The sequence below is a fragment of the Galendromus occidentalis genome, unplaced genomic scaffold (assembly GCF_000255335.2).
Source record: "Galendromus occidentalis unplaced genomic scaffold, Mocc_1.1 scf7180000077466, whole genome shotgun sequence".
NCBI lineage: Eukaryota > Metazoa > Arthropoda > Arachnida > Mesostigmata > Phytoseiidae > Galendromus > Galendromus occidentalis.
The window spans coordinates 37,908-107,311 of NW_003805454.1; the positions used below are offsets into that span (position 1 = coordinate 37,908).

Below are 69,404 nucleotides of genomic sequence, written 5' to 3' on the forward strand. Positions count from 1 at the left end.
GGCGCCGATCTTTCGATTCATGCTTGAAAACTCGATATCTTTTGAGCAAATTGCTCGTCAGAGGGGGAGATTTTCCCCAAGGGAAATTCGATTTTCTGCTTGCGAACGCCGCCTGGACTCCATCCTACGATGAGCTGAGATCCGATCCAACGCCGAAACAGAGGATCGCACCGAGCGTGAGGCTCCATGCCATCGTCAAGCATCGCATGCTTTTCGACGGCCCGCAAGGCTCGAGGGTCCCGCGAAGAACGAACCGGGTCGTGGCCCTTGCTTTGAAGGCCGAGCCAATCGCGGAATGTGTAGACGACTTCGAAGCTTCTGGTTCTGAACACTGCTGAGCGTAGATCGTTTCACCGAAAAAAAGCCAAATGCTGCACAATGATTCACCAGGAGCTGAGTTCTTATACGGAAAGCGTGACGTCACTTTCGGCGACTAGGACACGTTCCTGACGCTTGAGCGTCAGGAGCGCGTGAGCAGGCCGGAACCGCGGCGTCGTCCTGACGCCACAGAAAGCGAGTATCTAGATTCTGGAATCTTCCGGGAGCGTTTCTCGGGACGTGAACGCCAAATTCCTCGATGAAGGCGGAGCCCTCCGAAGATTTTTACCCGGCACACGTGTAAAATCATTCCACACTTCAGCCAGTGCAATCGTCGTGAGCCGCACCTGCTTGTGCGTACGAAAGATAACACGCCGCCATTGCCGACGCAGGCTCAGCAACCGGTGGCCAAACCCAGCTAGTTACCCACGGCTGCAAGTCTATCGAACTCCGCGCATTCCGTACTCGGCAGATTCTCCACTCCCTGAACATGTTTACCACGTTTCGGATAGGGGAGAGAGGCGAACGAGCACCAACAGTTTACAGCGGAGCACACTCCCGATTTGCGGCATTCCGCTATCGCAAGGCACCAAATGATTCTCGATAAACACTGACATAGAAAGCGCTCGGTGGTGATTGGTGATCAGGAGCAGATGATCTGACCAAGTCAGGAGATCCGACAATCCCGAGGGGGCGCTGGCATTTGTCAAAGGAAGTCTCAGTCAGTGATCGACCGGGATCGGCGATTAGGGTGTTCTACGAGGGGCTCGCGAATAGATCGTCCGCTCCCGCCTCAGCTAGTGAGTCTGTCCGTCTGTCTGCCGAGCCCTTAGATCGAGAATGGATAGATGCTCGACACTTTAGGACGCAAATAAGAATCTCTTGAGTGATAGGTCCGCTCTTTTTCCGATATACCGCCACCGCTGAGGCACTTCAACGTCCACGGTCTCTGGGTGCCGGCTAACGGAATATGCTCCACATTCTGTTTGTTCGGCAGCGCAGACGAGCCACGAGTTCGGACAGCGCTGGCGGTGACCACTCTTGCGACCGACAGGTCGTCCTCCAGTTAGATATCTCCAACATCGGAGCATTGTAGGTTCTGCCTGTTCGAAACACCAAGTGCTGTCGACAGGGACGGTAACTGGCAGGGAAGGCCGACTGATCTCTGTTCTCCCACGGAAATTTCGATTTCCCACTCACCTCTCCTATCCCAACACAACATCTTTCGAGAACAGAAAATCCTGTAGTGAGTTGGAATGTATCCCATTCTCCATATAATTCTTCAGCAACACAGTAATGGGGAAATAGTTCCTGGAGTCTCCGACGATTAATATTATGCGTCCCGGGCGGGTCCGTCCTTCCTATTAGCCATACTATTCATGCTATCACCGAGATAGGAATTTCCCCCCGAGTACGGATCCATATCGTCGCCTTAGTCTACGAATTGTGCCGGTAATGTGACCTGTCGTTCCCTGAAGAAAACTTCGCGGTAAACCTCGCCGGAATCTCCGCGAGAAGTTCAGCGGAAACAACGGGGCAGTGCTCTCTCCCGCTCAGGGAGCATAGTGCCACGGAGTCGAGTTCATCTCGTGAAATGCCCTCTTTCAAGAGAGGTGTCGGGCGGCTTCGCCACTCGGCCATCGTCTAGTACACTCGATGCTGCTGGTCATAGCTATTCGCCTTCGCCAAGCCGCAGGCGGCCTCGCTCCCCGATAGCATCTCGCACTGGATACTTCTCCCGAGGAATTCAAATCCAGCGTATGACTTTTAAGCCCGAACAATGCGCGGGCTTCGTGAGCAAGCAGCATCAATACGAGGCTAGCAGGCTCACAGCAACACGCCGCGCTTCCACGTTTCTTCGAGGGGATAAACGCGCCGTGGATCTTTAGCGAGAGTAACCACTTAATATAGAGTCGTTGGCCGGAACTTCTAGAGACCACGGTACAATCATAACATGACCGGATACAACCTACGACGCAGAAAACGGTCCGTCCGAAACGATTCAGATAACTTTTATGAGGCGGCCGGTATCGCTTACCTACGGCTGCGGCGCGGCGTAAGGCTATGCGTTTTTCTCGGAATACATAGAGCGATTCGCATGGACTATATGCGAAGGGCTTCGGAGATTGTGATATCCCCGATGGAGCTGAATGATGCGTTTGTTATGAATCCGGTCTAGTGCCCGGGACTACATTCATTTTTCGCATAGAACAATCTTCACTCATGGTTCCTGAGCTCTCCGCAGCCGTGGACCCTCCGCAATTATTCACGTGATTCTGTGGAGTCCTGTGGATTGGAGGACACGCAGCCGTATCTCATTTCGGGCCAAAGATCGCGACCGATCCCCACGGTTCGATGCGGACCAGATCGGGAATCTCTGCCCCATACGCTCTCCCGGTCGATGCTGGAAAATTCAGCGAATGAATCAAGATATTCAATAATTACTCATTCGCGCGCTCGAGTTTCGATCCAGGGTGGCCTTGAGCGTAGTCGAGGAATTCTTTTCGCCGTCATATTCCCGCGTAACAGGTAGACAGACCTTCCACTCTAGCGAATGGCTTGCAAAGCATCAATGGTAATTTGAGGCAAGAGACGATCGCCCATGTCCTTGGTACAGCGGCGTGCAGAACGGGAGCTCGACGCGGGTCGCGAAGATCGCGAGAGCGACCCGTCATATACTAAGTCTTCTTTCTTCATGGAATTTCGTCTTCCTTGCCGTTCTCGAGCCCGTGACGTTTTCGCCTCAGTACGAAATAACGGTCGAACACCCGAACGTTAAACATCCGAGTTTTGATTAGACACTCCCTGAAGTATCCGTGTAGCTTGTCGGGGGTGGCTGGGGCCTCTCACGTTTTTAGTCTCTGCCAGTCAAGGTTTCCACGTCAGAGACCCTAAAGGATAATTTGGAGCTCACGACCCGCCGTAGAATCCAATCACTTCCCTGACGACCTTTGGCATGCAGAGCGCTCATTCGAAGAAACACTTACTCAGTCCTAGCGAGGGAGCGAGCGAGTCACTCATCTCGGAACCTGCCCGCCTAACACCGCTCGCTGCCGCTGCCTCCAGCCAGCATATGTCCGTATCCAGGATCGTAAGCGATCGGCAGGCCGGCATGGCTTTCGAATAGCACACGTTGCTCGCGTTATTCCCGAGAAACGATTCTCCGTCAGACGATCAGCTGGCCGCCTCCATAACCCTCGTAGTCATCGCCACGACGAAGACTCAGAGGGGCTCCAGGTGCATCATGTGGATCATGCCGGATGATCCTATGGAATAAGAAGAAATCCGTGAACGCGTGCAATTCGTGGAGAAATCTGAGGTTCAGATAGATATTGCCGAGAGACGCAATTCTGAGGGTCTCGAGCGGGGCCTATGGAGTCTGGCGTGATTTCTATTCTCTGTTGTCCTGTTTTTTTTCCCTGTACGCACGAGGTGGTGATGGTGGTTTGTTGAGCGGGAGATGCATCGGTTTTTCGGAGGCGTAGTGGAGAAGGCAATATTCGTGTCGACAACAGCAGCAACAACGCTGTCGATGAGGTTTGGAGGGGAGAGATATCTGATCTCACACCCACGCTTCGACCGGGCTCTTCGTGAACGTCTTCTGTGAGGTCCGTCGAAGCGGACACAGCCCACGACGGAGACGAAGATGCGATCCTGCCGAGCGTGACCAGTCCCCCAGATACAAAGATTCGCAAACACACTCGTAGATAGACGTCCGCGTTTCGATATGTGAAGGAAGAGAGTAACTCATTTCGCATGGACGTATGTTGCTCCCTTAGGTCACGTCGGTTCTGTTGTTAACATCGTGGCGTCATCAGCACATCAAGAATCTCTCGTGTTTGAGAGATGCGCTGCCTCCAGACGTACTGTCTGTTGTCTGCTTCCGCTATGACCGAGCGAGCGAATTGATTCTTCGGGCAGACTGAAGTCATCATCAATCGCGTCTATTCTATCATTTACTGAGCGACTACCTCTACTACGGAGAATTCGCCAATAACTATTCCTGATTCGGAATGAACCCCGTGCTGACGGAGCACGGGAGCAAGGTCGTGCTGATAACGACGAGTGAGGGTTGTACTAACGAGGTTTCATGAAGTCGAACTACTTCTCGCGGTTTTTCGTAGGAATGCCTCTTTCGCAAAATCTGTCGATCACTTCTGAGCTGACTCCGCCTTCCCGCACGGGTCATTAACGAACCAGACAATAATTTGCAGACTTTTGCGGTTCGGCATCCGGGGGGACTGTCGCGGGAGCCATCGAACGTTTCATTGACAGATGGCATCACGAGCATGGCGGAAATATAGAGCTCTAGAAGCTCAGCGGGAGCATGCGTCGAGTACGGAGCCGTCTCCACAGCGGTGAAGGGAACTATCATCGTCGTCGTCGATAAAGATCAAACAGACGAACAGGCAAAACCAGCAGCGGTGGCGGCCGGCGCGGCGTCGACTGCAGCAGCCCTGGTCCGCGCTCACAATCGAATATGATCGTCGCCGTGAGACTAATGCGGACTCCGTATTTCCTCGATGTACTTCTCCGCTTCGAGCCAAACCTCTAGCTGGCCTTAGCGTTGTCTGGAGCGGCTCTGAAATGATAATGCCGACGACAGCAACAACGACGACGACGACACCGAGGCTCGCTGGCCATCCGCCGGATTCCAACCACAACTTCCTGCGGTCGCTTGTCAGATTGACGACGACGGTGGCGGCGCGCCTCAAATCGCCTGCAGCCCCCGTGGCTGTCGTCGTCGTTCCGAATAGTAGCAGTAGTCGATCGGTAGAAGAACGAGTCGACTAGGAACGACGCGCAGCATATGGAGCACAGCATCCGCTGTCCCCTCCCGTTCGGGTGGCTCCTCCGAGCAGTTCAATCGTTCAACTCAATCCTAGACAGTCGCTTCGAACGGAACCGGCCGAACGACAGACAGAAAGACGACGGACCGACCGATCAAGCAACCAATGGAGCGTTTCTGAAGTGAAGAAAACAACAACGAGGACATCCAGCCTCATGTGGGATGAGGGCCGAAAGTCTTGGAACCCCAGGATAGTCGTCTTGGAGAGACTCCGGGAGCCCGTATCCAGCGGGGAGACTACCCCAATATGTTTTCGCCAAAGACTAATTGGAGATAGAGTGCTCATCATTCTGCCTACGTCGGGAGAGAGAATGAGATCATTCCGCTCCTGCTACAGGAAACATTCCACGGAAGGAATGATCTCTTCCTCACAGAATGTCAGCTAGCTGTCAATCCTGGAAATGTAATATCGGCTATTAAGAGCCTAGCAGGCACTCAAGGAGATGGCGATCCCGATAATAATGAGGGAATGACGAGCTGGCCCGGGATTCCATATGCGACTCGACGAGTTCTGCGGCTCCAACTGGACTCGGGATTTGTCAGTTCTGTGCCTGATGTCAATACACGACCCATCCCGCAGATCCCCGGATATTCTTACGAGCTCGTGGAATGGGCCACGAATTCAACTCGGCATTCAATGGTTTGGAGAGTTCCACCAACGAGTATGCTCTCCTCACGATACAGGCATCGATGTCTGCGGGTCAGCTCAACAACACGGCCTGCTTAAAATTGAGACGTGCGTTCTCTGGTAGTATTTTAATGCTGATAATCACCAGTCTCTTTTCCAATGATGGGAAACAACAGATGGCACCGCCGGAACACTAATTCCCATGCGCAGCAGGTGCGCCTCCGGTATGTGAGTGTGTTATATATTCGTCCATGACGTAAGCCATAGGGCCATTCTCGCGAGCTGTACTTTTTCGTCGCTTCGCTCACATAAAGAATTGACAGCATTCGTTTATGTAACATCCTCCCCAGGGTTGGCGACTTCGAGTTACCTGACATGCAAGCGGGAGAAGTGCTTGCGCGAATGCAGGAAGCACTCTTTCTTTTTGTGAATGGACGACCCGTGAATGGCGGTATAGCTCGGCGAGAGCTGATTCAACGGAACGGGGCTTCACTGACTGAGCGCATGCAGTGACACACGGACAGAGAGATCGTTGAAACCCTTTAGTGCAGGGAAGCTTGGGCCGAATGTGTAGCGAAGACGACGACAAAGACGAAGAAAGCCGAGAGAGGAGGAGATGCAACACTGAAAACGAACGAATGCCTGGTTGGCTGGTCGACCGGACGGACGGACGGACGGATGGATGAAGTTCACAATGAAAGAAAACAAGAATGATCCACCATCTGGGTTCTGGCCACGAGTTCAATTTGTGCTCTGCTAGTGCCCGGATTGGGGCCGCCCACTCCCATTGAAGCCGGTCGTCCGAGCAGGGCTTCTCCTGCTAGCGATCCTACTAGTGGGTTGAGCCGCCGATTCTGGCAGGAACACCTCGTGTCTGCTTGCCTTGTGCCGCAGGTACTCACAACGATCATGAGCGCCACTCTCGCAGCGTCCCCGCTCGTATCCCTGGCCATACTCATTGAGTTGGGCTTGGAGAATCCTTGCTCGAGAACCCTCAGCTCCGCGTCGTACGCGGGGCGCAGATCACCTCACATCCTAAACCCTGACACGCATCTATCCGTGGAAACGAGAAATCCGCTCCAGGCCGTGAGTAACATCGATCGGTGGAACTATTCGGGCAGCCAGGGCGACAAACGACGACGGCTGCGGTCAGGTCGTCGTCGTCGTCAGAGAAGGCGTCCGAGCTAGTATATACAGACCGACCGGCACACACACACAGATATACGGACCGACAGACCGATAGTCAGACCATCTGGCCTTCCTGGAGTGGATGCGTCGAGCAACCGAGCGAGCGCGCTCACAGGTCTCTGATAGCACATAGAGAAAATAACAGCAACGACTGCCTACACGACGAGCCGCTGTGACAACAAATCCGTGACGCAATTCTGTGAAACAATATCAATAAGAGCTTCCATTCCGTCGCGATCCAGTTCGCATTCATTCATTTGTAATCGATTCGATGGCTCTCACGTTCAGCATTTCGAGAATTCGAGCATGCTTTTCAGGTATCCCTTCCATGGGATCGGTCGGAGCCTCGAAAACCATAATCATGGGAGCAGTACTGGAAGGCCGTCGGATTGTGGCTTGTTGATTCAAAGCTCGAGGTCTTCCCGGAAGGGGCAGATAATTCGAATGATAAGAGGGGAACCGGAATGATCGGAAGCCTTAAGACCGCCTGTGCCTCCGCTGTGCACAGATCGCGCAGCGCTCTCCACGCCAAATTCGACAGTACCTGGAGCTCAATGCAAAAAGGGGAGGCGGTTCTCCGGTCACACAGTCTACTCTGGAGAGCCCAAGGAGGTTGAAACCGCAGAATAACAGAAATATTCATTTGTGTCCTCGGTAAGAACAAGACGCGATAGGCTGGTGACGAGTATTAGCTGAGTTTAGGATTCTTTTAAATTCGGAGATAATTCTCAGGCTAAGCAGCCATAAGGAACCTCTCGGCTCGGAGGGAGTCATAGGAAGAGCGGAGCTCGTCGGCTGAAGCCCTCGGCTGGCCAGGGAGAATTCTAAGGGGAAATTCGACTGGAAAAATCATCATTAGGGAATGATTTTCCTCTCGGTGATTCACGAACTCCGGAAAGCAGAGTAGCTTTCTGTGTCAGAGGTTGGGGGCGGACGCGCACGCAACCTGGCGGGCGTATGGCCGCCTGCTCGCTTTGCTGATCGTGCCGTTCACTACAAGGGTCGCCTCGAGCATGCTCGCTAGGTTTCTTGGATGGTACTTTGGCTGGTGGCAGCAGCCATTCCTCTCTGAGCGCCGGCGGTAGCAGCAGCGGCGGCGGCGGCGCCAGAAGGAGCCATGTGTCCGAACTCCGAGCAGATGCGAAGCAGTCGAGTCGAGAAGCAGCTCGGCGGTTCACTCACTCACTAGCATGAGGCAGTCCGGAAGAAGGAGCGTGGGAACGGACCAAGACATAAAGGAAGAACGCATACACACACACACACACCAGAACAACAGGACGCAGAAAAAGACGAAGAAACAGAAGGCACCCGGCAGCAGAAGAAGAAGTGCCAGGCGGGTAGGCATCTAGCGGAGCAGCCAGCCACAACTTATAACCTTTGACTGAGTGTATGACGACATTGAGTCGAGCGAGCATCCAGACGCCTCGCGTCGTCGACCATTGTCAGCCGCGGGGGAGTACGACGTGGCTTCTGCACTCATTCAATCCCGGTGCACGCTACCATTGTCTTTCGGTGACGGGACTCGGAACGATTCCAGCATGGTGATCTAGTCGACTTATGCATGGTATGGATTCTTGTCATACGAAGGAGCTGTTGGGGACCTCTAAGGAAATCAGCTGATTCTCCGAGCAAAATCAGGGAGAGAGGTCGACGAGGCGCGCAGCCGAGACGAGCTCTGACCAATCGAGAGCGTTATTTTGCGAGCGATCATCGCATGATCCGGGTTGCCCATTCATCGCTTACGATTCTGCGAGCTGCACGCGGAGAACTTACCGAATCAGCCGCTTCGTCATCGTTCGCTCTATATTTTACAATTAATATTGGGTCTTCATCGAGATTGATGAGCTAGCGTCACCGCTCAAAGCCATTAAAGTGATGTGGATGCGCATCCGCCCAATTGAAACATACGATGCGTGTCCATTAAGAAACTGCATGTTGAGGCTCGATGGTACCGCTTGTTGCCACGGAGCTCTCCGCTCTCATGCCAAGACGTCATCTTGGATCAGCGCGATGAATCTAGTCACGTTCAGATGATAAGAGAATCTGTTTAGCGGGACCCATTCCCCTGCGAATCTTTTGTCGCCGGATTCTGGGTCCCGCGCGTGCTGAGCGTTGATGTGTCGCTGAAGGTTGCGATTTTCGATGAGGAGATCGGCGAGTTCTGGATTCGTCTCGAGGACCAAATACCGACTCTGTGCGCGGACTTTCGTTGAGGATTCTCGACAAAGTTCGGTCCTCCTCGTGCATTTCTACCGAATACGCGGATCCAATCCATATATGGTCAATTACCGCTCTTTCCGCGTCCTCGTTCGGAGTTTCTCGTTCGCCTCGGTCGGGAACAGTGAATGGCCCGTCGCGTGAAGAACAAACGTTCCGCCGAACGGTAACGCTTTTGATTGTATTCTTCGAAATTTTCATTGAGAGGTATTTTCCGCTTGAACATGTGTTTGTACGGGTGGCGTATTCCGCTGTACGTGGGGGCCGAAGTCAGAAGACAGACGAAACTCCCGTCTGTGGGCAGTGCGCCTCTCGTACGCTGCAGAACCGAAAAAAAGAGAAACAACGACAAGAAGATGCTACAAACGTTCTAGATGTGCCACTTGAGGCTCACACAGCTTCGGAACAGATTGTCCCGGCCGACGACGGCGCCGACGACAACGACGACCGCTGGTACTACTACGAGCGAGCTTAGGACCCACGAATGAATACGCTCCTACAGGAAACCAAGCAATATGCTCTCAAAAGAATATCCTGGGAGACATCCGGCCGATTTCCGCGTAGAGCTGTGCCCGACCACGAGGGCCTCTCAGCAAGGTCGCCAAATCGAACATTCTTTTGTTCTGCGCGGAACTCCAACCCTGGGGCGCGTCTTCGATTGAGTTATGACGAAAAACTAGACTTTCCGCCGGCGCGTTCATCGTTTCCATTTTTCTAGATATGGGTCGAGGCGAAATGGCTTGTGCTACATGACACCGCCGAGGAGCGCCTCAAGGCTTCCCTGCTGAACGACGATGTGTCGTATCGATGAGGCTGCGATGATGCTCCGAAGAGACGGCCTTACCTTTATCAAGGGGCACCTCGAAGCTCCACTCGCACTTCAGCCAACACTGCAGCCACGCGACGCTACACCTCGTACGACAGGTACCCCAAAGGAGACCGAGAGGCATACGGGCGGCATCCGAATCTCCCGCCATTTTTGTTATTTCGGAAATTATATCGTCTGATTCCATCATCACGCAACGACAAGGTGAGAGACGGAATTCCCTAGCGACGCGACGCCCGTCTTCATCCTCCTTATAATGCAGACCAGAGCGGAATTTCAACCATACGTTTCCACCGCGAGTCCAAAGAACAACTGTGAAGCGAGGAAACTATCACGATTCCCCCTAATTCTTCGGTCCGTCGGAACAATACTCACGTTACGGGGCTGAATTAACGCCTCGTGATATGGTCATAATTGGAAGTACGTGCTCCACGGCGGATAGACCGTCCGTTTGTGAGCGGCTCTTGAAGTCATTACGAGAGTAACATATTTGTGTCTCGTTTTCTTATACGGACAAAAAATAAGAACGGGAAAAGTAAGCCGATTTCGTCTTCCTTGTCATCGTTATTTTAATTACAAGCTCGTAGACTGTGAATCTAGAACTCCTTGAGGAGGAAACAGTTGAAGGGGGGATCAGAAATTTTCCCGTTCGCCAGACCCTCTGGTTCTGGCCGCTATCCCCAACAATCTCCAGGAGAATGGTGATCCGGAGAGGACCACTGCGAAACTTCCGACGTTCCAGTGGTCCTCCCAGATCCCTGTGGAGAATCATCGGCACTCCGGCGATTCAACAATCCTCTGAAAGGGGACCCATGTTTCAGAAGAGAGGTGAATGCTTCCTTATCCTGACCGCCGTATCTGGAACGAGAAAGAATCCATCTCCGCTCATTAGTCTTAGGAAGTCGAACCGAACACCGGGATACTCGGAAGAATACCATGGCATGAATATGCAATGAAGGACAACACTGGCGCCCGGGAAGCTCAAGAATTTCCGGGTGTAGTACGCGAAAGCTCATTTGAAAGAGATCTTGAGCCATATTCAAGACTCGTGAATGATGCAGTTTCAGTGAGGCGACTATCCACGGCGAAATAGGGATTTCCGAAATGGTCATTCAGATAATCAATTCAATGAATGTCCGCCCCGATAAACGGACTAACCCAGCGAGAAAACGTGATATTATCAAGCCTGGAGTCGACTTTCCGATTCTTGAATGGCAGTTTCGCATTTGCGTAGAATTATCATTCTTTCGCTCCAGCAAGTCACCCAAGACAATAATTTTCGCGCAACGTGCCTCGACGAAGTGCAAAACTTACTTTCGCCGCGCTCGTTCAGCATGCGGTTCCATTCGTTGGTCGTGAGCAATTCAGGACTTTAACGGAATCGGTGGAGACGATGATCGAAATTCCTTCGCTTTCATTCGTGGTGCGGAATTTGTGGAAATCCTAACGTTCTGTTTCGAATATCCCTTGACCCTCGATGTGAACGACGGTACCTCTTGTCGGCTTGGCTCATTCTTCTTCCTGTTGTCAAAGGCGGTATGTTTGCATTCCGGAGTGTCGTCCGTCGCTGTTGTCGTTCGCTCCTATCGCTTCGCGAGCCTTGTCCATCGATTAATGTCATCATTGATTCCCCAGTCGCCGATGACCGGTCATCGTTGAGGGGCGCGTCTCCGTTTTTGAATGCATCATCTAGCATCGACCCGTTTTCTTCAACTAGATTGGAGGGTTTCTGAGTGACTACAGAGAATCAAATGGACTAAATTGTCACAATCGGAAAAGTGTTCCACCCCGTTTCGAATCGACAAGCACAACAATAAGGATGACGGAGCTTGGTCAAGATCGAGGAGTGGGCTTCAGGTTCTGCCGGGAAGAACTCCCGTAGGAGGGACAGGAAGCGAGACTGAGTCGTGAAATGGGAATAAAATATTTCGTCGTGACCGGCCCGTGTATCTGGCGGCGGCTCCTTCACTTGTTGAGAGTGTCGTTCTCTCGGAAGAGGCCTGTCCGCCGCCTCTACTGTCGGTTCATCTGCCCGCCATTCCCGCCGACGCGATGGCTTAGCCGGTGGAGTCTTCCACGGTGCTGGTCGGAGATCGTAGCTGCTCAATGGATTCTAGCAAGCAAGCGGAAAAGTGCGGAGAATCGAAGGTCCGACTCATTTTCAATCGAGCCGCCCGAATGCTCTCCGGAGAGACCAGCGACCCCGCAAAAACGGAGACCATGGGGTGAAGGCATCGATCCCCGCGTCGCGGTGTTCCTCGGAGATTGACCTGACCGGCTGCTGAAAACTGCGAATTCTTGTCTCGCAGAAAGATAATAAGCCACCCGAAATCCAGAGAACCTGAACGGAATGCTTCTGCGATAGATGTTCAGCACAGAACTTCTACGAGTGAATTATGATAATATGGTCAAGCATTGGCCTCTCAGCGGGGAGCTCACCCGGAACTGACCTTCCTCTTCGCCCAATCACAATTCTATTCCCTGCGTCAACGCTCATCGCGGAGAATCCACGCTCCTAATCATAGCAAGAGTGAGATCGGCTCCGCGTATGTTTGAGTGTGCTGTTCAACGGGATATCGGCCTCGATTGAGATGGCGCCATCGGTGGGCCCGAGCGAGCCACTCGACTAAGTTTCTTATTGCTGAAAGGACCGACTGTCTGGAGCGGATTGATCTTAATGAGGAAACAATCAGCCATGATGAGGATGGACGCTTCCCATGAATCCCTCAACTCAAGTCATTTGATACGGTATCTATCGTCAATCGACTGAATGACGGCGTCAGCGCGCGATCAAAGATCGAAAATGGCCTCGATGTCGTTCGGTGTCTCCCAGGGAGGGCTCAATGCGGATCGACGATTTCCGATTGCAATCGAATGCTCGCTGTCAATTATGTTTCCCTCGATTTCAACATTTCTTTCCGAAGACAATCTCGCTGCGGATGTGAGGAATTTCTATCCGAACGTCTAAAGGCCGGAAGGGCACTGATTGTGCTGAATCAGCGGATGGTCGCCCAATAATTTCCTCGCCGCATTTGTTTGTTCCTGGCGACATCTCACAGGGGGAATGAGAAAGACATAAATGTTCTTGCTCGCAGGACTTGTTTGCACTGGAGACGGAAAATAGCCCGTCGACATCATCCTTGGGTGGAGTGTACATCCTTAATTTCAGAATGCTATATTCAGACCTAGGCTGCTGAAATATTGATCCCTAGCAGGGTAAGATCCAGACCACAGGCGCCAGAAACGGAGATGGCGGATTTTCTCGAAACTTCTCTCTAGTTCGAGCGATACCTTGAACCGAACATTCGGAATCCGGAGCGACTTATTCAATGAATACGGAGACTCGAAACTCGTTCTGATTCCATCCCATACCGCGAACGGAAATCCAAGGCTCCGTCGAACTTTATACCTAGCTTCTCGGATCGGACTATGACGATCGAGCCAGCGCTGGCGACCTGATGATATGCTCTTTCGTGCATCTCTGCAGCAGCAGCACCACCGGTTCGAAGCATTCTCTGCACGGAGCGGTTCGAGTCGCCCAGCACCAGGCCCAACCAGGTGCAGCGGTAGCGGCTAGAGTTATGAATGAAGCCGAACTATGAGGCAGGTGCCACCACTCGCACAACTTTACGCTAGGCATCCAAGTTCAGTGGTCCAGGTACACATCACAGTAGTATGTCGGAGAGACGGAAGCGGGCGGACAAACAGACGGCGCCGGCGTTGGACAGGTCGCTCGCTCAGCCGAAGAATGCAGTAAAACGTCAAAAGCATTGCGTCCTAATTCGCTCTCCAGAACTCTGCAGGACCATCATTCTGGACAATCCCTCACTCGGACCACCATCTACGTACCGTCGAAACTCTATGATTGGCCCGAAATCATGGGTTTTTTTTTGCGCTCAATGAAACCCCCGGTATTCTAGAATCCGCGGATCAAAAACCATTCCTGCTTGCCGAACGAATACGGAATGGAGTTTCTCGGACACATAGTCTCAGATTGCATGAGAGCTCGGGATATGTTGAGAATTCCATGGTAATACATAAGTAAGGGGCAGAATAATTTTCATATAAAAATGCGATCGTGAAAAAGACTGTGCGTCGATCGAGCGGATCGATTGCGGGGTAGATTAGAGCTGTTGATCCGAAGCAGAAAAAGCTGAGTGGAGTCTCCGTTCTGGTGACGGGACTGGCGAAGCGTCCTTTATCTTCAAGTAGTCGAGGTGTGATACCTAACGAAGATTCCACCGCTTCGATCAGATACAAGAAATCTTTCCTTCGAGGATTCCACAGCTTTTTTCCTCCATGGAATTTCCGGTAGATGGAAGGAATGTTCTGCGAGTACGTCTTTGGGCGTATTACTTCATTCTCTTTGGCGGGCCCGTCCGCGCCGGCATTTTGCTCTTTGTGAAATGAGCTACAAAATTTTAATATTCCGCCTTGATGATGTTGTTGAGCTGCACAAAACGGGGCGGAATAGACGGACCGGGAACGCGAGTCGACGAGTTGTGAGCTGTTGAAATTCACCGGTCGGAGTTGGCAGCCGGCGGTCCATGTTTTGTTGCGCGTGTGTGCTCGAGCACTGATCTAGTGAAACCATTCGAAGCGGAACGTCGTCGCTCGTAAGCCAAAGGGTCGGCTGCCCTATCCGCTGTTCGGCCACTCGTTGGTCCGTCCGCCCGCCCGCCGCTTTCTTGATTCAGAAGAGAATATCAGACAACACTACGCTTTCTGAATGAACGTAAGCGTTCCGTTGAGAACTGCCAAGGTCGACTCAAGGACGTCAGCCCGATTCCGATGCAGCATCAATATACTTACGACGCTCGGAATTCAGCCGTACGCTTGTCTTTTCATTTCTCGTCGCTCCGGCTGCCTCGCGCTTGCCTACCGCTGCTCGGCCACCTATCTATCCTTCGTTTTCGGAATATCTTCACGGCCTTCGAGCCACAGACACGAACGCATCCGGAGTGCTGAAATGTCGCCGGTGGAGGAGACCGTCGACATTTGTGAGGATCAAACTCTTCGGGAAGTTTCTTCGAGTCTCCCCTTTAACGTTATCGCGTACACTCGCTGCCGGCGCTGATTACCTTAGAATAATTACTATCGAATCCTCATCGCAGGCAGCGGTTCCAGCCGGAAGAAGTGTTCTTCAGTCATGGAGAGAATCCCTCCCTGTTGTTCCTCGGGTAAGCCGGAAGAAAGTTTTTCTCCGCAGGCGGATGATCAAAATTTCGATATCAATATTGACGGAGAAGAATCCGAGACTCGTATGGGAGCTCCACACCGGCTCGAAAAACCGATTGGAGGCCCCGATGCGCTCCATGAAGGGAGTGGCTTCCCTGGACTTCATCAGGTGCTCATGCTCTAGGGACATTTCATGTGACTCCGGATGATCAGTATCTCACTGTAGTTCTCAAGATCTGATGATCGATTTTATTGGCATCGGAGTTCTAATTCGGTGGGGACCTGAAGGGCTTGTGGACAGTTCTAGGCGGCTCTCGTCGGAGTAATCCTTGTCAGAGAAGGTACGAGAAAGCACGTATGAATCTGAGACGGGAACAAAGCCCAGATACGCGACCCGACTCATTCCATATTTTTTTGTCTCGCTTGAACTGTCACGATGTCCAGGTCCGACGCAGTCTTCGTCTATAAGAAATTGGTTGAGGGGAGAATTTGAGTCCGGCCTGCATTTCTGGCTCTTGTGCTCCTGCGGCGAGTATAAATAACTGGGTGGAAATAAACAATTTCTATCGAGAGAAGCCAGCCTTCAGGTAGGTGACCAGACGCTCTGTGAACCGTATCGTCCGGCGGGTAGAGAAGCAAGACCGAAAACTCACTCGATGCGCAGCTTCCGAACCGGCCAGCGACATACAGATGGCCTGAGCTCCACGTTCCCGCTTATCACATCGGTCACGGAAAGCATTGTGTCTTTCTTTGGTGACATTTGAGACGGATATATTCAGAACACGAGAGTTAGAAATCCGCTCAGTCTGTTTCCATGAAATCCTTTGTTGCATCGTGACGTTGTCCGCCTTTCCCGTAGCATATTCATTGGGAGTTTTACGTAATCGAATTTCCTCAGCAACTCCAATCCTGAATTATTTAGATCCTGGAAATGGATACAGCATCGTCTACGTCGAAATGTCTTGAGACCCAAAACCAGAACTGAAGTGTCTCAGTTGGACGAGAGTTTTCCCCGTCATCTGGGGGCCAGCGGTGCTGTTGCACTCAGGCAACTTCGGGTAGTGCAGAACGATGCTCTCAGAGCAATCTTCGGAAAAAAGAGACGAGATTCAGTTAGAGGCCTCTACGGCGCCTTGTCCCTTCTTCGTGTGGATCAACTGGCCACGCAAGCAGTTGCTACCATGGTGTTCAAGTCCACGACAGAGATCATTTCCTCAGACATTCGCCTCCGACTATCACCGCACAGATCCTCCAGGCCACTTCGCAGACAAACCATGTTGGCGCTCCCAAGCGCGACACGCGAATACAGCCGAAGAGCCCTCTGGTTCCGCCTGCCTTCTGTGTAGAACTCCCTCCCGCCCGAGATTCGCCGCATCCAATCAGCAAAAAGATTTGCTGAAGCGCCTAAAGGGAAACTCATGTCCCAAGGTCGATTGTGATACCTCTGAAAACTTTCTTGTAACTTTCCCTAGTATTCTAAATTCACCTAGAATTTTTTTCTCCCTTGTATCTTACGTATCATTTTTCCCGAGAACTTAAGCTGGTCATACATGCAGTTCCGAAATAAACCGCAATTTGAATTTGAAATTTGAATGCCTGAGTATGACTCCACGCCTCGGAAGTTCACGCGGTCGCATAAGTAAGTATGCGTTTCAAGATGATACCATCCCTTCTCATCACTTATCATTCATCATCGATGATTGAGAGCGGAATCATCACAGATGGAACCTTACTTGCAGCAGGCAACGAAGTCGACGAACGCTTCACGGCCGAGTCGGCTCTGATGAGCTCAATATCTGACAGCTGCTAGCTCTGAGAGTCAATCGCGTATTTATTCGAATCCCGTCTCTTTACGAGCGAGATCCCTCGCTTCCACCTCGCCGGGTGCGGCAGATCTCCTTTTCTTGAAACGACGCTGACTCCGCTCTTCGCTCCGATCTTGTGCTCGCTTGAGACTCGATCAATTCAGTATGATGGGGTCGGATGATCCATGTAGCACCGACAAACAACCACAAGAAGGGTCGATTCATCGAATCCCCTGCATCCGCCAGGGAGAGTCATCCGATGTATCAATTGGAGATATTGTACGAAACGGCTGAGATAATCAGGTTTTCATTTTTTCAGTTTTTATTAAGGTTTTCAACATCTCGGATCGCAAACACTTACTTTTCGTTCTCCGCTGGGAAGTTGCTTTAGGACAGGGGTGTCGAGTCCGTGGCCACATACGGCCCGCCTCTATTTCCCAACATACTCGAAGCTGACCATTTCGGACATTTCTTGTTCGACCAAGTTCTTCGGCGGAGTTCGTTCCACAGCTGCCCTTGCGCCGAAGGCAGCAGCGAGTTCAGAGTTCAGCCAATGGAAGATCTTTTTCAAGCATCGATCAGCGTTGCGAATACACTTCAGTCTCTACGGTAGGTCACCCGTCCTTGGTACACACGGAAAAGAAGTACACAAGGAATCTGTCTAATGGGTCCACCTTCCGTCCGAGCCGAACGCGGACCGATGCCTCAGGTGGACCCTTTACGCGTCCGAATTAACACAGTCTGAAAGAATCGGTGCCTGACAATAGTGGACCGATAGCTCAGGTGGACCCATTACGCGGGTAGACTCTAAGTCAGGTTACACTGTACCAATGTAAAATTGTAATCGTGGACCTCTGTTGCACTCCTGACCGACTTTGACCGCATCCGGAAAAGAGATCTCTGATCTAGAAAAGTTGCGTCTTTTCGCGAGCGGCGAAGCAACCTCAGGACTTGTTTCAAGTAATGAGACTCGATCAGGAGAGCCTTCCGCCACGGATCCGTGGTGCTACAGGATTGTTCTGTTTTCTGAAACCACGGATTGCATCCCATGGCGCGAAACCGACATCGGCTCTGAGTTCCTGGCAGGGGCTTCGCCGTCTTACTCGGTCTGGTTTCGGTGAACATTGTGATGGCTGCAATCGAACTACAATGGCACGCGGAATCGGTGATTCCATTCGTGAGAATTGGTGATAATCCTATCCGCTATGATCCCGATTAATTTCGCATTTCGCGCAGGACTCTGGCAATCATTCCTCAAACATTTAATTTGTTCCACACTTCTGATGAGCTAGCTGAGGGTTCGCGATTCGATTGCTCTCGCTCTGAACGAGCTCACCTCCTTCTGAATCATGTAAGTGCGAAGTGGATGCATCATGTCTCCGGATGAGTCGCAGAACATTCAGAGAGCGCAATCGATCCCAGAAAGTCGGTGCGGATCCCGATGTCACCTCCGCTAGGGGCGGGTGACCCACGATGGCGAACAATGTACGGCCCTCTCGCATACCCTTCCTTCAGTTTCAATCTGATTTGGGCTCGCTCCCTGGACGCATTCGCAACTTATTTCCCGCTGTCCGCTGGATGGAAGCTCAGCACAGCAGAAGTGGACTCAGAAATCAATAAGGAGAAGACGGCGATCTAGTTTAGGAAATATTCACGCTCCGAGTCAACATCTGTGCGTACATAAATGAGAACTCAACGTACGAGACTCTATCCCCCAAAGCCCTCGTTCTTATCTTCGCTCTGCGACCCCCGAACGGACATTCTAGCTGATGAACACGCATCGGTCCGGAAGATATAGATGGGCCCGGCCGATTCGCTGGAGTATATTCACCGTCCCGCGGACAGAGTTGCCGAACAAACCTCGATTTCTCAAATGGATCGTGGAAATAATTGGTACGATCCTTCGGGTGGCGAGTGAACGCTTCTCGCCAGAGTCGATCGCGAGCGCTACCTGAGTTCAAACCTGAACTTACATGCATAGGCCACGTTTTCATGCATGATGAACGCAATGAATTCGAAATTGGCAGAATAATCTAATGATATGCTTCACCTTATTCAGTTTTAATTTCTTCCCGAGGCGAACCCTCATCATGAGAAGATGATGAGAGTAGGTATCCTCGAATGTTAATGTGACTGATTCATCCCCTTCTAGTGCTGTCTCTGTATGTAATCGGATTGAGTATCGCCAATCGAAATGACACTTTTCGACGGATAACTCCCATTCTCATAACTCAAGGCCCTCGGCAACATCGGACGAGATCCTTCCGAATGGCCTCCCGCGGGAATGGAACTTGCTCGTGTTGCTCCGAAAGTCCTCGCTCCGAAAGCAATTAAATAAGTGCCTCTATGGAATTAGCATGTCTTGGCCGAAAGGTCTTCTCTCACGATTCTTTTGGTTTTAAGTTTCCACGGATCGTCTCTCGCTCAAACTACGCTACGAGCGTAAGCGCTTGAGGGTTTTCGTCCTCCCCTACATTTTCTCACGTCTGTCGGTTCGGGATCTCCATCGGTCTTCCCAATCGAGTAAACGCCGAAGATTTCTACAACGAGACGACTCCCGATAATATTGCGCTGATGGTTTCAGAGCCGTTGGTACATACGGCAGAATGGTGAAGTGGAGTCTACGAGGATGAGTCTGATGGCGTCGTAGAAGCATACTTCATCTTGACCCGGGAATAGCTCAGCGTTTCCATCGAGGACTACAACTCTTAAAGTGGGAGTAAGTCTCTCATCCTCAATTATTGTCCTGGTCACCCGCTCCCCGCGAAGTCATGACTCATGACGTTCCTGGAGTTTGTAGCCTCCCTCGCGGAATTCGGAACCGAGGGTCCGATCATCCGACCCGAGTCCGGAACGTCCGAGGTCACCCTTGTCTGTGGGGGGCTCTTCACCAGCCTCGAAGTTCCGAGCATACGGAGAGAATTCGTTCCTACCTTTTTCCCGAAGTTTCACTCTAGATGTCGGGGAGCTCTCCATGAGCCCCTGAGCTCCGTGGATTCATTGGAAATCTAATGAATTCCGTGAAATCTCCGGTGCGTCTGAGCTCGTTGCGCTTGGAAGTCAGTTGAGAAGAGGCTCTGGTCATAGCCCCCTCATCCCCTCCCTGAGGGAACCCCTGGCGCTTGTCGTCGCTGCAACGCAACCGCATAGAATGATAGACGTGTCGCTGAGGCCCCTTGGCTTCCAGTTTGTTTGAAGAGAACAGGGCACCGGACAAGCTTTTGCAGATAGGATACTCTTTAAGAAGAGCCGCTCCGCGCCGCACCGTCGCGTCGGCTGGAAGGACTCGAGACACCTCACATGAATCTTAGTTCGACGGGACGGGTAGACGAGGGAGCAAGCTTCGAGCCGTGTCGGTCATTGCTTTGACGCTCTGAGACGGATCGATCGTGGTCGGTGCGACCGGTCTATCCTGTTCGGCGCGACTCAAGGAGGAGGGACAATCCAAACTTCCGCCCTCCGAAAGCATTCGCTCTCGTCTCGCATCCAGAGCTTCTGGGAGAAGGCAAGTCTGTCGCATGTTTTCAGGGCATACCTGCCCTTGACAGAGAAGCGGAGCGCCCTGAATAGTTGTTCATGATCCAGAACTGCATGACCGTTGAGATCCATGTCATATGAACCAGTACTGTCGAGTTGCCAGTGAGCATCTGATCTCTTTCAAAGAGAGCGCTGCCGCTTCGGCGATCTGATCGATTCGGTGGGGGGCGCCTGTGTTCTGGATCAAGACAGAGGAATAACTCCGACAGCGACTGAGGTCGAGTCCGAAACCGCGAGTTTATGAGCTTTTGCGGTTGTGGAGTCGAGCGCGCGCGTCGCCGGCGTCCCACTGAAGGTTTCGAGAATTGGCACTAGCGACTCAATTCGAATCGTACTCATCAGTCAAATCCATGATAGGCCCTCTTAATGTATTCCGAGAAGACGAACTCCATTATGAACAAGCATCCTTGTTACTTCCTAGTTCAATGACGGAGATCTGTGGCCCCCTCGTTTTCCGGATCTGTCATCGCCGCGGGATGGTATATCAGATCCTCAGGAAAGTGATTCATGATTTCGGCGCGACCATTGTCGAATTCGGGACGATAACTCCAAGCCTAAATTTGTACGGATATGCGAGGAGACCGGGTTTCTTCTCGTTGATGTCGTTAATGCGCATGACGATGGACTCGGGAATCGCATGCGGCAGATCACGTTGTACGGTCACGAAGAGATGAGCAATCGTCCTGAGGGTGACGAGGTCCGAACGAATGAAGATTACAGACTCGGCAGGATATAATTTCGCCTGACTGACTTCCAGCTTCGATCAATTTCGCGGGCCGTCGAGTCCTCACAAAAATCCCTCCCTCCAAGTCTGAAAAAACGTGAAAAGGCTTCGAGTGCTTTTTTCAACTTGGAAAGATTGGAGGAACGGCTGGGTGGTCAGCGCTCGGCACGTCTTGCTGACTCAAACGCCTCGGACATTCCACCCTTGAGCGTCTCGCACTTTTTCCGTGGCTAATCTTGTCCCGCAGGGTGTCGATGGGGGACCGATTTTCTCCACGGTCGTGGCCGCGCCGCGCGTACATAAGCCGCTCTGTCTTGCTTGTTTGCCCTTCTTGAGTTCCCCGACAAAGAAATCGGGGTTAGAGACGGAGCGCAGCCCTGAGCTCCTGTGTGTTTCTTGATGAACTTTTTGGGCGACACGCGGTCATCTTCTTTGTTCGAGTGTGTAAACAAAACACAAACATCTGTTTTCCTGAACCCTCATAGAGCAGAGGCGCAGGTGAAGAGAGCTGTTTGAAAACGAGTAATCGAATCATGGGGATTCTTGCACTATGAGTCCGCGCGCAATTCATGCAGATTCATCCGATTCATTAGCCCCATGTCGATGCGAAGCCCTGCAATCATCACGCATCATTTCTAATCTGGCATGATGGTTCAGGTGTGGATATTGTTCTCGTTGTGGGCTGCTCATCAGCAGTGGCCTGTCGACAGACGTCTGAGACGATTCTGCCGTACAAAGCAAGCGAAGCCATCCGGTCACAGAATTTAGGAATAAGCCGCTGGATATCGCGCGCGAAATCACAGCTGAGTCTCAGACGTGTATTGACAAGGGGGGCATGTATTGTATCCTTCCATGAGCACCACAGGATTTTGGGATAACATTAGCATATTTTATTCATTTCTATATTCATCAAACTATGGACAGTGTAACAAAGGGATGCATTCTATGACTTCGTATGCCGTTCAAAAACTCTCGGATCGGTTCCCCGATATATAAATAGGTATTTTGGGATCTGGCCGATCTCAACGTGGATATTCGTTCTTGGTCTCTACGTCTACATTGTGGATCTCATTCCGAGACTTTGGCGAGCGCGATCGAGGGAAACCAGCATATGGACAGATTTCGGTTTTCTTACAATCAACCACCGTACATTCGAAATCTTCGTTCATATATGTCGTGTGCTGTGGGATATGAAAAGAGAATCAATGAACACCTTGAAGAATCCTTCCTTCCGAGACATTGGCTTCCTTCGATTCTGTATCAGGCACCACCAGGAGATACTCACCGTGCAACATCCTTTCAAGGAGAATTTCTCATGTAGCACGTACGGCTCGACGGTGTCACTCGGATCGGTTTGATTGATGCAGCGCACAATGCATCCCTGTTGCCGGACCGTGAGGAAGCCGTCCGCGCACCGGAAAGCCTCGACAACGCTGAAGATTCGCTCCAGATCGGCATCTGGGAAAAAAAATTCATTTTGAGTACAAAGAGCCTCTCTTACGAGCATCATCATTATCAAGCACACAATAATTCATAGTCATCATACTTGAGGGGCAGGAACCCCGGTTGTATTTTGAAATAACTTACTCAAGCAATATGAGGATTGGATAAGCGCGGAGCCGATGAGCCCAACGATGAGCAGCGGAGTGAGTCCGAGCATTCTGAACGTGAGCGACTTTTTCCCGAAAAAATCGATGAACGCTTGAAGCCCCGATCGAGTCGATATCCGAAAGTCTTCGAGCTGCTGATGCCTGCAGATTATCGATCTGTCGGACGCTTAGGTATTGGAGAGCTCTGAGAGTGGAGCGGTCTTCGGGGAACAGGTTCGGGGCCGAGCGAAAACGCGTCTCGCGGATGACTCGAGGAAGCAGAGCACCAGGATGATTCAACGATCGGGGCTCTGGTCTTTTATGACCGCGTTTCTCCGAAATCCTTCCCCACTGTGGGCGGTCACAGCGACAATAGGGGGCAGACGAACGTACTCAGACGAAGCGGAGAGAGACTTGAGGTTCCGCATGGATGGATATTCAGGCACGAAGAGCTTGAGTTCTGGGAATTTCGCTCGAAGGCTCACTATTTTCTCAGAATCGCGGAGAAAAATGATAGTTTCCCCCTGCTGTCGTTGTCGTGCTCCTTCTCCGCGGGATGGGAATCGTCTTCGAAGAGATACAATAAGTCGTGGGAATGATTCCATCGATGAGTCTCGGAATTCACATCGGGGACCGGAATCGAATCGGAATGATCAGGAGTTGAGGAGATACAGAGAAAACAAGCGTTTTCCTGGTCAAAATGCGTCAGCCGATTGATTTCATTGTTTATTAATGGATGTCGATAAAATTATTTCGTTACCCTAAGGATTTCGTTTGGCGCGGATGAGAACTGCGTTCTAGTTCTGCTACTAGCATGACTGATAAGCATCACTCTTCATCTCCTACAATGATTTCGGCATCATCTTCGCTGAGGGGTGACTCTCGGTGGCTGACAGCGACGCTTGGGTGCAGCTGAAGACGAGCCTCGGCCACTGCGCCGAACAGATGTGCATTCATATGACGGGAGATTTCGTGCATCCTCGGAGTCTGAAAGGAATGTCAATAAATATCTCGATCGCGGAGTCCAGTCCCTCGAGACTTCCCCTGGATCCCTTATAATAGGAGCGGACGCACAGAAGTGAGAGCTTAGCTCGATTGTGCTCATGCAGGGTGACAGCTAGAAATCCACTGAAGTCACGTGAGTGCTCCATCATGTACACATGAGTTTTAAAAATCTACTGAAGTCACTTGAGGGTTCCATCATGTACACACGTGTTTTAGAAAATAAGGAAGATTCTGGAATACTCGCTCACCTGAAACGGACACTGCGGACATCGGAACAATTTATTTCTAGGAAAGCCTGAGCATGAGTGCTCATGGCGACGGAGATTCTGACCGATCGATGTGGTGAAGTCGCAATGATCACAACTGTATTTCGCCTGACCCTGTAAAGGAGATTCCGGTTTGCCTCGCAATCTGTGTACGCTTCCTTGGTGCTTTTCGAACTTGTCTTCGTCCTTAGTCTTGTACGGGCACATCCGACATCTCAGAACGCCTTGCGACGATCGCACCTTGATAGAGAGAGAAATTCCAAGTTTCAGCTCATCGATCATAGATGTTGCGTCGAAATGTGCAGAGAGGGTGAATTTCATGTGTTCGAATATTCTTACCCATTGCAAGACGGATTCAGACTCGTGCATTATTTCTTCTTTCACGCTCTCGTGAATTCGCTTCAAATCATCGAGGGTCAGGTGACCGTCGTCATGCCATCGTCCCCCGGGCAATTGGCGAACTATGGAAACAAGTAATTTTGAGAGATAGGGATCAAGTCTCCAGATTGTCGACGAGCCTGCAACTATTGCGGACTAAATTCTACTCGTCGGATTTTCCGCGAAGGCGATGATGAGAGAGCATCGCTAGTCAATGCTCTGCGGGGAGGCCGAGACATCCCGTATGATCTAAGAATTATCAGAATGAAGACGATTCGAACATGGCAAAAAAATTTCTTTCACTTGGGCATCTCCTGACATAATGAAGCGGTAAATCATCTAGGGGTCTTGACCTTCGAAGCGCTCGCTCGCAAGTCTGGAAGGAGATTGCATTTTTAGTCCACGATCGCCACCGCTCACGCTTGCACAGTCGACAAAGAATCTTTATTCGATGAGATCCCCGATTCCGGATCGACGCTTCTCTCAAATTTTTTTTCGCCGAGAGAGTCAGAGAACCTCGTGCGCGATGAGAGGTCAGCAAACGTCCGTGGAGCTGATTCCCTGGAATGCAGCAGATCAAAACCGTGGAGCCGTAGTAGAGAAATTGCCTTGGGAAAGATTCGAACTCTCGATCGCTTTTCCTTGTGAACACCACATGAATGCTGCGAGATGTTCCAGCCTTTCGGTAGAATCAGTCGAGTACGCTCAGTCTCGGTCGGAAACTTTCATCGCAGAAACGGATCACGGATTTATAACTGCACCAATCGCGAGGAGAAGTTTGCCTGTCCGCCGAGCTAACTGACTCCGGGCGCCGTCGTTCGTTCGTGCAGTTTGGTAGTTGCGCGTAGAGCAGGGAGCCCTTCGATCCGCGCCGAATCGAACTCCCCTTGTCGGCGGGACCGGACCGGGCTGGGGATGATGTCGCTCGATATCGGATATTTTTTCCGATTATTGATCTGCCCTATCAGAGACTATCGGCCGGTCGGTCGGCCGGCCGGGCACCCACCCGCCCGTTCGCTTGCTTGCCTGCTTGGCGTCTGACTCAACGTAGAAGCTCGAGGCAGCTTCCGAAGGACACAATTCTTCATGTGCTGGATTAACACTGAAAACCCAGAGCATTTGAATCCTGAATAATTTAGTCGGGAGGATCCTCCGGCGAGGCGCAAGCGCGAGTCGAAGAGTCCTCTTATCGAAAAAAGGAACTGGTTGAAAAATTCACACGTCGGCTCTTCCGTAGAAAGGAAAACTAAAGATCATTGCGAATCGATATAGCCGCGTTTCGTCGCGCTAGGCAGAATCCAAGGCAATGACATACCAAATCGGAACCGGGTCTGTCAAATGGACTCGACGAAATCTCTGTATCGTTCCGGAGCGGAACGGGTCGACGAGACCATCGACTTTTCTATGGAAATCACTCACGGGGTGGCGATTCCTGAGCTTCCTCTCAAGTGCTTGGAGTCAGATCGTTCCTTCGAGCCGAGTCGCGCACCCGAGGTAAAAATAGGATGACGAACTTCGATGGTCCGGGGATCAAAGATTATCGATTTCCACCGAGCGCGCTCCAAAATTATTCGAACACGATTCCATTACATAGCCTCCTATAACTCCTCACTTGATGCGATCCTCTTGAAGGAGGGGGAAACATCGACAAAGCCCGTAGATTTCTTGTGAGTCCTTCTTCGAATACTCTTTGTGGTGAGCGATTTTTTTTACCAAACGGAGCGCTAAATGTAAGCGCAAACGACAAGCATTTCCCTGGCGGCGCGGACCTCGACGCAGGCACAAAAGCAAAACCGGCATCAGAGGTGTCTGATGAGAGTTTTGAGCGAGCCAAAATGTCCCGAATCGGCATAGGAACAAGTATGGCTGGCGAAACGGGTCTCTTCTGCTCTCGCGAACGGCTGTGGAGTTCCCATCGATCTCCAATAGTCCTATCGATCCGGCCATCGACGGTCGACGGCTGGAAGCCTGCCTGAATATCAGCTAGCCTTTCTGCAGACGAGATCTTCTCGCAGCCCGCTCAGCTTTATGTATTTTCTTCCTGAAAAAAAGGAAGGGTTTCTCCGTTTACTCCAAACATTCCAGACTTACCGCGCGCACACCTGATGCTTCAACTGAGGAGCAGAATCTCCGATTCCTCCGGGAACACACCTCGTAATCCGACGTCTCCTAGTCTGAGAAGAATCAGATCGATCTCGCCTCGCGTGCCGTTCTTCTTCCACTCAGTCAGGGAAATCCTTAGCATGCCCCATCATCATCTTCCACACCGACGCGCGGAGTCCTCAAGGCGCAATCCTCCTGCCGACAACCGAGGACAAGAATTCCTCCGGAATAGGGGTCGCTTCATATGAACTTCCTCTATTCCAGCGGTACGGATATGTGCAATAAGGGTTCACAAGCTCGATTGATGGATGGAGTTCCAACTGTCCTACTCTGTCAAAAGGGGAGACACAAAAGCGTTGTGCTCCAGCGGCACGGTCTCGTCAAAGTGAGAAGCGATGTAAACACGGAGTTTTATAGATCGCTCTGGAGAGGGACTCGAGGGAGGAGGGGCCGCTCTGAGCCTGCTCCTCCATGAACGATGGCTAAGCTCAGGCCACTGATCATAGTGTCGAGGGTGACCCCGCCTCGGTTGCGAAAACCTCTCCCTCCGCTCAAGCAATGATATCCCAGTTCTGCACATACGAAGAGCTAATTCCTCCTGTTTCGGATTATATCTCACCCTAATCCCTCACGGGAGCATAAGAGACTGAAGCGGCTGATGGAACGCGGAGCCACGTGCCGAAAAATTTGTTTGAGGGAAGATTTGGACTCATCGAAGCGACTCAATCAACGTCTTGCATTCACCCGGAAGGCGAAGGGACTGCGAACGATTCTCCGGCAGCCGCCATTGGACACAATCCCTCCCGGTGCAGCCGGAATTCCGTCCCGGAATCCACGCGCATGTCTCACATGACGTGCTGCCGGTCTAGAAGAGCGGAGCCGTGATCATCTCGGCGAATGTTGTTCGTGACGAATTGAAAGGTCCTCTCGTGAGTCGCAGGGCCGGTCAGGGGGCTTCGATGTGAGATCTTAGTTCCAGAGAAGCGAAGCATTTCGATAGGTTCGACTCGAGATTTGTCCAGACTTTTCTCCTTGAGAAATCGAATCTGAATCCCGCACGGAGTTCAGCCTTGAATATCGAATGCTTTGGCTATCGAGAGAGCTATCGTCCCTTCGTCGAGGCAGAAGCCTGCCTTCGATGCGACCTTCCATCAAGACAGCAGCTCCCCCCCCTCCTTCCCCCAGGTATACAATGTTTTGGAGAAAGCGATCATCCGCAGTTCGCCAATCATGGAAACGACAGCTCCAGCACTGCTCGCTGCTGCATGGGTTATTGGCGGACCGACGGAGGATAGGAGGCTGCGGAGCAAAGGCGCGCGGAGGACGGCAGAAGGACCAAGGGAGCCATGCCCCCGGAATTTTTCGGTCGTCATTCTAGAGTATGGACGGCTAGGGAGCGCGTCAACGTTCCGATTGTCTGACATCCTCGCCTCCCCTGGAAAAATCCCTGGCGCGTCCCTTACTCTAGGACGAACACTGAGCCCGATTTACAGGATTGGAGAGAGGATACCCAGGTAGCACCGCCGGACGGCTATCGATCACGCCATACAATATGGGAGACCGGAGGAGAATTGCTCGTTCGAGCCGGCAATTACATCGGGTTCGGCGTCAGCATGAAGTCCTACTGTCATGTAGAGTACTATCATGAACCAGAGCCGAAGATGCGACGAAGAATACGGCATTGTTCCCTCTCAGTTGCTCGAGGAAGGTATGATAAACTGGAGCAGCCTTTCCCGCCCTCTCTCGTCCTAAGAACCCCCCGTACGTGCTCGAGTTCTTCCAATATTACCTGCCGCTGTAGGCCAACCCGCAGGTCGAGGAGTCGACAAGAGGGAAGAAGACTAGGCCTCTCATAACCCAGATTTCCAGCTAACCATTCCCCAAGCCATCCATCCAGAAAGAATGTTTCTGGAAACCCGTCAGCTGATCCGTCGATTGCTGCCTGCTGATTCATCTCCTCTCAGCTGGAGCCGAATACCGATCGCTCCGGATACCCCTCAGAGAAGCTCCACGAGCCGCTAGCTATACGAGTATCCCCCGGTTCTGCAACGCCGGCCCACAAGATGAGAGGTGGAGTGCGATGGAATGAGATTAGGTATCAACCTCCATTGCGTTTGGGAGGGATGACAAGGAGCCGCACATGAGATACGAGCTATCCATGCTGAGGCTCATCATCAACGGTGGTTTGCCCCCACCAAAACAATGGCCCCGTCCCCCCCTTCCCCAGAAAAAAATCCTGGGCACGCGCCTGCATGAACCTCCTGACGAGCTTCAAGGTTCTCTATCACGTGAATCATGATTGAGAGCTCGTGCGGTCATGAGATGGAAAAAGTCCCCCCATGTCTCTGTGCTAGCTGAAAGATCGCGAACGCTTTCCGCGATCTGCGGGAGAAAGAATTCCTCCAGCGTGAAACAAGGAGGTGGCCCATCGGAGACTTCACTTCTACGCCAATCCCCGCGAAGATAGCCGGCGTGGATTCTGGGGATATCTCGCCTTAAATGAGCATGGCTTCCGCCTCCATCGAGATCGGAATTAGCAGCGAGACTCTCGGGGACTCCACGAGGACCTTGGAGCGCGTCGTCACGGTCGTATATCAGCTGACAGGTCCCCCGAATCCTGAGCTTTTCGAACGTACGTGGGAGACTTATGGAGTATCGACTTTGGCGGAATCATCGAAAATTCGAGGGCCCGCGGTGAGGGATCCGGATTCTGAGCCGAAGTCACCGTCAGATACGGACCCGTGAGCGAGTCCGCTCTCTCGCCGGAGCACTCCAAGGCAACGCCAGACATTTCACAACAGACGTTCGAAATAAACATGGATAGTGTACACGACTACCGATGAACACATGATCTCGAGGCTTTATGGGTTCCAGTGGAGACTTGCTCAGAGGATGACGTGAATATTCCCCGACAGACATGTGAGTGTACATAAGCGCAAGCCGCTGTGTGATTTCATTTAGAGTCACAGCACTTTGAACACTAGCAGGTAGTCGGATAGCCATTATCAGTACATAGTAACCCTTGACTAGCATTCGCTCATAATAATCACTCGGGAGGGAGCGATGGAGCGCCCTGCGGTGGTTTCGATTGGGATTCTGAAAGGATTTCGGGCTTGAGATTTTTGGGAGTTTCCCATCAGAGAAGTTTCTAAGCTGCTCGGAGTCTTTCAGTGGCAACTTTCGACTTGGCTGTCTTCGGGGGCAATGTGTAGATACCGTGTTTCCCCGAATATAAGACCTCCCCCGAAAATAAGCCCTGCCTACATTTTCGAGTTTAGCGTTAGAATAAGCCCTCCCCCGAAACTAAGCCCTGGCTGACCAGGAATAGGCTCGGTTGAGAGCTCGGATTTGTTCAAGTCCAAGGCTCTCGTTTTCCTGATTGCGCACCGCGGAGGAAGCACTGACATGAGACAGTGTCAGTGCTGTCTCATGTCAGTGACACTGTCTGCTCTACGCGCAGGTTACCTCGATGGAGCACATAGATTCGAGAACACGTATATCGGCAAACATGAACGACTAGGACCGATACTACGCAGAAAGATCGAAACGCAACATCTTGGGGACCGTCTCCAAGCAATTGACTTTTATGAAGATTTACCAGAGGACGATGACGTTGTTGTTATCGAGTGAAGACAATGGTTGAAGTCTTATCTCGTAGACCGGAATTTCGTCCAATAAATTAAAATAAGCCGTCCCCCGAAAGTAAGCCCCGGAGTCTTTTTTGAGGGTCGAAAGAAAATAAGCCCCTGGCTTATATTCGGGGAAACACGGTAGGTTGAGCTGACGCGAAGCGAATGGTGGGGGATTGAGGAGTCCGGGAAGAATCGACCTAAATGTCTTCGGGATCACTGAAAAGTCATCCGGGAGTTATCGCTGTGGTCCTAACAATCGAAGCGAATGCCAGCCCTTCTTCGGAGCGTCGAGTAGATGCTCGTTCTCAAAAGCTAGTCTTGAAATCAGAGAATGCTCGTCTATGCCTCAATCGAAGCCTGAAGTCCCCATCGTCTCCGATAGTTGAGCATACCAGGGGGGTGCCCCTCTGAGAGAAAGCGCCATCTTCTAGGGAGCGCACCTTCATCTCTCGTCTCGTCAAAAAGGAGCCCGTGTATGAGAAAATGTAGGGAAAAAGCAGTGGTACCAGTTTATCCTCGAGCGCAGCATAGCTCACTCCTGAGGAGAAAAGGATCGTTGTGTGCATATGAGAAGATGAAAGAAGTCGAACACCGATTCACATTCCCTTCCGAAAATCTAAAAAAAAACACAATGTTCTCTGAAATTGCTCCGATCAGATCTGGCGTGAATCAGAATCCGTTAGCTGGCGTACTCTCGCCAGGCTTCCCGTACTCCACGGTCATTTATCCTCTGTCCGTGATATGTTGAACAGTGCATGACCGGCTTAACGCTTCGTAGCACTGCCTGCTTTGGACCTCGGTGTCCGTTATGAAGTGCATTGAACCCTACGTTCACAGGACGGCCTTAGGGCGGGAATGCTTTGGTTGGGAACGCAAGCTGAAGTTCCGGATCTTTCAAAGGGCTTCTTCGAGGGGATCGTCCGCCCCTACGATCGGCTCGTCTCCCCTCATCAACGAAACAGAACTATTACGAGTCTTCCCCGACAGAAAGCTTCGGATTTTCATAGCGTCATGGAACATGAACAGTTCGGTGAGTCGGCCTTGACATGGACCTGTCCTTGTTTCTGTCGCAGTTTTCGACGTCGTATTCATGACTGCAATATCACGGGAAGCGGCGCTTTGAATGATTTTCCCGGAAGCCGATCATCCAACTGTGGAATATTCGAGCGGAAAGCTAAGGAAGTATTCATCCCGCAGATGGGTCCAAAGAATCTGAGCGAACTCTTGATGACCTCAAGCGGGGAAAAAGTCGACATGTATCTCATCGGGACGCAAGAGGGAGCAAACGACAAGTATGCTCAAAATCAATCCCTGGAGTCTTCATGGTAGACAGGTGAATTCCGCAGAATCGAGTTTCGCGAAGTACCGTAGAGTTCCTTCCAGGAGAGAGTGGGAAGTACGACTGCAGCAGGCGCTAATGCCTTCACATGTCCTGTTCCATTCTTGCCATCTGGGAGTGCTACATTTGTGTGTTTTTGTTCAACGGGATCTCATTTGGTACTGCGGCATTCCGCAAGATACTCTGCAATCAACTCGTGCTGGCTCGGCGCTCAAAACAAAAGGAGCCGTATGCACCGCGTTCAGTTTCTTCGGGACATCGATGCTTTTCGTGAATTCGCACCTGACAGGTGAGCCCGAAACAGGCCGACTGCTTCGAGGATGCTGAATATCGTTGACGTTCCTGTCACAATGGAGCGATCTCGCTTATTGAGAACATAGTTGAACATTCTTCATTATCCTCTTCCAGCTCACGAAAACAAGCAGCACAACAGAATCGCTGATTACGAAAAGATTATGCGCACCTTGTTCCCATCAACGGTATCGCTTTCGAAAGTGTCTCCGTCCGGTCCCCCAAAGTTTGACGCAATCTTCTGGTTTGGAGACCTCAACTTTCGATTGGATACGAATTCGGAAACTGTTCTCAAGTAAGCACTCCGAGAGCTCCCCTTTCATGATTCTGGGAGCTCGTTCCTCACCACGGAGCATCTATCGTTCTGATCTCCTTTCCCCGATTCTGAGCTATATTTTTCTGGATGAGAGCACTCAAGCCCATACAGGATGAACGCCATCCCCAAGGCACGGCTCCGAGTAATTAGTAACTCTTTCAGAGTATTAGCGGATCGAGACTACAAATCACTCTTCAAGTTCGATCAGCTTAGGCACGTTATTACGAGTGGAGACGCTTTCTCCGGATTTCACGAAGCCGACATAAACTTTGCGCCAACTTTCAAATACGAGGTCAACTCCAACATGTACGACAAAAACACGATCCGCGTTCCTTCTTACACCGTGAGTCGAAATATCTGAAATTCATTCTTCTGAATATTCGGCATCGGGGACCATCAATCGACACCTCACTGGCTGGGAGCCAGCAGCTTATTGCCGTGAATTTTTTCGAAATGAGCCCCACTCGTTCACAGGATCGAATTCTCTATCGGAGCTCCGAGGGTCAGCCCCTGACAGTCCATTTGTACGACAGTATCGAATGCTTCTCGACGTCTGACCATAAGCCTGTCGTGGGTCTCTTCGAGATCGGTCTAAGGGCGTCCAACGATCCCAGTAGACTCGCCGCAGGATCTTTCCGCAGAGAAGTTTTCATCGAAGGTTGGTGCGATATTAAATGCTTAGCCGCTCATTTTTCCTCCACCATTTCGACCATTGTGTCCGTGAAGTCTATCATCGTTTCCTAGGTTTTCCATTCTCCGTGCTGAGCTCGATACGACGGCGGTTTTCCTCTTCCAGCTCTGAAACGCTCATCGATCCGTAAGAACTTCAGCACCGACGCCGGGAAACCTAGTACTGTTTGCGCCGTGCAGTGATTCTGTTACAGCATTACCTAGTCATCGATCCGGGGCTCCCCGTTGCGTTCGGAAAACCCGGTCTGATCACGCTCACACTTTTCTGTAAAGAATATCTATTTTGCAAGAGTTCCGTTTCAACAATGCGTGATGCTCAGGAAGTGCAGCGGGTGTTCCACTCCGTGAGCCCCTCAGAATACATAGGGAAAAAGTTTCTGGAGACAATTTAGTGAACGATTGAAGCTCATGGAAGTATTGTAAATATAGTTTGTAGCATGGAACTCAGGTTGTGCAGTTTAGGTCGAGAGCCAATAATCCGATCAAAAGTTGTTACGAATGCGATGGATTAACTTAGCCGGTTCCGGTTGAACAATAAAGGGACGGATCTTGAGTTCCTTTCTTTTTCACGCCGCTTCCCCTTCATTAAACGTGGAGCAGAGGCGAAAAAGATCGCGATGAGTCAGCGCGGCATGGACTACCCTTATTTTCGTCTAAGCCGATGAAGATTCAGTAAACAGGGTAGTAACATCGTCGATGGAATAAGTGACGTGCGTAGCATCATGACTCGGACTCCCGGAAATTACCGCAGGCGACGTCACAACTTTCGTCGCATTCAAGTCCAGATAGCCGCTCCCGGGACGAATCCTTTGTGTTCCACGTGACGCCGGATCAAGGAAAGTTTTCCGTGAGACTTCAGGGTCTGACCAGCGTTAGAGGATGCCTCGTGGTTGAGTTTCTGGCATGCTTTAGCTTGGGGTAGGGAGATCAGTGACCCGACATATCCGTCTGCGAGCATGTCTGGATTGAATGAATTCACGCTGGGGGACTTCCTGACCGCGGGTCGCGGAGCCTAAAATCCAGCTGCTCACAAACTACGTCGCCCTAACGATCATTATCATCGATCGGTTCGCGATCCGACCCTCAGCCGTAATCCCGGTGCGGTCGATGTCGTTCTCCCCAACGAGCGCCTTCACCCCAAAACAGCTGAGAGCTCTTGTTTCTGATGCGAGCAGGACGATGATTGCTCTTCTTCCGATCCGAGAGTACTAAGCATCGATTTTCTGCTCGTCACACGTATTCGCGCTTCGGATCGTCGAAGCTGAGGTATCCGCACCCCCCGTCTTTGCCTGCGTTTTTCCTTGGTAGGCGTTTCTGCGGTGGCCATCGGGGTAAACGGTATCTCGGAATCCGATCCCTGCACGAATAGCTCAATGAAAATTCGTTCGCTGTCCTGTGTTTCTGTTGCCAAGGTCTTAAGTGACTCAGCTCTCGTGGCAAAGCAATGTTAACGCCGGCTCTGACGTCGGGACTTCCCTTCCCACTTTTTTCGGCTCTCAACCTTCGGCTCGCATTGCAGTCTGTTATAGCTCAGAAAGCATTGTGCAGAAGCGAGACTTGCACACCAGTGACTGTGCAGTTTCGAGCGACGTGTTGATCGGAGATTTCTCGTTTGGACGTCGGTAAGTTCCACTTTCGCTTCCGATTCATAGGCGACCCAAGATACCTTCTGGGTTGCCCGAGTTTCTGCAAACCGCTGTACCAATTTGAGCGATTCCCGAACTACCGGGACGGACATCGATCCAGGCGTACGTGCCTGTCTTGACGACTTGGACTCCCATCAGTGGTTGTGGCTTGTCGCCGGGAGCCTGCAAAAAGCTCCCGACTCTCCCCGTGGTTTCCTTGGCTGGGAGCAGAGTCGGGTGAAGTCGCGCGCAGCGAGCAATTTCCGATCCCTTCACCGCGGCACGACAGCTAAGGAAAACAAAAAGCGAAAACCAGAAGTACAAACAGTAAGACTTGCGTTGGCATCACATGAAAAGGGGCTGACAACGCTGTCGCTTTCAACTCGCCACGAAAGTAGAATGTATCAGTCTGGCATCCGGGGAACTCGGTTTGAAGCAGAACAAATCCGTAGCATCGGATTGTGTTCCTCGCTGTCAATACGGAGTGTTCCGATCAGAGTCGGACCTCGAGCGATGCTGCTCGGAGGGAAAACCCCGACGAGAATCTCCTCGAATCTTCGACGTAACGCGAAAGCAGCACTCGATGCTTCAGGCCGGAGATTTTGAGGGACAATGGAGAAAAACTGCTCAATCAAAATGACTTTTTCCGATCTCTCATACATACATTGAGAGCTGCTCCAGATACTTTTAGATCTCGTCAGAGAGTTGACGGGTCCTCTGTGACGAGAATCCGCTTCCCTCAAGAAGAAGAGTCTGGACGATCTTCGGATCCCTAAGCGGCTGGCGAAATAAATGGATTACAATGTTGCCCAAGACGTTTCATGTATTCTGTGTCGGCGATCTGGTGGAACATCGGGTCTATGGTCTATCTGCGCGAAGGTTCCGAACCCTGACCAGATTATGTGCCGCTTGGATTCGATTGCGAAAGCGCGCGAAGGTTGCTGATTCAGCAGACGCGTGCGAAATAGTGTGCGGCATGATCTGTCGAAGAATACCTCATCTAATGACTTACGGAAACATAAAGGGGGCACCGTCTGGCCTCATCGGGTATCCCGAATCACAGACTGCGGGTCGCGGTCCCTGGGGAAGGAAAATTCGATAGAAAAGCGACTGCCGATGTACCGGGTCTGTGGATGTCTCCTGTCGATCTTGGTACGGGGCCACGGACGAGGAACCGACGGAGGGCAGCGCTCGAGCTTTCAAGCAACACCAAATTCGGACTGCACCGCTTAGAGGTTTCGATAGAGAGCTGTGATCCCGGAGATTCTCCGCTCAAGTTCATTCTTCTTCCCTTTCAGATGGTTTCCGCCGATAGATAAGCGTCTATGAGCTGAAACAACGGCTACCACTAACACTCGATAATCTCTGAGAATCTGAGAGAAATGAACGATTTCTTCAAAGTCGCCGATGGTCTCCAAGGGGACACTGAAGCCAGCGATAAATTACTGACTTCTGGAGAGGAAGTCCCGCAGAACACCGCGTCCGCTCAAGCGCCAACTCAAAAGAAATCGGTGAGTTCCCCTTCCCTCAATTTCCTGTTTTCCGAGGTCGGCCGAACTTGTGCGGCTCCCGAACTCGGGGAGATGGGATCCTCATACAAAACTTGATGTGATCGAACCTGCCAAAATTGAGGAGTTCTAGCCGTTCGCCAATGGACGGGGATATCGGTCAAGGTCGATGAAGCGCCGTGGACAGCTCGCAACGTTAGCGGTTCTGGTGCTCGCCTACTTCGAAGCGGCTTCGGAAACTGTGTGCTTCCCGCACGGACGTCGCGATCTTGAAGGCAGTTATGGAATAATGCTGAACGATAGTCGACAGAAATGTGAATGCTTACAAGAAAGCTCAAATCGCTTCACCAATTGCCTCTCAAAGGCTGTCCGCGGCATTTGTAGGGATTGTCCATTCCCGCCCAAGAAGATCGTCCTGAGGCGGACGACAGGGGACCTTCCAGTTCATGATTAATCCTCCGTGGTCGAGAGTCTTGCGTATGTTCCTCCGGAGCTGATTTCGACTCATGAATCCCGCGAATTGTCCGACTCACAATAAGAAAGAGTTTTCTCTTGCCGCGAACCGTCTCGAAATCTCCGTGAGACCGCCGACGGAATTCAGCCGATGACAAACATCTGCGCGTAATCTCCGATATCGATCCAGCAGAACGGTTGTCATCACAGCAGCCGGCCCCCTCATTCGGGACGTTAGACAACTAAAGACCCCCCTTGATTCCAGGCGGCAGCTGCTAAGATTGATTCCATAAGGAAAATCGCAGGAAACCTCAGCGGAGGTGGTATGGCGAAAGCTTTAGACGCGCTCGAAGATCGACAGCTATTCGAGCGTTCGGAAGCCGCAAAGAAATCGTCGGACCAGCCTGTTGCCCTTCTCCAGTCGAAGCTATAAGACCCAGTCGACGTTTCCAACTTATCGACGGGAGTAATGAATTTTAGGCTCAATAACCTGTGATCTTATCGTCCGCTGATACTTATTCTATTCGATGTGCTCTTGTCCATATCCCACTTTCATTCATGATATTTTTATGAATCGCTGAAAGTGTATAAATCCATTGACTCGACCTGAAGACTCTTCAATGTGACCTTTCAAGCATTGAAAGGCATCCGTACTGACTGATCCCAAGTCAAGCTCCAGAATATCCGCTCAAAATCTCCTGGGGCTGTATTGCCCAGCATGGCTCGGATTGAGCGATTTGATCTCCCTTGCGAATTGCGACCCGCGGTGACTTGGTGACACGGCTCAGCCGTTAGCGTTCATCGCCTCCCACAGGTTAATCTTTACTGCAATTATAGTCCTTCTGTAAGCTGGACGTGGAGAGTGATGGCGACTACACCCGTGAGGTCTATCATAGGGAAATGATCCAATCCGACTCTGACTCTAGAGCGCGAGCCACAGAGCGTCTCGAACGATAGAGCTCTCTAGGCTCGAATTTCGCGGGCTTTTTCTCTCCCCCACTCTCACCCAAGAAGCGACTAGTCGACCATAGGCTCCTCCGCCTCGGGCATGCGCAGGACTTGCGTTGGCGAAGCAGCTGATTGGAATCAGCTTTACAGTCGGCGAAGAAAACTGTATTTATGATCCACAAGGTTTTGAGAGGCATCATGACCAGCACATCACTCCGTGGTAAGCGCCGAAGGGAGATGTTTCTAAGAGATATCGAGAGCTTGTTCAGTTCAAAATGATCCGGCAGCGGATCGGACGAACTCCCTATTAGAAGAAATCGTGAACCGGCGAAGTTCTCTTTTTCCCCCGAAATGAGCTGGGACTTTTTCCAATCTTTCCTCTATCGTCCGTCTCTGGGGAGCTCGGTCGAGCTCAGATTCTCGGCGATCGACTGTGAGGACATCGTCGCGGGTCTACCGGCTGCCTTAGTGATATTTCCGAACGCGGCGCATGTGGATGTGAAGAGTTCCGCGGAGCCAGAATCCTGATGAATGATCATCGAATAGCAAAACTGATGGATAGCCGTGGGACAGTCCTGTCGAGTACAATGTCATATGGGAAAAACTCGTTCCGCAAGACTTGGGTGCTGGCCACGGTGGCACGGCCGTGTTCCTGCATCCGTACCTGGGGCCGAAGTCCCCGCCCGCAAGCCTATTGCAGTCTTCCCACAGTCTCCATAAGTGCATTCGAAGCACTTTTCAATGCTTGGAATGCCTCAAAAAGGTCACCGTCCTCTTCAGGGGATCCGAGTCCCGCGAGAATTACCCAGCCAAACCAATTAGAAGTCTCTTCTTATCCAACCCCTAGAAATGCGTAAGCCCTACAAAGCTATATGGGATGTCCTACGCGAGGACAAACTCCCGAAGAGAGAACCGGTCGCGCTCTTCGATCATTGGTTCACCGAAGCGAAGGACTCAGGTCAGTTCCTAGTTCCTCCCAGATTTTCGCCTTTCACAAATTGTGTGTGTGGCGGGTAGCTTTGATTGAGCTACACCTGGAGCGCCGACGCGCGACGCGGTGTAGCTCAATCAGAACTGTTTTCTTCTGACAGGACACACTTTCGAAACTAATGCGGTCGCTGTTGCTTCGGCGACACCGGAGGGAATACCCTCTGTGCGAATGGTTCTTCTGAAAGGATTCAACGAAGATGGATTTGTGTTCTTCACCAATTACGACTCTAGGAAAGGACGCGAATTGGTTAGTAATCAAATTACCATCGGGATTCCAATCATACTCTCGATCGTTGTCCTCGACAATGATTTCCTTGCAGTTGGCTAACCCGAAAGCGGCGATGCTCTTCTATTGGGATCAACAGCATCGTCAAGTCCGCATCGAAGGGAAGGTTGGGAAAATCTCACGGGAGGAGAGCGAAAAATACTTCCACACTCGACCTCGGGGGAGTCGAATTTCTGCTCTACTCAGTAAACAGAGTACTGTAGTCGAGTCAAGAAAGGTGAGAACCCCGATATTTGGATGGAGGCGGGTGATCCACCCTGGTTGGACTCCTCATTATTTTCGCCAACAGGTACTTGACGATGAGCATGCGGCCCTAACCGAGAAATATGCCGATGAATCCAAGGAGATTCCGTGTCCCGAAAACTGGTGAGTACTTTGAGCAACTGCTCCACCGCTTCTGACCGAAGACGTGTTCCCGAATTGGACATTTCATCTCACATCTTTATTTTATATTATCGGTATTTCAGGGGTGGCTTGATCCTGGTCCCCGAAAAGTTCGAATTCTGGCAAGGGCAGACCTCTCGACTCCACGACCGACTGATATTCCGTCGACCATCGTCAAAGGTTGAAGAAGATTCATCCGAGTTCGGATGGTTTCTAGAACGCCTTGCCCCGTGAAGTGGTCTCGAATGTGGTCAGGAACCACCGGGATGGATCTGCTACCGACGTTCGAATATTCTACTTCGTTCGCCGGCGCTGGCAGCAAAGGAGTGTCTTCCATAAGCAGTATCACGCAGATGATATCGGGTAGCAAGAGCGACGTGAGACTCTCCCGCAAGAATGCAATGCGATGAGGGCTACTGTCAATAGACCGGATCGTGTGGAAAATATAAAAAATGTTATATCGCCTGAGGAAGGGTCGTCTCATCCGATGTGTTTGCGTCGAGTCGGGCGAATGCGTTGGATATAATGAAAGTACTCGCGGCTAGCCGTCCCGAAATCGGGGAACTTTGGAAAAAATCGGATGTCCTTCTTTTGCCCGGGCTCGACCGGAGCCAGATTTCCATGAGAGACGCAGAGGATGGAACTCTTGGGACGGTGATTTTCCCCATATCGGTCGGGCTCCTCCGCTAACTTGTCATCCTTTTATAAATTATGAGCGACTGATTTTCGGAGGATTTTCTGCGGTACGAACAGTATCGTGGGCGTTTCTGATAACCCCTTCTGTTGACACCCTTAGGTATGTAGCCGAGGAGATCAACAAAATAAGTGAGTAGGTGAAGGAAATGAGGAGCGGCAAGGTCCGCATGCCTAATCTATGGCACATTGGAGCCGACTAGTGGACACAATGTGGGACAGCCCAGGCTAGCCATCAGAGGCAGCCGATTCTCACGGTCATTGCGGAAGAGAACGTTGCGGAGTATATCGTAGAATGGTATCTATGACCGGTCGAATATCCGGAGGAGGAGATGAATAAAATGCGGGCGGAGTTCAGAAAAAGGACTCTGTCGCATAAAAAGGTCATAGGTACCGAAAGACAGGTACGAGCAAGTGTGCCGGGATTGAGCTCTTCCCAGCCGCAGGCGGGAAGTTCAGGTCATCAATACAGGTGGACTAGGGGAGCGATGAGCACCCCGGTCGTCCGCGGACGCAAGAAAATCCTCGGAGAAGGTCAAGATGATTTGGAATGCATGGCCGGAAATTGCATGGCTGGATAGAAGGTCATGAAATACTTAGTTAGTGGAATGCACAATGGGTATCGAAGAGATAGAAGGGGGGAGACTGTATCTCCATTGTCACCTCTACCACAGAAATGACGAGAGCAGAGAGGAGGGGGTCGAAAGCCACCTTCTTGGATTGCTCGAAAGCATATGACAAGGTGGAACGAGCGAAACTCTGGGAAATTCTGAGCGAATGTGGAATGTCTCACAAGCTGATATCTTCGCTTAAGCTGATCATCAGCCACAACTCAGGCGTCCTAAACGCAGGATCGAAAAGATCGATAAGTATCGAGCAGGAACAGGGTCTGAGGCAAGGGTGCGCCCTGTCGCCATCCCTTCCTGTCCATGCTGTACATCTCGAAGTTGGGGAAAGAGCTTGTAGAATCAGGAATGGAGTGGCGATCAGGACCTCAGAAGATATATTCGAGATCAACGGAAGAAGAATTATTCCAGGAGGGTTATACGCAGATGATCTACTTCTGCTATCGCAGTCTGAAATGAATCAGTTGCTGCAGATCACCACAGAAGTGGGGAATGAGTCAAAGCCGAGAGATTCCGGGAGCCCGATTCCTGATGAGGAGATTTCCCTGGAACACCCAATGAGGTTCATCCGTGAGAGCCTCTCTCCGGAGTAGCCCGCTGGCGAGCCCCTCGAGTTTTCCTAGGATCCTCGGAGGTAATTGGGAGAGGCGGTCCGAAAACGGAAGGTTGGCTCAAGTTCTATCAGGATTCCGTTTACCTGAAAAATTCTATCAACCTAATCTAACCAAAGACACAATCGGCGCGGCGAGGCTCCGAGAATCGAGGTATGGACGGTCCGGGAGTTTTCGAAGTGACGGTTTATACTTTTATAGAGCTCACGAATGATTCTCAAATGGGAATGCGGTTCTATACGAGGAGCTAACGACGCCGAGAACGTATAGCGTGAAGGCTCATCTCACCGCCTCCATGCAGTGGTTATGTAGCGTGGATTTGTCAATCTCAAGGGCGTCCTCCCAGCTTTAGAATACCATAGGGGGCGGATTTCCTTGATAACAAAATCGCCGATTCAGTATCGATTCGGATCTATTTTAGTCAGCCATACTCAGCTGGACTTCTGAGCTCGAGCCGCGAGGAGACTCGTAGGAGCGAAGCGGTGAGATTCATTTTCTCCTCTGGTAGTCTCAAATATTCATTCATTCAAGCGCACGAGGATTATTCAGAAATTCAAACCACCTCGCCATACGAGATCAAAGACGCCTAGAAAGTTCCTAATGGCGGTCGAGGCGTTCCTGGAGCTCCTCGTCGCCCCGGGGGAAACTTACGAGGATAATCCTCTCGATTCGAGCCACTCGACGACGCTCATATCCTGGAGGGCTTTCCGGAACGCAATTCCAAGAATCTTCCGAGGTATGAAGACTCCGTCACATGAGCTGCACGAATCTAGCCCGGGAGGGGATAGTCCCAAAAAAAGAAGGAGTCAATCCGATCCAGCGTCGGAACTCCGTGCTCCTGTCAGTAATTCCCATGTTTGGGGAGTGACCCGAAAGCCCCCGCAGACGCGCTCGGTCTCAGCTGGCGTTCTGCGAGACAGTTTTCTACCTTGGAAGGAGCGCTGATCCAAGAAGGATAGGAGGCAGGCGAACTAGTCGTCCTGGTCGAGTTTTCCGGAGGGCGCTGGAAGGGAGGAACGACAACGTTTGCCGCAGGTTCTGTGAGCCCTGCCGTAGGTAGCGCGAATCGGCTCAAGGTCATCCAATTTGGAGAGAGTGACATTACTCGGGGGATGTCTGCGACACTCCTCTAGAATCGGGAAAAAGTCCCTCCAGCTCTCTATCTTCGGACAGTAAAGGCCACGTTCCCAAAATAGAAACCCCAAGCCCTGCGACGCTCTCTGCCAAAGGTCCCCCTGTAGCTGGGTCTCTCGCTTCCTCGCTCTGTCCTTCCTTCCCTCCCTCCCACATGTATGGAAGCTCGGCGGCGCGACTCTTTCCAGAGGCTTTTGTACGGCTGGCTGTTTTCGGCTTACGAGATTTCCAGAATGAGAGGAGGAAATAAAAGTATATTTTTACCCGGATCGACTCGAAGATGGAGGGAAATCGCCTGAGGACCGGAGGGCTCCGGAGCAACTCAGCTTCTGAGGAATTCCGAGTTCGTAGCAGGAGAGATGTGGAGGGAAGAAATAATACGCGAGATTTAATCGATCCATCGGAAGCTGCCATCACGCTTCTCTCACGCAGCCTCGCCACGGCTCGGGATCGTGGGCTCTTGAATGAGCTGCGTATCTGGGCGATTCCGCGATCCGCAAGGAAAAGGATTCGGAGGATCCCGGGTGTACCGGGATGCGACGCTTGTTTTATTCGCCAATGCGAGAAAGAATTGAGATCCTTGGCCAAGGGGGAAGCATAGTTTTGCGCTGGAGAGATTTTTGCCCTCATTTTGATTGTCGATATGAATATCCTCGATGTGTCGATAAGGTTGGTCCAAACGTTGAGATGATGGCATCAGTTTGGCCGAGGGGCCTCGTTCCGCCCCTAAAAAACGCTCTTTCCTTCGGCAAAAAAGCATTGAAGTTCCACCCATTCCGCAGCCAAGTGAGCCTGAGCCGTACCGTCTTCGGATCGAACCTGGCTCCCGATCCTCCAAGCAATGCGCTGACGTCTTCTCGCTGCCCCCAGGGTCAAATAGGTCTAGGTATAGAGCCATAAGTGATCACAACATGCGCAAACTTAGCGTAGATGGTAACGCAATGCATTCTCGCGTGCGACCTCACGATATCTATCTGCTCGAATGCACAGCTTGCATTGCAACTTTGGGTCACATGGCCGGGAAAAAAAACACTCGCAGGGAGAAACGAAAGTGTCGAGGGATGAGAAACAAGCGATCCCCTGTAATTTCGCTTCGGAATCATGTGCTCCTGGGAGACTTCATGTGCAGAACCTTGATCGACGGTCCCCAGTCGCGGACTCTGGCATCTGATCCGGGGATATCGACTCGCCTCTGGATCTGCCTTGAAGCTCTCGGACGATATCCTGTTTCACTGGAAATCATGCGGCGAATAAGTCGAGTGCTCAAGAATAACGGGCATCGCAGCATTATTTAGGAAAACCGTCTTTATTATCATGAATTGTTGAATATAAACTTAAAAATATACCAAAAGTATGCTGTATCGGGTTCTATACCGGCTCAAGAGTTGAGTTCCCGTTCGCGGCTCCGCTAGTTCCGCAGGGGTTTGATTCGCAAAATTCGCTCCGAGTTCGTCCGCCTCGTGCTTGAACGGGAATGAGACCCCAGCAAAGTCACTGGGGAATTCTGCCTCGTATATCGTTCCTCTTTTGACAGTAGAACAGGATTGGAAGTTACCAATTCTAAATCTGTCTCGAAACACAACTAATCAATTTTCCCTAGAGCGATTATTTTAGATGGATTCTTCCTCGATATTTGGGTATACGACCAGATAAATATCATAGATAGAGAAACAATGTCGACCGGGATGATCTCGCGGACGACACGACGTCATCGAGTACACAAGCATAGATAGGTTTAGGCTTCAGACTCTTCAAGGTGTTCGTACCGAACTCCTGGCTCTCGAACCAGACCAGAGATATTTCTTCTACGATGGCGGATCTTGCTTCCTCTGCACACAAATATACATCTGACGCTTGTCCACCTGGATTCGAGGCTCCGTCACCTTATAAATTATTATTCAACCATTTGAGGAATACGAAAAAATAGAATCGGATGGCGAACGAAACGAAAAACTTAATGAACTAGGTCAGTATCTGCAATAATCCCTCCTTGATTCAGAGTTTCGATTCTCTGCTCTGAGGAGAAACCATATCTGGATTATCGAGTCATGAACGAGCTCCGCCGGCGCCACCGTGCTCACGTTCGGACACATTCCACGATGAGTCCGGACAGCGGAGAGACGCCATGGAGCTTATCTGGGTATCCGTGTTCTGATCGACTATTTGTCGATATCTAGGTAACCTAATGAGGACTATTACCCTGACAGTCGCTTCGATCATTAAACCTCTCTGATCATTTTCGGTCTAGCGCAGACTGAGAGCATCCTCGTCGCGCTCCCTCAGCGATTTATCTCCTCTCGAACGACACGCTCATCGCACTCGTCATTCTTTTCTTCTCCATGAATATTTTATGCATTAGTAAGAAAGGTTCGGCACTCGGGAGTTCCCGTGAGTGCTGTGGCCTTCGGGCCGTAAAATCTCATCGAGTCATCTACGAGGGGTTTGAATGGATATAATTATCACGAGGCGACGCGACGTGCATGGAAATGCCTCCCACGGTCTGGCGCGATTCTCCTCCGGTGCAGCAGGCAATAAGAATATCCAAGAATCAGACATACCTACATGTTGCTAAACGAGCTCCGGGGGAGTAGCTCACTTCCTAAAGGGAATAATAATCCTCCGATCTAGCAGTTCTGCTTGTATTTTTTCTTCAAAAATAAAAAAGCCTCCTCCATTCGCGAACGAATATCAGTAATGAAATTCATCCATACTGATTTCTGAGCGGACCTTGCTCGCCCGCTCGCTTCGCATTCCTTCTCCTCCCACGATGGGAGCGCAATAACGATTTGAGATAGGACGCAGAGGGAATATTCGGTGTCTAGTTGTTTGTTTACTGGAAAAGCAGTACTGCAGTACCGCAGCACGGCATTCAACGCTGGTAGAAATTGACACAACGCGCAGTAGGGAAAGTGTTTTCATGGGAAACAAGTACGTTCCGGCCTCCTACTTCGGCCCATTATGATAATCAACAGTTGCATCGATATAACAGACAACGATTTCGATAATTGCAATCATGAGTAACCAGAATACGTTGGTCCCGTCGACGGCAAGCCCGAGCGCACGTACGCTCTTGATTGCGGTGCGACGGTTTTCGATTCCAACGAGTAGCACGGAATATTTTTTGCAGCTTTAAAATATTAAAATATAATTTGCTAGACAATAGTCAACATGGGCCGCTCCACCGAAACATGGAGATAGTCGGAAGAGACCAAGGGATATCGGGGAGAGGCGAGCGGCCTCTCGTCTCTCCTGTCCCGTGTGGGGACGGGGAAAGTTCGCAATATAGTGTGTCTTCGATTTTGGCGCTTCCGATTTCCCCGCGGCCGATTTTCTGCGGAAGAAATGCACCCGCAGGATTCGATTGAGGAAGTGTGTCAGACGCAAATACCTCTTCCGTAGGTTCCTCATGGCTTGGTACAGCTGCAGAGGGTTTCTGGGATTCCGTATCGGAAAGTTGGGAAAAACTAGATCAATTCGTAGCTGGATTCGCACTCCAGCAGGGAGACTGAGGTCAGCCACAGTCCACTAGTTTCGAGGGCAGCGTTGATGGAGATTAAAAAGAAATGGTTGGAAAATTCAATCTGTCCGCCCGAATCACTCTTTGATGGGCCTTCCGTGATAAACTCAGTGCAAAGTGTGGTACATTAAATTCACATACGCTGCGTCGAGGCGAGTTCCCCGCAAGAGTTCTGAATTTCGAAAACCGCAATTAAAGTCGTACCTCGACTAAATCAATCAAATCTTCACTGTGCTCCGAATGGTGCGACTCATAGCGTAGTTCTTCCGTTTCACGAGCCCGAGCCGTAACTTACGAACTCATCGTCGACGTTATATAAAAGTATAAAACCATTTCCTTTGAATGGCAGGGATATCCGATGAGGAACGAAGCCGTGGTGTTCCGAGCTGGGAACGGAGCGATTTTCCAGCTACGGATCTTCCTCGGCTCCACGAGAATTGCCGGTCCGACCCCATCTAGTTGGAGGCCACGAGAAGTTGATGCGATCCCGTTGATGAGTACGGGATTGAGAACTCGGTGTAATCTCCGTTCGACGACGGTGGACTCGGGGACGTCGACGATACGTTACCCGCAGACGTCGACAACAGTGAGGAGCCTGCAAGAAGTCTTCTCATATAATCAACTACGAGACTACACCTGATGATAGTTGGCGGAGTTTAATACTGCCGCCCGCGTCGTGCTGCGTAACGAAGCGACACTTTGTGGCAGCCATTACATCCGCTTGTTAACTTCTGGCCTGCTCGAGCCCGGCTTCCTTCATTTCCCCCTGTCTGCATCCGCTTGCGGAAACTTTGCCGGCTTCCACTTGGCCTCGTTGCACTCATCCGTTGAGTTGAACAGCTCTCGAACTTACCGAGTGGATGTGGCACCGAGACTGAGAGATGGTTTGGTGATCCACGGGTTTGCATGGTGTACGATCTTGTCCGGGTCGGGGAGCGCGCGAAATCCGCCGGGTAGTTAGACGGGTAAAGTGACCCCACGTTCCCTGTGTACATCATAGGCTGCTCGGCTGCGAATGAGGAAGGGTGAGGGCTGAGAGATCTGGGTCGCTCGAACATGGGTGAGATATTGCCACGGAGACTCATGACGGACAATTGCTGTTGGGCGGCCTGTGGATACAAATGCCTGTCACGTACAAAGTCACGCCCGGTAACAACTCTCGATATCCTCATCCCCGGTGAGGAAGGGCTCCGTTCGACCTTTCGGCGATGGGAGAAGTTCCTAGCGAAACGTCGCGTACGAACCTGTTGCGCAATTGCGCGTTGTTTGATGTAATTAGAGAACTCGGTCGATGACATCCGTGTGCCATTGTTTCGCTTAGCATTGCTTTTGAGCTTCGTTGATCCAAACTTGGTCTGCGCGAAGCTCGCCGTCGTGAAGGTCAGAGGTTGCGCCGATTTGTTCAGGAAATTTGGTGGCGTAGGAGAAACGCTCTTGTAGGACGACGAGGGAGACGAGCCAGAACTGAACGATGGATCGCAACGCTCACAGTCTGCAATGTGGTCGTCGGTCAGTCGAGATCGCGGGCAGTACTCCCCCTCGATGGGGTTTCGAGGGTCCTTAGAAGACCAACTCAATGGGTTACTCACTCGGATTCGGCGTCGGTGAGCAGTTGAGGCAATCTTCCACTTGCAGACCGTTGAGCTGCTGGGTTAGAGCATCGACCGGTTTGAAGCATTGCGCCTCAGGATTGAACGTTTTAATTACTTCGCGATCGGAGCGTTCCTCTATGCAGTTGGACTCGCTATAGAGGACCTTCACTGGACCTTTTTCGCTCATCTGATAAGATACCTGGAACATTCCTCACAAAACTCAGAAATCTATTCAAAGCATAAACGCATCTAGCAAATACACGCGTCGCTGCGGATAGCAGGCCAAGGAGGCGATCTATCGGTATCGGGAGAGCGCTACGATTTTAGCCGAAGAAATATGCGAGCTGAAAATAATTCCATGTACGTGTACGAACCTCTCCGGGGTCGATCCATATGGAGAGCTCTTGTGGGAGGTTTTCCTCGATATCACGGATATCTACTCCCGACTCGCGAGCTGCTATGGCGAAAACAGGATCGAGAGGTGGTGTCGTTTTCACGCAGCGGTAAGCCGAGCCTTTGAATGGTTGGTCAGGATACCAGTGGCCCTAGAGTGACAAGCGAGCACCCAATAGAATCGATAGCACATCAACTCTCAGGCGACAGCAACTCCTAGGCTATCATTCATGCCTTCGCGTGCTCGAGCGCTGTCGTCGAGAACAGATTTGCTGCATGTTCGCTGTATGTATATCCGAACAAATGTGGAATCTGAGCTCGATTCCACAGAGACCGTTTTCCTCATGGAAACTCACCTGGAATTTTACTTGCAGAGCTTTTTCGAGTTCTTCTCCGAAATGGTTCACTCGACGTCTGGGGAGTTTGTTATAGAGGAAGGAGATCAGGAAATTAAGCGCCACTTGAAGCTCCATCTGCCCTCAGTAACCACCAACTCGCTTCGTCGGACTCCACCTGCAGAATTCAATTACTCCTTTTAGCCTGAGCCTGAGATGGAGATGGAACAAGTTGCGTTTAATTAGACAAATGAAGGTGCCGCGCTAGTCCGGAGGACGCTTCTTAGCTGGGCAGACCGGCGTTTCTCCCAGGGACTGTCTTCCGATACCGCATCGTTCGAGCAGCAGCGCCGTCAACTTTGGGAAATCACTTTGCTCTGGCCGAGGGGGCGTCGAATGACGTTCCTTGGACTCTCAGTTCACCCGGGGGTCGTAGCTCGAATCGACGAAATCGAGAGACCGCCTACATCCGGCTAGGGCGCCCTAGCAGACTTCGTTGCAATGCCCCAGCAGAGCTCATCGCGGTATAGATTCGGCTCGGTTGAGTTGGACATGCATCCGGTCGCCGACAGAGTACGTCGAGTGTTTTGTAATCGAATATTGAAATATCTGAAGGGGGCATCGTATGTTCTTTTTCCCCCGCGAGAGCGATTACGCGTTATAACGTGACATAATCAGAGAGTCTACGGTTTGAGCTCTGCGGAAGTCTTACGTCAGAGCCAGTGCGATTCGGACCAAAAAGAATCCCGACTGCCCTATTGGATGTAGGAGATCATGGTACAGGTGGGACGTTTCCACCAGACTGAGACCTCTTTTTCACGTCGGTCGCGGCTTGGTACGCCGTCGACCGAGACGCTTTTTAGTGGTTCGAGCAACTTATCGTGGGCACGCAGAAATCTGTCGTGATCTCGAAATAAGGCGAGTTCAGACAGCGATTCAGTTGGGAATAGCCGCTCCTACAGAATCAATGGCTGTGAGAATGGTTGGCGCAGAATGCTCTGGATAGTAGTCGTAGAACATATACGTGCTCGAGAGGTCCCGACTGATGAAGTACAACGAGGTCCTTACGGAGGAGCGAGAGTCGTGCCGTTTACCCTCACCCTCGGATGGCCTTGGCACTAAAAATAAAACTGTGCCTCCGTATCGATCCCCCGCAGCCTGCTCCCATTCGAGACTATCTCGTACTGAAAGAACGAGCGACCGAATGGGCCAGCCGGCCACCCAGCCGACAGACCTAGCGTCCTACCAACTCAGCGACGCGCCGATTGGCCGGCTGTCAGACGTGGAGACGCACTCCCCAGACTGCCTACAGCACCGACAATATCTATCCGTATCGAGTTTGTCTGGCGCGCGGCCCGTGGACACCCCTATCGAATCGACATAAATAGAAAGAAGCATTTGGGAAAGTATCGAATCTACGCTTATCGGGACGACCGGTCGACACATGAAGCGAATTGGCAGCGGCTTCCGAACCGCAAACACCGGCAGCGGAGACCTTGACAATGGGTTTTCGGTCCACAACCGCTCACGCCGACAAACAGGCAGACACACACAGCTGTTAGCAAGGTCAATGCACTCGTCGATTATTACTTTCGTGAAGGGCCCGTTGCGATGGATGGGGATCCGCAACGAGACCGACGAATGCTGCCCTTTCGACTGAATCAATCGGGGATCTGGAGGAATTGAGACAACAGATCGACCTTCCAAATTGCTAGAGGTTTTTCGCTCTCAAGAAGAATCTGCTGAGAGGGCTGTTCTCGTGACCGGCCGTCGAATGAACGGAAGACCGACCGACCGACCAACTCCCACCGCATCAAGCCTCCTCTGCCAACCTACAGATCACTCATACTCATAGTCTGCTCGGCTAAGGCTGCTGCCAAGCTGCTGGGCTAGCTGGCGCACGGAGACCTAGAAGTGGAACCACAGCTAAACAGTCAGACCCTTGAAGCCAACAACGATCTCACCGGCCTATATTTCTATGAGATTCTCATTTGAGCTTCGACCATATGCTCAGCTCATAGGCGGAGGGATCGCAAAATCTCGTCGAACGAGACCGTCTCGAATACTGAATTCATCGATTGCTACCCCGCAACGGGAACCTCCGCTCGCTCGTTGGGAATTCGAATCGCTCTCATTCTATAGACTGTGCAACGGCTTCCCTCACGTCGGTTCCGGGCTGATTATTATCGAGCCGATCCCTGAGTTATACCGTAGACGGAAGCAGCAGTCGTATTTTCCGTCCAATATGGAGCTCATTCTGGCGTCCGATTGCCGCGCTTGATGCAAGTCCTCCGCTCTGCCTTAGCATGTGATTCGATCGAATCATACACAGGCAAACACCTCGAGCCATGGATAGGGTCCGACAGGCGCGCGCACATGAGATTTCGAAGCCTTGAACATTGCATGTGATGTCTATCAAATCTATAGCAGTGGAAGACATCGACTGACAGACTGACGAGTCGCTGACAAGTTCCGCCTCATCGACCGGCGACATCGAAAAATTAGATACATCGAAAAAACCAGACCGATAAGTCATCTTCAGACAATCATCCGATCGTCGACGATATTGTCTCTCAAGAGACCTGCCGTCACGCTGGCCAGGACTCCTCCCCCCTTAGGGGCCGGGACAATATGGTGGCATATTCCTTGTCGTTGACATAAAAGTGACCCTAATCCATCTGGTCGGGAAGTGCCCACCTCGCAGACGAGACTCAAACAGGCTCTCCGACTGGACAGGCTTGTCAGTCCTGCAAAGTTCCCACCCACCTCTTCGAAAGTCGAACGGAAGTTTCCTACGTCGTCGGCCGGAACTTCGTCGAGAGTGACAACGGTAGTTGTGATGATGATGATGATGACAACGACGACGATAACAACAACAACAGCGACGACGACGGCGACTAACACTGAAATGCTTCGAACGACGTTGGAAGGCGACCCTTCATCGAACTGGTGGCAATCTACGGAACGCAAGCAGCCATGGCTTTCGTTCGCGAATCGCTCAGATGTTATGCCCGCTGTCTCCAAACGTTGTGACGTTGTTCTGGAGCCGCTGGAGAACGCGAAGCTTGCCTGGCAATCTGACTACCCGCGACTAGACCGCCGCGCCATCGCAAGCTCTTTGGAGGAGAGTTGCGCGTGCGCATCTCTGGAAAGGAGGGAATGCTTGAGGGAGGCCTGCGAGCGACGAGAGTCACTCAGACGACCGCACTAACCAATAGACTATCGGACAGACGGATAGACAGACAGACAGGCAGATCTACCCAGACAACCCACGCAAAATCACACTGGACGGAAAACTCTCGTCGCCTGCAACATGCGTAGGCGGCAAACTCAACGAGACGACAACCGAACAGCGTAGCTCGCCACCGGACCCATCCTCTATCTCCCACCTGCAGACGCACTGCGACCCCAATCGGACTTCGGCCGGGAATCTCTGAGGAGCGACCTCAGAGCCTGAGCCGTCTTCCCGGCGAGACCCACTGCCCTCGTTCGACTATTCGACTATCACTTAGCAGCATCGAGTCTGATGTTACGGAGAATGAATCCACCGAGAATCCCGCGGTACCGATCGCAATCCGCTACGAAAATTTCCGTTCCTATCGGAGGGTCTCGGCTGTGCGAGGTCGTGGTCGGCTTCGGAAAGGGAAAATCCCCAGTCCGAATGCGAAATGGCGGACTGGCCAGATCAGACCTCGTTCAAGCACTAAACAACTTCTCCGATCTCCTCTGGCGTCCGCCTCGAGCTCTTCTCGTCATCGTGGCGTGGTTCTTTCTCTTGAAGACGCTCTGGCTGCTCAGCAACCGTGCGCCTCAATCGAGATAGGAAGGTATTTCCTCGTCAGCCACTCGGACGACTCATTCTCACATTCAGTCATTTTCAATGAAGTAGGTACATGCGTCATTGACTCTCACATTCCGATAAACAACTATGTCGGGAGACAAACTGTGGATCTTGCTCGCTACCTCTAGATCTCAGGTATAAAGAGCCCGAACTCCTTCCTTTCCTCTTCGCCGAGTTTCGCAGAATCGACGACCCGTGGAACCAGAGAGGGAAATCGAGAATGTATTTTCGATCGGAACATTCGAAGAACAAAAGAACGAGACGTCTCACTCAACTTCTGTGAGCTAACAGTCTGGATCATCGGTCGAGATGGATGAATTCCGAGGGATGGCAAAAATATATTTCAACTTCAGTGCGGAGACCAATAAGCTTCGAGACATGTCGTTTTCGTCGTGTCTCCGCCATCGTACTCAGCCAGTAGGAGGCTCTCGAGCGCTCTTCGGGCGTACCACTCGATAGAGCCTTCTCCATTCTCCACGTCCCTGCTCGGCCTGCTGGAATCCCCTACACAGGAAGGAAGGAACGGAAGGATGACCTTTGAGAGTAATCCCAAGCAGTCTCATGTTTTCAAGGCCAACTTGTCGTATTGGTCGTCGTTCGTTGACGTCACGCGAGCCCATTGGTCCTCAGCTGTTGACGTCACCGGAACGTCAACAAGAGAGGGTTTCGTAAGTGAGGGAGGGAACACCTCAGAGAGGGGTCAAGGTCGACTGAGGCTTCCAAACGCCACTGCCGAAACTTTCTGACTGGAATCAGCTGGAACTCGAGCTATAAAACGTTATCTCCTCTCCCCCCCCCTCGAGCGGGGTTCCTCCCCCGACCGAGATCGTCCACGGGAGCTTCCGACTGCCTCGTTCTCGTCGCCCACGTTCCCCATCTGACCCCATCGCCGTAGTAGCACGTAGTAGCGCATAAGTATAAATGGCATATAAGCGTTCTAAAAATAGACGCCACGATCCTCAGTGGCTTTTCCGGCGCGCTCGTGAGGCATCTGTCAATCTCTTTGAAACCAACCCTCACTGCAGGCACTCCGTGGAAGGCTATCGCTCTACTACCTGTTTGCAGCAGTCGCCGTCGACTCGGTGTGCCGCGTCTAGATGCAGCCGAAATAACGAACGACCCGTCTCTCGGAACCCGTATGACAATCAGCTGTTCCCTTATGACTCGGGCTTGGTGTCTTTTGAAGCTGCGCCTATTATAGGTCATGTCCGTCGTCACCTTCCGAACTATCAGGCCTGCCCTGAAGCGTCAATTGCGTATCATGGGTTTGCACGGGTCATTCCGATATTCTGGGAAGGCAACGCTCCGATTCGCCATTGAGACTTCTATCTTTGCAATCATTCACACCTCGATCTCCCTCTTGTCCACGTCCAGCCGAACGAGGGAAAACTCGAGGAAGGCTCCGAAGTGAAAGACGCCGGGTCAGCGAAGGAAAAAGACTCCGGCTGGCCACGCTAATTACTGTCGATCAGGTCGCCAGAAAATTACATGTCAGGAACTGGTGTGTTTTCTCAAGCACGACATCAACCTCTTCCCAGCTCACAGTCACCTCTCCGCCCACAGCCTCACCCCCCCCCCCCTCTCCCTGCCTTACTCCTCTGTTCCCGAATCGCGTCGGACAGGTTCTCCGTAATCAGCTTACATCGAATTAGCGGTTTGCTTTCACGGCTTACTTAGCTTTCAGCGGTTGTCATTAAGAGTCCGGGTAACGACCAACCAGCGAGCCTACCAGCGAGCGGACCAGACGAGCAAGTGCGGGATAATGACGTGTTCTCGCCATTATATTCACTCGTACTATGTCACACTATGGACTCGGTGGTCAGCTCGGGCTCTCAGCTCGTTCACATCGGGGCTTCGACGCCGCCAGTTCTATTGTGTCCGGAGACGAGCGATGTCTCACGTTCGATAACAGCTCGACAATTAGATACTCAAACCACTTGGCTGCTTGTCGCGGCAAGACAGCCAGAGCACTTGACGAGCCGCTGTTGCCACTCGAGAATTTATCATCAGCGGCTCGTCGCGAATCGAAAGTGCTAAGCAGCGCTTCCAGGAAAGCTACATGAGCGCCCAGAGATGAGTGGTTGCTCCGATGCGGTCTATTAATACCTGGTCCTGTTTCCGCCCTCTCAGCCACTCCCATTCGGGATGTAACGCGCGGCGAATAAAAATAGTGATGATCGTTCAATTACAAAAATCCGCTTGGCGTACTAAAATGAAGTATCATCGAGGAGAGTGAAGCGTAAGCTCAGTATTTTCGATGGGCTCTTTTTTATACCGGGCTTCGGCCCGAACTCACCGTCCGAGGTATACTCAAGGGACTGAATACGAAGGGAATCTTCGGATAAGTCTGAGGGTAGTTGGAGCCCAGATGGAACCTTCCAGAATAATGAAATAAGCTCCGGAATATGTTGTATCCTTGATGAGATTCACAGCCGTTCGGTTTGTCTTCGCCGACAGATCACCGGATCTCTCCTTGCTGGAGCCTTCTCTCCACCGCCCCCAAGCGTACGACTGTTATAAGCTACGGATATCCCCCAAATCTACGATTCCTAGAGGATGGTTTCGCAGAGCAATACATATTCAAGCGCTAGAACGGATGAGTCGAGCGGAATCTGGTGCTCCGTGGCAGAGACGCCCTTAGCGTACCCAAATTGACTCTGCTCCCAGCGAACGTAAATCCGGTTCCAGCTGTCCTGTGCACCTGCTGTTTGAAGTTTTCGACGTTTTCCAGGAAACTTAATCTCGGAGGGTGGTTCCCGGTTGGGTGCTCCAAGGCTCACTCCCTGTTCAGACCCAATGACTGAACATATATTTCGAATATTCCAGACGATCGCTTGAACGGTCATTCATCACCTGCGGAAGTCATACTTCTCCGCAGTTGATGACAGGAGACAAACGGCGCTACCAAATTTTCCGATTGTTCCTTCGCTTCCGGTCACAACTAGTCAGGAAGAAACCTTCTGTACACACCTACTCGTGATTCAAGCAACGGGAGGGTTTTCTCCAAGCTCGCGAGCAAACAGTGTATTCCTAGTGCCCGTCTAATTTCGAGAGTAGAATTTCAAATGAACAGCTTCATCCATTTACGGGATCCACATGGATCGGGATCTACCCAACCAATCTACTTCATCGGGGAGGCCAAAAGCTGGCTCATCTCCAGCTCGCAAAGTCGAGCGCTTATTCCTATGAAACCCTCGAGTAAAACATACCGCGGTATTCGAGGGAAGGTAATGCATACCCGGATGTTGTTGAAGCGCTGTGAATTACCTGTGGATCCACACTGACGCAGCGAGGTTCGGGATATTGCTCGCACGAGAGTCCCAGTCGAGAGTCATTACCGCGCTTCATCGGATTCCTTCTCGATTGCGCAAGTTCGATCCCGAAGTGAGTGCCGGGACGCCTCCGAGGCTCGATTCCTGAACTTCCGGGAATGTGTCTGCTTCATCACTCGGAATGCATGTTTATCAGGTTAAGGGCTGGGAATCGCCATCATCGGAGATCTGGTTCCCGAAATCTGGATGATCCTGACCACAGAAAGCTGGGAAATCTTTCTCTGTTTATGCGGAACCAAGGTTGCTGGTGCCTGCCTTATCATATCCCATCAGATTGCCGAAAGCTCGCGGGAGGTCGGTTCGCCTCGAGGAGAATCCTTGAACTCCCAGGTGTATCTAGGCAACGGAGTAATGATGTATGTTCGCCTGAGGTCATTTTCCAAAGATGCATTCGGGGTCGCTCTTCCCATGGAAATCTCCACGAGGTCAGTGAGGCGTGGGTTGTTTGCGGTGAGTATTCGCTCTCTTGCGAGCTCCAAAAAAGATCCAGCCGTTTCGACATCCGACATTGCGAGTCAGTGTTTGTTCTGGTGAACTTTTTCCCCCCTACTCCTCCTGCCGATGGTCGTCTTCTCTGAGCCCCCTCCCCCTATACGCATCAACGCGTCTCTTCCAGCTCTTCCGACTATCCCCTTTCCACCGACTAGAATCCGAGCTGACTGCAATCCTCGAGCCGTTCGTTGTGGCCCTTTGATTTCCGACTCCACTTCAAGCCCATCGAGAATTCCCGGGCTCGCTGTGAGGAGCACCTGCCACGGGCATAAGGCCTCTGGGGAAGTCGCCGCGACGCCGCGGCTCTGCGAAAGTCTCGTAAGCACGATAGACGACTCAGCGAGAACGGTTGTTGCGGCAAAATGACACAGGGTTTGTTTTACGGAGAAATATGCGAGCTTTCTCGCGGACCTCGGCGACCACTCAGAATCGACTGACACGGGAGCTTCGCTTCAGCTTCCAGACTCGAGTGTGAGTGCTGGCAACCGCGGTAATCGCTGTGGGAGGATAGAGATAAGCCGCGTACTGCGATGTCAAAACTCGGACGTAGTGACCGACCGAACGACCGACCGACTGACTGAGCGGGCAGCGGACCGACCGACCCTCTCCGAGTCGGAACGAGAGCCTACCGTGATGCCCGAACGATTTGCACCAAAGCTCGGAAGACAAATGAAGACGCATTGCCGGACATAGAGACTTCTCAGCTTGTCTCGTCGTCGACATCGCTGCAACGATGCCTTCAAATCATCCGACCGAGAACCATGCGTGTTAAGAGTTTAACCAGCTGAAACATTCAACGATGCACGGGACCCTCATGTAATTCTGGCAGAGCCGATGTACATATGTATGTACCCAGACGAGCCCTGTCTCGTAGCTCGAGTCTGAGATCCGCGCGGAAGTAGGAAATTCGTCCGTAGCGATCGGATACATTTCATATATTCAGATTATTTGCGGGACCCTCGTGAGGATCTTCACGATTTTAGCGGGACCCCGCTCATTCCGTAGGACGGCAGGGTTCCCACAAAAGCGGATTTCCCGGGAAGGTTCCGGGTCTAATGGGAAAAACCGTTCCGCTCTGTTCCGAGGGTCGATCAAGCCTTATGGATTGAGACGATCGAATCGTGAATTTTCGGAAAACCACTGACGACACAGAGGGAGCGCTACCGAACAACGCGTTAACCTCCTCGAGTCGATTGCGAAGTTCTTAATTACACCGTCTGCTTTGCATACTGAAGTACACCGCCGCACAAACGAAACTCGAGGCGCATGGGGAACTCATCACAGACAGGCTTCCCCGGATGACCGTCTGGCAGGCAATTCTTGAGGGGCAGGATATTCGCTTACCGGCCACAGCACAGAGGAATTCTCGCACACTCGGACGTTTGGTCTGTCGAGAATTATTTTATTGAGAAATGCTTAGGTGACCAAACTTTATTCAATGGCTCATCACAAGTTCCACATGAAATTCTCACAATGCTTCGGGGAGTGTTATCGTTACATGCGAATCTCGACCCCTTGCTCTCGATCAGAAACTATTGAGAAAAAATGGTGTCAAGACCTTCGCGGCGCCGCGGCCTCCGGAAGATCGTCGACGGCTGGCTTTGACGAATTTCTCCCCGCTCCGAGCCCCATGGAAAACGGGTGCCCCGAACTCGATTGGTGAGGCGAAATTTTCATGGGACAGAAGGTGACCCTCCGTGTGCGGGGTATCCTCAAACAGATAACTGCTATCCGATGTTAAGGTGACGATCGCTTTCTCGTAGGCCTTTTTCCGGCGGGGCTTCATCTTCTTTTTCGATAAGTAAACAACCTTCGGTTTCGGCTTGTGGTGGTGATGTTTCTCGATATTATAGTGGTAGACCTGGGAAGGAGAAGCGGAACGACTGAGCTTCGATCACTGCGGAATCATTCGAGTGTGCACAAACCCACGAAATGATGAGCTGTGCTTTCAGGTCACCAAGCCTGGAAACGCGGAGTCGATCCTGATCGTTCCGATCGCTCTATGGCGTGAGCTCTCCAACGGGTGTGTCGGACGGTGACTTCCGGCTCACTATTTACGTTTTCGAATGCTTCGATTTTAAAACAAATGGGCATCCCATCTAGGATCTCAGGAAACATCTGAGCGGATCTCTGTCGAGGAAGTTCACCTGATACTGTGAAGAGATGCGGAATCGGTCGAATCTCTTTATCGGAAGAATTCTCCCGAATCTACCGCATATTCGCTTCTGACCGCCGATGTCGTATTTGTCACACCAATAAACACAGCGAGAATCGTGAACTTGAGAATCACCGCCGCGGCGGTACGAGCACAACCTTCGCAACTTGACAAACTATTCGCGCAGCAAACGACCCACCGGTATAACACGATCCTGAATATGCCTGACAAGTAAATCAATGACGTCCTCACTTCCGAAACATCAGAATATGTTCATGAGGCGCCCGCGCCTCATATCTTAAGCGAGAAGACTAACCGGGACGGGAATCGGCACTGCGACAGGTTTGGGTACGTGAATGATGACCGTTTTGGTTGAAGTTTGGACGTGATGCTCGCCCGAGGGATGATGCTGCTTATGAGCATGAACACCTGTTTGGAATGAGACACACGAGTTAATGGTTATGTGAATCCTTGCCCGCTTCGGGGAGTACAGCGGAGTTCTGGGGACACCGACAAGGGGTTTCAGGGATATTCGCCGGGTTGAGAATTATTGAGCGCGGCAAAATGCATTTGCGGGTTCTCGCTGGCCGACCGGAGTGTCTCTCCGCGAAATGCAATGCGTATCCGAATTTGAATTTGAATCCGGAGTATATCGCCTATCTCCCTGGGGGCGAACACCGCCGAGTGATTCGGAGCTCACGCTAGGCACTATCTGAGCGGGAGCTCCGCGGAATCACTTCATTCAAGCCTTCAGTCTCTCTCCGAGCCGACCTGAGGATTGATTCCTCCTCAAGGAATCTGGGATGATTGGGAAGGGAACGCCGCGCGGACGCATCGACGCTAGAGAAGAGGATGCTCCCGAGCGATGGGACCAAAACTTGTTTGTATATTAATGTCTCGAGGAGACGATACGGAATTTCCAATCCCTAGCGCCCTCGATCTTCGCGCATGCGTCGCTTAGCTATCGATGACACGACCGTTTCACTCGGACTCGCACCACGTATGTTTTCCACCACATACACGTAATGCATATCCAGATTCTCCGCCCCCGCTTCGCATCGATTCCGCATCAAATTCGTCGATCGGAGATACTTTTCCTAGCGTGACGAGAAGCCACATCTGCTGCGGTTTCCCTGGGCCCAGGTTCCGACAATAGAACTTCCGGGAATCATTATCTCAGCTACCAACTGTCGCGGAACGCTGGTTCCGAGTGTCCTCATGGACCCTGGCACCATCCGTTCGCGATTGCGAAAATCAGATCCATGAAGAGGTGAAGTTTTTGTTTTGGGCTCTCAGAGGAGTAACGCTTTGCATCGGCGTAGCTTCTCATCCGATCGAGTCTTTGCGATGCTCCATGTGAGCGACGGGTGGGACGAAGTCCCGCGGGTGCGGACGGCCGCGGTCAATTCATTCTAGCGTCGATCCGCTCAGCCGGAGGAAAACACTGAACATAGTTCCCGATCATCAGAATGGTACGGATTTCTTATCGGCCATCGACCGTGGACGATCGACGACCTCCGGAAGAACGCTTCCGTCTGAGACTTAAGCGACCCGCGGTTGTTTCCTCGGGGTGCGATGGGGAAATATGGGTGGCCCACCGATTAGGCGACCTCCCTGCCCTACCCCCCGCCGACGCACGACAGGTCTGGAATTTTTCCGAGAAAACCTCACCATGGACTCCGAAGTCGAATCGTCCAGAATCATCGAGTCATGGAAAACGAATCGTCCTTGTGAATCTGATGCACTATCCAGTGAATCGGAATATTGCAAAGCGGATGTCTCGATTGACCAACGCGAGCTGGGAGAGGCCTAATCGGTCGATTATGGGAGATCAAGTCCACGCCATTTTTCGATATGGCTTCAAACGAGGAATCAGAGGCGAGAAGAAGACGCCCAGCACTGACCAGTTGAGAATTCTTTCAATTTTTTTCCAGAGCAAGGCGTGAGTTCATTTAAAGCGAAAGAAGACAATCATCACGACCCTCATCGCCACCGCAAAGCGTTCTGAATCGGTTGAATACGCTCGATTTGGTTCCCGCACCGGTACCGAGCGGCGGCGAGACAGCGTCCCGAATTCTTTGTTTTACCAAATTGACGAGGAAGCGGCGACTGGGGCTCCACGGCATCGGAGAATAACAAGGCGTTAATCTCCCCATGGGCTGAGACCGACGAAATATTTCTCTCATTTTCCTCAAACGACGATGAAAACACGCGGTTCGACTTCTTCTGACAATCTCTCCTGCTCCTGCCTTCCAGTCTCAAGGCTCTGGAGTGGACTGTACGGCTCCTCTCTGAGTCATGAGGGCGTTCTTGACCTTTCCAAATATAGACCTTTCCCCGCACTCGCGAAATTTGGGCTGTGCTGTCTGTTGACGTCTCTTGTCCGGGATCTCAAAGAGAATTATTTCTTTCAGGAAGTTCTAATATCCATCAAAAGAATGTCGGCATCAAAAGTTGAGTGGCATTCCTTATCCTCTCGCAATAGTCGCTTCACACAGAGGTGGAGGGAATTTCCTATCGACGTCTCAATGAGTCGTTATCGACTGCAGAACGATACCAGTCTATCTCATGAGGCTCGAGGAACCTTGCCTGGTAGCTCGCGAAGCGAGCCCGGATCCCGACTCCATAGAGACGGAAATCGGCCATTTCGTACCCGCGGAATTTTCTCCCGAGAGAGGTGACAGTCTTGAGGCACATCTCGGAGATGTCGGGATCCGAATTTAGCCTCAGATGCCATACCTATTCTCCTTCTTTGAACAGATACGCCTGTCCGACTGCTCGACCTTAGGGTCGACTATCTTATATACCGTATTTATTCTAATAGAGTGGCATGCCGCTCTATTTTTCGATCCCCTCATCAGGCGTCGGTCTACTGGAGCATGCCGTTCTATTGGAGGCATGCCGCTCTATTTTTCGATCCCCCATCGGATGGGCGGTCCCTATTAAAGCTGATGGAGCCTACCCGTGTTTTTTCCAAAAATGACTATTCAAACGATCTCTGCCTTCACTTACGATGAATCGTCTTGTATACCCTTGATATCTTCACGGAATCTAACAATCTATACCACCTTCCCTCAAGTTATTTTCCCCTGCCGCTCCATTAGAGCATGTCGTACTATTGGAGCATTCCGGTTATTGGAACATGCCATTCTATTAGATTAAATACGGTATGTGAAATGATCAGCACGAATACCCCTGTCAAAGCGGCACACATCGAGGATGCCGTGTACCCCGCGATTGGCCCAGAGCAGTTTTCGCGATCGCAAAATTGGAGTTAGGTACTGAGGATGCTCCGAGCGCCCGTTGCGCTTTTTGTCGGGACTATCCCGTTTGTACTCGCCTGATTTCTCCTTGATACTCTCGCGCCTGAATAGATCATCTCGACTTAAGTTTAGCTCCGACGCAGGTCGATTTCGATTGTTTTCGGTACCACCTATTATCTCGGCCAGTTTTCGCAACCTGAGATTTCGCGCACCGAGGGCCGGATACGTACTACAAAAATTCCAGCTCGAACAGCGAGCCATTCCTCCCCCGCACGGGGAACAACGGGTAAGCGTGAGGACGTGAAAATATGATTCGAGCAGGCCTCTGCGAGGAACCCAACCGCTCGAAAAGGGTACATAGCCCGCCGTGAAGTAAAGAAATGCAAGAAGTGCGCCACGCTCACCTAAGCTTCCGAAGAGGGCCGCTATTGGCACGACAGCTTCTATAAACTTCTTGCCCGCTTTGTACCTCCACTTTTTAGCGTCGATAGAAGGCGTTGCGAGACAAACCGTTAGAACGATTACCACGAAGCACGTATTCACATCCGAACGCAAACGTATCCGCGGCATTTCTCAGGCCAACCTCTAGATGTGGTGGTGCTCATCCGTCCAAGAACGTCCGCTGACGCAGAGGTGAGGGCGCGACCGCTTACTGAAAGTTCCAACGCCGTCGAATCCAAGGGAAAGAACGGTCCGGGGAAAAGCCCACATCAGCGCGGAGAAAGGGGGAAAGCGATGGCAGTTCCCCAGATGATTTTCTCTTGGTCTGTGATCTCGACGGCGAAATCTCGCCCATACCCAAGTGTTGTGTGCGCCCACGTCCGAGCTCTCCGAGTCAGAGAGCGCTGGCCCCATCTTCAGAAACACGAGTAGCACCCATTCACGGCTCACATGGTCTGCTAGGCACATAGGTCTCGTACTCGAATCGAATTTACGTTGCCATCCGACGCGAAGCTCGCGCTCTCCGCACGATTGCATGACTTCCTCTCCGAATATTCATTCGCCCAATCTTATGAGATGCGGAGGCAGCCGTGAGAGTCTCACGGTGACGAGCTCACCGCGACGATGATCGATGTCGGGAAAATTGGCCTATGGAAAATGATTTCCATGAGTCAGTTTCTGCTTCACATGCTCTGCGGAATTCCGCTCCGATACTATTCGTGCGTGTTACAGGAGCCGCGCCGGCTCCATCAGAGACATGGGATGTCAGCGTGTCGACACCTAAAGTGAGAGACGACTTTCCGTATTGAAGGAGGCCAGGAATCTGTCATCCCGAGAGCCAAAAGCTCCTGAACATCTATAGCTTCTCGTTTTCCAGGAGGACCTTGCTACGTCGACGTTGCATCATAATTTGCTTTCGATTGAGCCATGGAATGGGCCGATTGTGGACTCATCTGTGTCCGGATTACTTCCGCACATTCGAGAAATGCACCGGCACGTAAATGAAGAGAGTTCTCAGAATACCAAGAAGAGCCCCCATCAGATACATTCACGTACTCGTCGCAGTCGACTCGCCGTTCGTGGAAATCACGAGGGCTCACGTCAGAACAAGGAAGATCCAACTCAGCAAAACTCCACCGGGAAGCGAAATACACCGAGGCGGAGGAAATCTTGGAAGCTGACCGTATCCAACCAATGTTCAAACGCAGACACATTTTCACACGCGATTCAATCCCTAGATTTCAACATCATTGTCGTAGTACCAGTGGCTCCCATTCACCGACTGGGACACATAGGAATGCACATATATGTTTGACATGCGGACAAGGGGCTCTATACTTCCACGCACCGGTGTGCGATCCGAGACCGGGACTCGAAAATCCCGAAAGGACTGAGGTCCCACAATGTGAATAATTACATGCACTGAACATTGTCTCATGATAATTTTCTTTGCGCTGAATTGAATGGCGCCTGCCTATAGAGAAACAGGAATATCGTGAGAGGACAGACCCCGTAGGGCGGCGTTTCTCGCATTCCCGAACTCTGCGCCAAACCTATCCATGGCAAGAGAAGTTCGCGCCCCATCGATCTTCTCTGCGAAAATAATCGAGATCTGGATGAAATAATCTCAAGATACCTAAAAATAGTAATGTCAACGCTGTAGGCGATGGCAAGCAATTATATCCACGAAACGTCTGTGAAAATGACGGGATGGAGCTCTCATCGGGTGTTATGTTTCCCAACGGTATGTTATGAGTCGCTCAGACGCGTGATATTCCACCCGTGGGCTCCCCGCCTCTGAACGGTCTGGGCCCTGTTGGCGGATCGTGAAACCGAGTTCGAGAAACACAGCCTTAGGATAGGTATGTCGAGGCATAATTGTCCACAGAATAAATAATTTCTCCGTCACAAAACTGCTCTTGTTACGCGTTTGATGGCAATGCGTGGAAAAGCAGGGGAAAAGCTCGTTCAATGGGGGAATTCTCATTCAATAAAGTCACTGTGGGAATCTCTTTCGCAACAGACGGCGACGATTTGGAGGTGTTGTAATAGGGACAACACTCCCCCTGAGCATTCATCAGGGCTGATTCGAACTTTCTCTCTGATCTGGAGAATACACATTTCCGGAATCATGTTCTAAAGATCCGCTCATCGTAGTGATGGGTCCTCAGTCGACACAGGCTGCTTCCCAGAGACAACCATGTGAATCTCCCGTCGGAGTGCTCTTGCGTGCTTCGCGGTTCATGAGTTCCTCTTGACAAGGGTGAAATCGGATCTCTCCGATGGGTATTTCAGGAGAAGCGCCAAGAAAGTGCTCGGATATGTGGTAGCGGCCAAGATGGGTGCAAATGTCAGACTCAGTATGAAGCTCTACGGCTCTCGACATTCCAACTTGAAATCTCGACGTACGGATCGGCCATGAGCTGCTTGACTAGCGACGGGGCAGTCAAATTGAAAACTTGAGGGACATGCCAACGCTGCCGTGGACGCTCTTGTCCCTCGATCGGTGACGGAGTAACGGATCGAGAATGTTTTTCTTCCGACAACATCTTCTTCAAAAATGGTTCGAAAGAGTGGTGATTGTTTCGGGAGGTCCCAGGAGTAAGATTTCCCCCTCTGTATTTCGAGAGACTATCCCTATCCCTCTCCGCAGATCTCGCTGCCGCACATCATCCCAATGCCAGTGCGAACTGATCCGCAGGTTCAGATCATACATCAACACCATTTCTGGGGGGAACCTCAGCCTTCGGCGTCAGCCACTTGGTCTCCGGACCATGATTAGTAGAGCTGAAACTTTCATGTACTGAAAAAACTGAGAATATGCATGCAATAATGAGGGGGGATATCTGCTGTTCCGAACAAAGCACACGCATGATGAAGTTATCTGACTCCGATGTCAGATCTATGGGTTACAATATACAATAAGAGTCTTCCTGAGGTTCTCGAAAGTTAGACTATGCCGACGATCGCTCAGGATATGTTTTAGCGAAGAGAAACTCCTTTCCACGTCCACCGCGGAAAGAGGAGCAAACTTGAAAGATGGCAGCTCGGCTGGACGAAATCGCCGCTGCTTGTACCATCTGTATTCTCTCCCTTCAAAATCTTCGCTATGGAACTTATGCGCTCGTAGTTTGGGTTGCGATAGCGAACATCCGTACATTTCCGACGAAAACTCTCACCGATGGGCCCGGGGTGAGCTCCGTCGGGTCCAGGGCATTAACCACTGAGGCGACCGCTTCGAAATGCTGGCGTAATGTATCGCAGCATTGACCCACGTGCCCCACCTTGTGAGGACGGGCTGTGGTGTCAGGGGTACGTTGGGAACCATCTCACGGGATTTCGTGACTCTGGAAGCGGATTCAAGGAAAACCTTCTTGCCGTGCGCGGCCAGTTTGTCAACATCGGGGAAGACGAGACGGATTTTTTCGGCTACTCGATGCAGCGCGTCCGCTGCACAGGTCGAATGTAGCATTCTCGGGAAAAGGACTTTGAGGGCCTTGCCTGCCTTCTTCATATAGGCTGCACCATCCGACACGAACAATAGAACCTTGTCGGGATCAACTTGTTCGGGCCAGAGAAGTCCTAATGAGCTCATGAAGACCTGAGAGATCGTCGTACTGTTTGTCGCTTCGAGATTTTCTGCGTGCAGGAGGAACGATTTGCTTGCCTGGGCTTCTAAGGTACCGACCACTACGTGAGCCACGAAGCGACCCATGGCGTCCGTAGTTTCATTCACGGGAAGCCAAATGGATTTGCCGTGAACGTAGCTCCTAATGAATTCCAGTTTGCTTTGGTACACATCCCGAATGTGATTCTTGGGCAGGGCGACCGAACAGGGCGTTCGCTGAGTGGAGTACTCCTCGCAGCGAGCTCGCAGCTTCTCATTGTTCAATTTATACAGAAGTATGCCGGCTGACAAGAATGCATCGCAAAGATCCAGATTGAATTGAGATTTCTTGCCCGATGCCTCGAGGTATGGAATCATCTGTTCGACGACGATTTGTGTCGGACTCCATTCACTTGCTGCACACACATGACTAAGAACTTCTTATCGACTAAGACTCCTCGTTCACAGGCTTTGCAGAATAAAACTTGACCATCAGAGAAGAGTATCTCCTTACCAAAAAGTTTCACGTACGTTCCCAGTCTCGACCTTGTGGACGGTTTTTCTCTCGGCATCCTCGAGGCGGCACTGTAATCGCTCGACTTGGTCGCGAAACATGCATTTTGAGCCGAAATTGACCCGATCATGTATGAGTTTCAGCTCTGAATGATTGCTGACCCGATACGAGTCACACCCACAAATGCACAATGTCATAGGATATCATATGACAATATCATGGGGGTCCAATTATGACCGGCTATCGGTAGTACGAATCTTCTTCGTTCAGTGATTCAAAGATCGAATCCCGATAGTGTTCAGAGCTTTGCGGATTCTGTCACATCAATAGATTATACCTCCCAACTCCCACCATGACGAAGATGCCCCCCGCGAGGGGAAGATGGACAGACGAGGGAAACAATGATTTGTATCTATATTGGACTCTCCTCTTCCTTCAGGGAATTCATTGAAGCGCGAGAAAATCGACTCGGAATTTTCACCAACATGCCTACAGGGCAATGACGTTTCCGCGGCAGGCTTCAGTCCTAGATAGAGCGCGCTGCTGGAGGACAGTCTGAGCATGGGAATTCTAATGTACTCTCGGCACAGAACCTCCGAGCCGGCCCAGGTCTACGAAAACACCCTGACTCTCTGGAGGACACAATCTTCCCGATAGAGAACGTCCGCGAAAGCTGATTGGAGATAGAACTGGATCCGGTAAGTGAACCAGAATCAAAACTCGACGGTATTCGGTCGAGAGACATAGGGAGGAAACTCAAAATAAAAGCTTGACGTCAGAAACAAGTCGGTGATCACCGAAGATGGTCGGTGCCAGGCAGCGAGCCCCGGAAGCCGCAAGACATGAGCTCTGCACAGGGAAAGAGGCCATTTATATTTTCACAACCTCACGCACTTTATGAATTGAGAAGTGATGATCAAAGAAGGTCATCCGAACGGAATCGTGAAAGTTTCTTCTGAATGATCGTTTCGTTCCTCGTTCAGGATTCGGTCTGACCGCAGCTGATCGAAGCATGAACAGCCGAAGAGGGATCCACGGGTCTCAGCTCTGGTCGAATCGATCCGTCTCTCCTTTCAGCGCTGATCGCCGCTAAGGGTGAAGAAGTTCCGACGACACTCACCTACGCCGCTCAGGATCGCCGCTAATGGCACTGCAGCTCTGATGAGATGCACGCGGGTCTTGTATCGAAGTATATCACCTTTCTTCTTCGCCTCAGCCTCGAATCGCATGACAACACACTGCACCACAAGGATGACTGCGAAGCACGCCTTGGCTAATTTGTCCAAGTTTCTCATTTTTGACTCGAATCAAAACTACCCGGGAGCTCGCTTTTAGCTCGTCAAGATCGTGGTATCAAAGTGAAGGACCGTATCGGACATTCAAGCTCTGCGAAGAAGAGCGATGGCTCTGACCGCCGTCGGGGAGGGAATTCGCTAACGTAACTCGCATCACGCGAGGAAGAATCTTCCCCAAAGTTCGACATAGGTGTCCAACTTCGCATGCCCAGCGAGCCAGATCCGGTACACACCGCGTCTACTGAATGATCTTGCACCGATGGGAGCCGGCACGGACATCTAGCTCGGACGTTAGTTCGGTCCCGAAATCCTATGCTTCAAGCCTATCCTCCGACTTCATCTATCGAATCATATCTGCGCTGCTTTCGGCACGAGGCGGAATTCATAGATTTCCTTCCCACCTCCAGCTAGATTCGATCACCGGCTGAGGCGAACTGGAACCGTGTCTCAATATGACACGTCTGAACGACGACAAAATGCTTTAATGGAACCTGGGCATTTTTCGGAATCATTACCGAATTACCAGCGTCACCAGCGTCATGACCCGATCCAGAATCCTTCCGAATCCGAAGAACGGACACAGGGTCATGACAACACGGCTCGGAATCCCTCTGATTGTTGGAAAGGAAACCTGGCTCGCGATCGTCCCCCGTCGATTCATTTGACAAAGAGTCATCAAAAATAGCAGGTGAAAGGAAGAAGAGTCGAAATACTAGTTTTAGCATGCAAAACGCCCATAAGAAACATTAGATGGAACCATCGGAGTGAAGTCATTATTTCAGACAATTTCGATGGGTTCTACACTCGCGCAACACGAAGCTCCCTTGTTACTCCAGCCGAATTTTTGTTCGCCAACGATACCATAATGGTTTAGGAAGGCAACTTTCTCAGAAAAATCGGTAAGAACCCATTGTTGTTCAATCTCCTTCCGCAAGAAGCCCTCATTGACGCGCCAATCTCACGTCTCCCTGAGGGAAGCTTGAGCGTTGATCTTCACCGGGCAAAATCGCGGTTTACGAAGGCACGGTCACGATTCTAACACAATCCCTCGAAGACGTGTTACATCAAGCACCGGAGAGGAAATGTCATTGCAGCCTCTTAGCTTGGGACTGAAACGTCTTGATTCATTTCCCCATTCTGCCGTAGCTCCAGTTCGAGGAGCGCATGCGACGCGTCCGCGAGAGGACTCCTCAATCCCTCCCCCCCTCCTGTATGATAGCCGGATGCCGTGACACTAATGCAATCTATTGAGGTTGGCTTTTCGATGTCAATCATCACTAATTCTAGATGTTGGTGCCACAAGACCCAAATTACCCGTCGGGTCGGCAGGGCGGATGTAGAAGGACGCTTGTTCCCGGGCGCAAAAATTCAGGGGCCCAGAATCTCGATTATTCGCCGCAGCAAAAGCGAGAACAGCAACATTGATGTAGATACACATATGGTGTAAATCAGGGCTGTCAGACCTGGAGTTTCTGGCGGGCGCCGGAAAGCTCGCAGGCCACCTTATAAATCTACCATTGCAAGAGCGTAGTATTAATGAGGCCTCCGACTCGAAGAATGCAAGGGACCAAGCTTCACATGATTTGCGTAGAATCTTCAAGAGAAGGCTACTATAAATTGTTTCAAACTCGGGACAGATTCCAGCCTCTGTTGCCGGCCGGTGAGTGAGTGGGGGTGTTACCCTTTATGTCTATGAGCTGAGAGGCGGGCGAAGCATTTGGAAAATCTCGTCGGAGTGCGGTAGTGTGTAGTGTCGGTAGCCATTCGTTTCTTTCCTGGGGCTCTTCAATCAGGAGCAGGAGCTTCGAAAGGACATTCTCGTCTAGGAATCTAGTCGGAATGGGAGCACCACTCAGAGATGCTTTGGATCTTCGCGGGCCGACGAATCCCAAGAACTTCGCTCCCGATGACCTGCATCTGTCGCAGCTCCTGTCATGTATTCACTCCTTCATGGGTCATGGTGTTATGACTTATGACCCGAGGCCTCAATTCAGCACGAGATGCTGTGAGCTCGAATTGCGCGGAATGCTTCAGACAGACAATGTTGGTCAGGTTCAGGTCTCAGCTCATCCTCTCGTGGATCAAGGATCAAGGCATGGCAAGCATTCTCGCCTTCCGCTCGAACGATACGTCTGGAAATCTCTCCTCAGGAGGCAAGCCGGGGATTCGGAGCAAGGCTCTATTCCAACTTCGAACATCGGACCCGGGAGTCTCCGGCATTCTGAGCTCAGCCTCCGACTTTCTCCATAGAACATCGTCACCGGCCCACAGGTCATCGAATAGATATACTCGGAAGAAAGAAACTCGTTTTCTCCGGCCTGATGTATCGCGCACTAACCCATCTTTCAAAAGGATAGGCAGCTGGGCTCGAGCCCTCTTAGCGAATTATCTCGGCTTGGGGTCTGAAGTTCGAGGAGATTCTCCTCGAGGAGAACATATCCGAGTTGCTCGTGTGATCTGTAACTGGTCTGCAGAGCGCGACTCCTCGCT

The 69,404-nt window shown here is 51.4% G+C and overlaps 4 protein-coding genes across 4 annotated transcripts; 2 read left to right on the forward strand and 2 right to left on the reverse strand.

Moving 5' to 3' along the window:
• Positions 1-23,639: 23,639 nt before the first annotated feature.
• On the reverse strand, positions 23,640-24,829 carry LOC114828283 (RE1-silencing transcription factor). Its single transcript, XM_029111758.1, has 4 exons — positions 24,790-24,829; positions 24,470-24,591; positions 24,113-24,370; positions 23,640-23,846 (listed from the first exon to the last, which is right to left on the reverse strand). Exons 1-4 carry the CDS (start codon positions 24,827-24,829, stop codon positions 23,688-23,690), a joined length of 579 nt encoding a protein of 192 aa, XP_028967591.1. The 3' UTR covers positions 23,640-23,687.
• Positions 24,830-31,051: 6,222 nt separating this feature from the next.
• INPP5E (Inositol-3-phosphate synthase) lies at positions 31,052-33,062 on the forward strand. Its single transcript, XM_003744413.2, has 7 exons — positions 31,052-31,273; positions 31,441-31,535; positions 31,627-31,871; positions 31,991-32,168; positions 32,352-32,532; positions 32,664-32,847; positions 32,986-33,062. Exons 1-7 carry the CDS (start codon positions 31,052-31,054, stop codon positions 33,060-33,062), a joined length of 1,182 nt encoding a protein of 393 aa, XP_003744461.2.
• Positions 33,063-37,516: 4,454 nt separating this feature from the next.
• LOC100902791 (pyridoxine/pyridoxamine 5'-phosphate oxidase) lies at positions 37,517-39,641 on the forward strand. Its single transcript, XM_003744398.2, has 6 exons — positions 37,517-37,633; positions 38,261-38,371; positions 38,505-38,650; positions 38,724-38,906; positions 38,979-39,055; positions 39,157-39,641. The coding sequence occupies exons 1-6, from the start codon at positions 37,585-37,587 to the stop codon at positions 39,305-39,307; spliced, it is 717 nt and encodes a 238-aa protein (XP_003744446.1). The 5' UTR covers positions 37,517-37,584; the 3' UTR covers positions 39,308-39,641.
• Positions 39,642-45,612: 5,971 nt separating this feature from the next.
• Positions 45,613-48,148, reverse strand: Tob (Transducer of ERBB2). The gene is made up of 6 exons (XM_003744414.3): positions 47,996-48,148; positions 47,621-47,791; positions 47,244-47,445; positions 46,899-47,146; positions 46,508-46,763; positions 45,613-46,249 (listed from the first exon to the last, which is right to left on the reverse strand). The coding sequence occupies exons 1-6, from the start codon at positions 48,110-48,112 to the stop codon at positions 46,110-46,112; spliced, it is 1,134 nt and encodes a 377-aa protein (XP_003744462.1). The 5' UTR covers positions 48,113-48,148; the 3' UTR covers positions 45,613-46,109.
• Between the last annotated feature and the right edge of the window lie 21,256 nt (positions 48,149-69,404).

Excerpts from the sequence above, each read along its gene's own strand:
- INPP5E (XM_003744413.2), top strand. The coding sequence starts at position 31,052 with ATGAAGTGCATTGAACCCTACGTTCACAGGACGGCCTTAGGGCGGGAA. Across the intron at positions 31,536-31,626 it reads CAAGAGGGAGCAAACGACAA|GAGAGAGTGGGAAGTACGAC; the intron begins GTATGCTCAAAA and ends AGTTCCTTCCAG. Across the intron at positions 32,533-32,663 it reads TCCGCGTTCCTTCTTACACC|GATCGAATTCTCTATCGGAG; the intron begins GTGAGTCGAAAT and ends ACTCGTTCACAG.
- Tob (XM_003744414.3), bottom strand. The coding sequence starts at position 48,112 with ATGGAGCTTCAAGTGGCGCTTAATTTCCTGATCTCCTTCCTCTATAAC. Across the intron at positions 47,792-47,995 it reads CTCTGCAAGTAAAATTCCAG|GGCCACTGGTATCCTGACCA; the intron begins GTGAGTTTCCAT and ends TTGTCACTCTAG. Across the intron at positions 46,764-46,898 it reads AACGCGCAATTGCGCAACAG|GCCGCCCAACAGCAATTGTC; the intron begins GTTCGTACGCGA and ends TTGTATCCACAG.
- LOC100902791 (XM_003744398.2), top strand. The coding sequence starts at position 37,585 with ATGATCCACAAGGTTTTGAGAGGCATCATGACCAGCACATCACTCCGT. Across the intron at positions 38,372-38,504 it reads CACCGAAGCGAAGGACTCAG|GACACACTTTCGAAACTAAT; the intron begins GTCAGTTCCTAG and ends TTCTTCTGACAG. Across the intron at positions 38,907-38,978 it reads CTGTAGTCGAGTCAAGAAAG|GTACTTGACGATGAGCATGC; the intron begins GTGAGAACCCCG and ends TTTCGCCAACAG.
- LOC114828283 (XM_029111758.1), bottom strand. The coding sequence starts at position 24,829 with ATGTCAGGAGATGCCCAAGTGAAAGAAATTTTTTTGCCAT. Across the intron at positions 24,592-24,789 it reads GAAAGAAATTTTTTTGCCAT|TTCGCCAATTGCCCGGGGGA; the intron begins GTTCGAATCGTC and ends TTGTTTCCATAG. Across the intron at positions 24,371-24,469 it reads CTGAATCCGTCTTGCAATGG|GTGCGATCGTCGCAAGGCGT; the intron begins GTAAGAATATTC and ends CTCTCTATCAAG.